This window comes from Spea bombifrons, chromosome 10 (assembly GCF_027358695.1).
Source record: "Spea bombifrons isolate aSpeBom1 chromosome 10, aSpeBom1.2.pri, whole genome shotgun sequence".
Taxonomy (NCBI): Eukaryota; Metazoa; Chordata; class Amphibia; order Anura; family Pelobatidae; genus Spea; species Spea bombifrons.
The window spans coordinates 7,202,770-7,271,884 of NC_071096.1; the positions used below are offsets into that span (position 1 = coordinate 7,202,770).

Here is a 69,115-nt window from a genome sequence, read left to right on the forward strand (position 1 = left end):
CCATTCATAGCGCTGATCTTTATGCCCAGACAGTTCGGTTTTAGTTTCATATGACTCCTCCAAAAAGCTAGGTTTGTGTCCTGGTGATCACCCGCAATCTTCATTCTGGCTTATTTATGATGGTCTTGGAGTAGGTGCTTCTTCCCGGGGTGACATCCTTTTAGGCCATGGCCATAGTGGGTGTAAATACTGTGGCTTGTGATGCCTCCAGACCTTCACCGGCTCTTCTGTTGATGTCTTTGGGTTCAGTTGAACGCCTCACATGCTCAGCCGTGGGAGTTTATTTGTACCTGGTTCCTGAATGAAGCAGCATCTGTGTGGCCCCTTGCTCCTTTATATTGGCATACAGTTTGTACAGTTGTTTGTGATACCAGGAGTTGTTTGGATATTGCTTCTAAGGAAGCCCACATTTTTTTTCTTGAGGTCTTGGCTGAGTTACTTGGATCTTCCCATGGTATCAAGGCCAAAACACAGTCACGGGTGTCAGTTAACTCCTAATTATGACAACTGACCAATCAAGATCCCAAAAAGCTTATTACATGAAGTTCTATAATTTTCCAGACTGTTGAGACAACTTGGTGTATGTAAATGTCTGACCAACTGGAATTCTGATATAGCCAAAGAATTTTGTCTGTAATCGTTTGTTCTAAAATATATATATATGTATGTATATGTGTGTGTGTGTGTGTGTGTGTGTAGATATATGTATATATATATATATATGTGCCTTAAATGACTTTGCCAATAGAATTGTCTGGTAACAAGAAACGTGTAAAGTTGTCTTAAGCCAAGGTGTATGTAAACTGTCGGCCTCGGCTGTACCTGTGTATTTTTACTTGTTACGTTCACTTCGCATATTTCGGACGTTTACCCGCATTGATAGAGCTTCAATATGGCATCATTAACTTCAGAAGGTCATTCTTCTAATGCTTAATCATATTTAAGAAGCATTGCTGCTTGAAATAGATATTGTTCAGAGTACGCAAGTTTCTCAGAGGAGGTGAGAAAGTACAATCTATATTTATATCGCGTTACATTGGGTAATGAACGTGTACAAGTATTCTCAATAAAAAGGTTATTTTGGAGGAGGTACCACAAGTTCTAAGAGTGCATCAATGGTACTCTGCATTTGCTTTCCGTGCCCTCGGTGGTTAGCAGGGAGAGACGTTGCCGATACGCAGGGGACTTCGCTTCTCCTGCCATGAAGAAATGAGTGGAAATGGCGTTTCTTAGAGCATTGTATATTGTTTCCACACTCCTTCCCTGTTTTGCTGTTGGGTTCAGGTGGGTAGATGTTGGAAAACGGCATTGGCATCGGGTCTGAGTTTCTTGTACGTTTGTAGGCAAAGAGCGTTCCACGCTGTGGGACCAGATGCAATTTTGGGAAGATGCGTTCCTCGATGCCGTCATGCTGGAAAGGGAAGGCATGGGTATGGATCAAGGACCTCAGGAGATGATAGACCGGTAAGGCCTTTCTTCCTTAGTCGTCTTCATCTCCACTGCCAGTTGTGTCTTCAGCTCCCTGAGTGTTCTGTCTCGTCTTCCTAGGTACTTTTCTCTTGGAGAACACGATAGAAAACGCCTAGAGGAGGATGAGGATCGCCTCCTGGCAACTCTTCTACACAACATGGTTTCTTACATGGTGATGATGAAGGTAATGGTTACTTGTAGCTACTTAACTCCCACGAATAGGGAAGGAGGGGAGATGCTTTCAGAGTGCCCCCGTCAAGATGGAAGCGTATACATTGTACCCCTGTCTTAGTATGTAGCATGTATATTTAGCATGTTAACCGCTTTTCATTCTCTATCTCTAGGTGAATAAGACAGATCTTCGCAGGAAAGTGAGACGTCTCCTCGGGAAGTCTCACATTGGCTTAGCCCATAGCCAGCAGATCAATGAACTTCTGGACAAAGTGGCTGATCTGGTAAGAAGTTGGAAATCGTAAGCAGTGACACCATAAATGTGACAAGTGAAAACTGGACAGGGCCTGGCTACCTTGTGCTTAAAAGCCAATATAGCAAGAAACAGAGGCTCCTTTGGTGAATATGTGGATTAAATTAGGTCTCCAGTTTATAAAAGGCTCCTCTGGCAGCTTCTGGTGAGTCCAGATGACTCCTTAATATCCGTACCTATGAATGCAGCTCTATCTCCTTTCCAAATACTATATGGTATACTTCAGTAATGGCACTTCTTATTAAAATAACAAATATTTATATTATTATATATGGAAGTAACAAAAATATAAACTCAGTTCAAGGACTTGTTACACTCTCTATTTTTGGGGGCTTGGGATAGAATTATTGATGTATGTTACAAAGGTTAGCGATCAGTGGCTTATTAAACATTCTTCCTCCACAGAACGGCCGGGATCTTAGCATTCGTCCCAGCGGAAGCCGTCATATCAAGAAGCAAACGTTCGTAGTCCACGCGGGGACGGACACTAGTGGAGATCTCTTCTTCATGGAGGTGAGAATGTAAAATAAACAAATACTGTATAAATCTCTAGCAAATGTCACTGATTTTCAGTTCAGTTTTTATTGCTTTAAACAGAAATGCTGGTTAAATGACAATTTTCTATATAAGGGGTACTGGATAATTATGTGCGAAGTTGGCAGCTTGGTGTTACATATAGACGTCTCTCACAGCTGGATAGACCAGGCAGTTGTAATAATCGCCGGCTTTTATCCCAGGTCTGTGACGACTGCATCGTACTGCGCAGTAACATCGGTGCGGTGTACGAGAGGTGGTGGTACGAGAAGCTCATTAACATGACCTATTGCCCGAAGACAAAAGTCCTCTGCTTGTGGAGGAGGAATGGGCAGGAGACTCAGCTCAACAAATTCTTCACGAAGAAGGTGGGTTTTCACAAATGCGAAGTTTTATAATTCAGTGCCCTCAATGAAGAGACAACAAAAAAAAATTCTAAAACCAGCAGCCCCACCAATTATGTCTCCATATAAAACCTCCATAAAAAGGGATAGAGCTTTAAAATATAAGAGCTGTATAATATTTAAAACTGTACAAAGAACAATTAAAAGTGCAGTTGCCTCTGATCAAATTCCAAGTGACCCTGTGCAGTGGGGCCGGCATATTACCAGACATATATATATATATATATATATATATATATATATATATATATATATATATGTATTATAAACCCACCACATGTAAATCACATAGGAGCAGTCAACTTGGCCTCCTGCATGACATCTCCTCCCTATTATGTTATCTCTCTTGTGTTAAGTTGCTTGTTATTTTTGGTTGGTTCCAGCAGTCATCCTCGGTAGAGGGAGGATAAAAGGCTAGAATTCCGGGAGCGTTTATTAGATTAGACAGGGACATTTATTAGATTATTAGGCAATGGCGAGCGGTATTGGCTCCGAGTCCCCGTTTGCAGGGTGTTGTACGAGGTTGTTCACCCTGGATTCTTTTCTTCTCCTCTGTATCCCATACTAGTGCCGGGAGCTGTATTACTGTGTGAAGGAAAGCATGGAGCGAGCAGCGGCAAGACAACAGAGCATCAAACCAGGTGTGTTAAGCATTAACGCCAACCAGAATCCCAATCTGCCCTAATAACCCCCTAATTCCAAGTCCGTGCACCACGGCGATCTGATTTACCTATCTACAGGCGAGTTTGCATGGGTGACAATTATCTTCAGTTATCCCTTTATGATAATTCTGAAAAAGAGTTTAGAGTAAACGGTGCAAATATGTTGTATCTTGCTTACTGGACCATTGTATTGGTTACTATGGTGATAAGACTTTGTCTCACGTTTTGCACTACAGTCATTTATTAAACAGATGGAGTAGTTGGGCAGAAAATTAATTTTCTGCGTTCTCTATCACATTGGTTTAGTGATTTATACCAACTTACAATTAAAATTGGAGCAGAGAGCAGTGGGGTGGAACACATAGAATTTACAGCGTCGTGCGGAATAACCCACCTGATCCCGGACTGTTTTCGTCTTTTGTCTCCTTCCAGGCCCTGAGCTTGGCGGCGAGTTCCCCGTTCAGGATATGAAGACGGGAGAAGGGGGGCTTCTGCAAGTTACCCTGGAAGGAATTAACCTGAAATTTATGCACAGTCAGGTATGAGGGGAGCGTGAAAGCAGCCGGGGGAGACTGTGTGCCTTTGAGGTCAGGGCTGGGGGAGAGTTAGCGGAGGAAGCGGCGTGGCGGAGCCGTGTCTGAGGCTTTCTGTTTGAGTGTGCGTGATTAAAGCGCGTGGATGACTGAGGCGGTGGGTGAACTCGGCAAATCTTTTCATGTTTGAAAGGACCGTGGTGCTGTGGACTGTCTGCTGCATGCGTGGATGTGATGCCGGGTATTCGCACCGTACAGATGTGTACATCATGCTGAGCGGAGATGTGTGTGATTGTGTGGTCATGATGTCCGTTGGGGGTAACTGTGCTAGCTGCAGCGTGCCGGGTACTCTGTGTTTTAAGTCCCCCTCGCCTCCGTCTGTGTTTCCTTTGCTTGCCGTGACACTTTGTGCTGTCTCTTGCTGTCTCTGCTCCATGCTGCTCTCTGCCTGCGGGGTGGGGGGGGTGTTTAATGCTCTCTCTTTGTAACCTTTTCTTGGCTCTCCCAGCTCTGACCCTCCATATACAGCTCATCCACAAGTCACCCAGGGGCACCCACGGGGGGGGGGGGGTCTGCAAGTCATCACAATGTCACCCAGGGTGCAACCGGTCATTTAGGAACCAAAGAAGTAATCCCAACCATTTCAGAGCTGTGCTGTAGGCTTGGTGTAGGGCATCCCGTCCATTACTATGACGCGGGCAGACTAGATGGACCGAACGGTTCTTATCTGCCGTCAGTCCCTATTCTAGATGGCTCCTGCAGGTTAGTTGATGTCTCCAGGCCCTCTCGATGCAGACAGAGCAGCACCTGCGCTCCATGCTGGGTGAGGAGCAGGGACGGATTTGATAACGGGGGCTTCTTCTCCCAGCTCCCCGTGTCGATGTCTTGGTCTGGGCTGTGTGTTGCTGGGGTTAGGAAGTGAAGGGGAGTTGTGGTCTCGCTGTGTCACTAACCGTCTCATTTCTCTCCCACGCTCACTCCTCCTGCAAGGAGCGGAAGGTACTCACTCTGCTGCCATCTTTGCTTCTCGCTGCTTCCCCCCCCTCCTTCCCGTTAGTTTTCTGAGCTGTCTGTGCTGCCTCCCATTTGCCCCCCCCGGCTTTAGTTTTGGTTTATCTCCCCCCTGATAAATTTCCTCTGTTAGGATGCGTCTCCCCCATTTTTCCAAAGCTGTTTTCCCCACACACATCAACTTCTGTTTCAGAAATGTGAATTCCACTGGAAATCCAAGACAATCAAAAATTAACCAGATCCTTCTGTCTCTCTCCCTGTCCCTCATGATCTCTCTCCCAATACTCTCCACCTCTCCACTTTTCTAACTATATCATCCCCCCTTCCTTCTCCTTTCTTGTTTTAATCTTTTTTTTATATTTTTCTTTTTGGTTTTGTCTTCTTTGTTCTTTCCTCCACTTTCCATTCCCTCTTTCCTCTTCCTCCTTTCTTCTCTCTCTCCCCCTCCTCCTCCCCGATCTCTCTGTCCCACTCTCTCTCCTCCAGGTTTTCATACAGCTGAGTCACATTAAAAAGTGTAACACTGTACGGGGTGTCTTTGTCCTGGAAGAATTTGGTAATTACCGTCCTTTTGCTGCTGGGTCTGTATTTCCGCAGCAGTAACTCAGAGTACAGGGGTCCTTATCGCCCTCTGTGGGGGGCAGTTTTCCGGGGAGGTGGCAGGATTAGAATAGGCTAGGTAGGGGTTTTTATCGTGTGCCTCTGTAGTTTCTCTGAGTTACTGCTGTGATCCGTGCTCCAAATCCCTGTGGCAGCCATGAAAACCTTCCTTCTCCAGATCAGGTAACGTTCTACCTGTGCAGAATCCCTTGTTTCATAGAGAGTTGATGGGTCAGATAAGAGGTCCAGTGGCGTTTGATACCGGGGTTTATTTACTATATTTATTTCTTGGCCGCATTCCCCCCCCCAATTAAAAAAACTGCCATAAACTACTTGAATTTCTAAAATAGTCTCGGGAAGACCCGCTACCTTAAGACAAGCGATAATAAAACACTTAGTAGCCTGATGGATACTTTTTAATAGTGAACTTTGCCCAGGAGCTCATATCATGTCTTTGGTTGGTTGCAAACGTTAAGTCCCTCTCCTCCGAGTCCTGCACTGGTTACAAAGCGAGTTAAACTGTGGCTTTAGGTTTCTTAATGTTATGCTATAGCCGAGAGCTCTAAACACCACATAACAGAACCAGTAAGTGGGAACATAATACTATCATTCCATTTAATGGTGAAACTTTAATGTAAATGTATGTTTTTAGGTGCAGGATGTAGTCTACAGGCCGATCATCGGATATCAGTTTTCTATATTTTCAGTATTGGCCCCTTCTTCCAAAACGAGGTTTCATCCGATTTGGTCCTCCCCTTTGAGAATATGTATGTAATCTGTAGGATCTAATGCGAAGAGAGGGCAGTATTGGTGATTTTGTCAATATAAAAATATATAAAATATTTTTTTTTAGCCTTTTTTTAGAATTGTAAATTATTAACCATTTTCATCTGTACCCATTGTACAGCGCTGCGGAGTATGAAGGCGCTTTATAACATAATGATAAAAATAACGCCACTGCAAGCTTGTCGGACAACCTTTAACGTTCATGTCACTATTTGCACTAATAACGGCCGTCTCTGATTTAAATGTCTGCGTATTAAAAGTAAAATGCCTTTTGCTGTGCGGATTGTTCTCATGCAGGCGCGATTTCTCTTGAACCATTTCAGCGCCGCGCTGATCGCCGTAGTTTAAGCGCCCGCTATTATCGGATTAACCTCTTACCGCGAGATTTAGAATCTGTTATTGATGAATGCTTTCCTATCGCCATTGACCTTGCTTTCCTGGGTGTCATTGTGTTACTTGGTACTCTGGTGTCGTTGTGACCTGGATCCCGTTGTGCTGCCCTGTCTGTGACCTCACGCCTCCTCCCCTGGGTGTCACTTTGTGGCCTGTCCCTTTTTCCTCCCCGGCTGGGCTAACCTGTTCTCCGCTGGCGCTCGCTGTTTTCGCTCTGTGTGTTTTGAACTCTCTGTTTTGTCTCTTGGGTCCGGTTTTAGTTCCTGAAACTAAAGAAGTGGTGAGCCATAAATACAAGACCCCCATGGTAAGTACTCGCCGTCTCCACCGTCACATTGAGGGGGGGGACACGTCGGCACTCGGTACAGGAGCACAAGGGTCATGTTTTTGACACACTGGTGGTCTTTTTTTCTTTTTCTTAATTTTTTTTCACCTTCTATATTTTGCCGACCTCGTTATTTCTGTTTGACAAGAGACCACCCGATGCTGCCCGAGCCAGCTGGTCCAAAAGAATTTTCCCTTCTGCCATTTGTTAGAACGATACCGGCACCGGCACAGCCGGTTTGTGCCGGGTTTGCAGACAGTCATTGAAAGTCTATATTCCCCTCACGCTTGGCCATGGAGGGTCAAATGGCTTCAAGAACTAAAACGAGTTCTCGGCCGATATTTATTTCCTCCTTCCTGTAATGAATCAAACAGTTAATGGAAAATTCATAATGTTATTAATTCACTTAAGTGTTAAAAAAAAAAAAAAAAAAAAAAAAAAAAAAGTCTGATGGCTGAACGATCCTTGGTGCAGCTTAAATTAACTTTGCATGGAGTCTTTACTCACGGATGTTGCGTTTTTGGAACCCCTTCATGCACATGTAGTCTTTGGGGCAGTTTAATAGACTTTAGGGATTTTTGGTCTCTTTTTTTTTTTTTTTTTTTTTTGGTTCATCAAACCCTAAATCCACTGCTGTGTTTGTGCTGCGTGGTTCAGCCAGAATAGTTCTGAATCTACAGCCATGTGATCTTTAATGGGTTAATCCCTATTTAAGGCTATGGGAATGGCACTTGCAAGATAAATTATGAGTTTTCTTATTGCCACGTATGCAAACATATAGCCGACCCCCATTCAATCCTGAAGTCCTCTGTGGTTTGTGTGCCTGTGTGAGGCTATGACGGGAGAACTTGTCGCTGACGGTCTCTACTTTCTCCACCAGGCCCACGAGATCTGCTACTCCGTCCTTTGTCTCTTCTCCTACGTGGCGGCCGTCAGAGGGAAGGAGGCAGAGATGAAGACCAGACCACCTCGTCCTGTGTCCAGCTGACCTACCCCCCTTCGAACCCAATTTTGGGCACCCTTTTCCCTGCTGCCCGCTCCCATGAGCCAGCTCTCTTACCTGGACCTGCTATTCCGACATTCCCTCCTGCATAAGGAGCTGCACAAATATTCCTGTACGAACTCCGTGTGCCGTGATCCCTTTAAACACGCCACTCTTCTGCTTATGTGTTGTGTGCTTTGTGTGTTGCTGGCCCACGTGCAAGGACGACTCGGCTCTTCCAGACTCGCGTGTGTTGTGTGTGTGTCCCATGGTTCCTCCATCACCCCCTTACCTGCACTCAGGTGTCATATTGTGTTTTAGTGTTACTGTCATTGACCAGAAGGCCATAGGGCCACGTGAGGCTACTTTTGGCTTTCCAAATTGGAGAGGAAGATGCACGCGCCCCCCTCGCCCCGTCTCCGAGAGGAAGCTTCAGGATGCAGCACCCTCCGCCAGAGACCAACGCGGTGGCGATCCTGGCGTCGCCGGTGACAAATGGATGTGACGCTAGCTCTTGGTTTGGACGGCGATGGTGACCCACATAGTACAGAATGTAAATATTCATAACGTGATTGCACCAGCTGTCCCTGGCACTGCCCGACGCTGCACGGGAAGCAACATGTAAATATCCAGGTCTTTCTTATTTATAGAAATCTGTACAGTTCCTGAATGTGCAATAAACCGGCGTTCCGATGCTCACCGTGGATTGCTGCTGTTTGTCTGCTGTGATGTTTTTGGGTGGTGGGGTAGTACCTGCAAGTGGCCACTAAGCGGCGCAATATCCCTTTATTTTCACGGAAGCCAGATGGTGGGTAACGTTCTGCCGAAGGGTCCTCCAATGGCTGCAGCCAGAAAATGCCAGACGGTTCAAGAATGTCCTACCTGATGCTATCAGATAATAAATTAAACTGACTTCGCTAATCGCAGCGTATTCCGGCCGCTGTCATCCTTCGTTATTTCTGCTGTTATCACATTTCTGGTGGGATTTATTAAAATTCCATCCCTTGATCGTAAAATGCCTGCATCAGGAGTTGGTGCTACTTTTGTTGCCGTCTCTGTAAGATACTTTATTGTGTGTTTTTATTTGTTTCATTTGGTTGGAAAGCATGTTTCCTCGCTCTCTCCCTCTTGTGTATATCATTTCCGTTATTTAAATTGCCCTCAGGGTCAGCTGTATGGTTTCTAGCAGCCAAGGTAACCCTTTAGTACGATGGAAGATGATCTGGTGGCGCCTCCGATCAACTCTATAGATCTATAGGGTAAGGCTGGATTTACCTGCCATCTACGGATGTGTGGGTGACAGGATCCACTTTGGGTAAAGAACAGCATGTTTCCCATTGTTGTCATTGCTTTTAGCATTAGATGCCAACCACCTATAGAACAATTGTTTAAAGCGGACCCGTCATCCAAAAGGAGGGCATGACCGGATGCGCTGCCGGTAAGTATGACATATATAATATGAGCAAAATCACCATGTATGTTTTCAATGTGGCTGTCTGGTGTTTAATTCCAGCCTGTGACATTGGGGGTGCCCACACAGCCCACCCGGCAGCCACATTTGTAGCTTTTATCTCCACGCCGATTTAACGGGGAAAAAGTTTTGAAATAACTTTACGCTCGTTAGCACAATGCATAGGTGAAGAGTTATCCCTTACGAGGTGGTGCATAGGTTTTCTCTCTGCAAAGCTTTTTAAATGCCCTCGCTTCATGCCCCTTCCTTATTTTAACGGCAGGGCAGGCCGTCTCGCTCCTTCCATCAATCACGGTCCGTTGTCTGCTTCGTGTCAGCGGCTGCAGGTGGAGGGCGATGTGACGGCCCTATTTGGGCTTCAGGTCTGAACCCGCTCTCCTAAACCTGTCAGCGGCTCGGGAATGCCTGGAGTGCACATTCAGACCTGACGGGGACATGCTTCATCCCCCGCGTGCACCCAAAATAGCGTCCAGAAACCCACTGAAAATCCTCTCCTCGGTTATTTGTGTCCCAGAAGACTTTGCCGGGTCACCAGGTCAAGGTGCGAAAGGTGATACACGAGACATCAGGGCACCAAGGAGAAACGGTGTTAAATATACACTGAAAGGTAAAAAAAAAAAAAAAAAAAGAGAAATCACTCCGTGATTTATTAACGCATGACTAGCTTCATACGGTGTATGGAAATGTACCTTGAAAATATGAAAAACCAAAATTTTTAAGCTTCAGTTCTTCTGGTTATTCTGCATCCCCGGTCAGGCTTCTTTTAAGTATTGTTAGTGTAAATTCCAAGAAACTTTTTGAAGTTTGTTTTATTAGTAATGTTTTTATCATAGAGAGACTTTGGGAGATAAAGTTGAAGATCTGCGCATGTTGCCGCCAAACTCGCAATTAGCAGCGGTCTGAGGGTCGCCGGATACGTCACGTGAATTCACGTTCTCGGGTTTTAATATGGATTTGGGAAGAAGCAGTTTTTAAGGAAAAGGGAGAAATTTTATGCCCAATAGCTAGGTTCTGGAGTCTTGGGTTAGCTTCCAACACTCTTAGATTCTGGCAATTATTCTGGTAGTAAAGCTGCTGTTCCACTTAAACATTTATTACACTCTCTAGGATGTTAAGCAAATGAATCTTAGAAGATCTGTCCTTTTATTCTTTCCCTGAAGATTTAATCGCTTAATCATTCCAGATGAATGATGATCTAGAACGTCTCGTACCTCCTCCTTTGTTTATAATGAAGGCTGCCATCATAAACCTTGGTGCCCCCTTCCAACACCCTTCCCCATGCATCCAATGTGCCCATCAACTCCCAAACTCCCCCCCCTCCCAAAAAAAGTACCCTAATCCCTGGAAAGGGGCCATCTGGACGCCAAAGCCATCTTAATCCATGTCCGTTCTCTGTTACAATCTAACACCTCTACTTCTGTTAAGTAAGCATTCGGGTTTCCAGGCGCTGATAGAACAGGTTACCGGCTGGGGGTGTCTCCTGCGCGGCGGGGGGGGGATAATTACATGTCATTTATAGGCTCGCCGTGTACTTCGCAGCTCGACCAACTCACATACTGTACCGTGGAAACTTTCCGCACAACACCAAGGACAAACCCAACCAAGTCACCCAATATGTTTTGCTAGCGGAGGCTTAGAATAGCTTAGCGTCGCGAAACGGATCGAGCCGTAGCCCCCGCATAGCAGACCCCGGCCACAACGTACTTTGTTACCTTCCACCGCATCCCAGCAGATCTACCGTAACGCGGCCAGACCGGGGGGGTCGGACTCCACATTCGTTGTTTACTGTGATAGAGACAGACGAGGATGTTGTTTAAAAGCGAAGTCCCAATGATCCCGTTTAATCATCCGCCTTAGTTGTGTTTAAAGTAACTTTTCTCATGTTAGTGTCCCTTTAAACTCCCCGCCGGGCCGCGTCTCCTGCATGCAAAAATCCGGAAAAGTGGATAACTGCGTGAAACATCCACTTATAAGGGAGATTTAATTACATGTAATTATGTTAAAAGCCGTATTTTCACGTGATTTCTGTTCCATAACCAAACGCGGCTCCCTTTGCCTGGGCAGAGTTTCCTAAACCTCTCATTTTCCTAACTTTAAAATGTAAAATAGTCTCTAGATCTATAAAAGAAAAAGACACTTTTTTTCCCAAAATTTTTGTTGCTCGATAAATTTATAGATCCTTGATGCGTACAATTCAGTTTTTATTGTTATTATTTTTATATAATAATAATAAAAATGTTTGTTCTGGATTTTAGGCGGACTTGTTTTCTTCTCCCCATTTGAATAATACTAGTTTTATGGTAACGCACACAATAGGGGATCTTTATTTTTTGGGGTAGATTTATCTATTATCTGTATCGATATACTAAATACGCAGCTGATCCTCATGTATTACACGGCCCGTCTTGCTTGTTTCTTCGGAAACCGTTTTGCTGTGAGGGTTATACGGTGGTTTTGCTGCCTATGTCTAGACTGCACGTTAATTGTGTGAGGTTGAAAGAAAAAAAATGACGAATTTATCATCTGCACAAACGGGGAACTTTAAGCCAAACGCCGTAATATGGTTTCCTAGGGAGGGTTTGTGTGAGAGAAGAGAGAAGTGGTTCCAAAGCAGACCTGAAGTTTAAAACCACGATGAGATCAGCAGCCGATAGCGCGGTCGTAGACGGCAACACCTGCGCAACGATATATTTCTTACGGGCAACTGCCTGCTGGAGGACGGGTAACCCAACCGCTGGGGCGCACCAATGGGAAGCTCTGATTTACGGCGTGACTTCATCACGCCGGTTGCTATAGGTACTCAACGAAGTTACGCTCTGGGAGGCTGATTACCGACCGCCGAGGCTTTCTTTGATCTCCAGGTGTGAGGAGCGTCATTTGGTTTCACCCGCTTCTGCCCCCCCACCCCGTTTCCCAAATACAAGGACTGGTCGGGCCGTGCGGCAGCCAGATGGTTCTAAGGAAGTGTCTTAACCACGGCTTGTTAGGAGTTAAAGGTCTTCTGGCTCTATGGCCAGACACAGACTGGCCATAGAGCCCGGGCTGTCTGTGGCATTTGTGTCCAACCGTATGCCGGCTATGTAAATGGGGGTTACTGGTCTAGCTGGGAAAAGGCCATAAGAACCAGGAAACAAAAAGCCCTCTCTGAATATATTGCTTTATTTCACCTTCCAAATCATCGAAACGCTTACAAACTTTGTCAAGACAACAGCGATATCCCCTCTGCACGGAAACGGCAGCTACGTTCTACCCACCCTGTAAATACAACCCAAACCCACGCGCGATCCGCACGAGAAGAAATCCAGAATCACAGCGGAAGACGATCGATCGGATTAACATTCAATTCAAAGAGTCACGATATGATTTGCTTTAATGATTCGTTGTCTTTGGACGTCACAATTTACGACTTTTCATTTCTTTTCCGTGGGGTCTTTTTAACGTCCAACTCCAAATAGACATCTATATAAAAAAAAGATGAAATCGGTAAAATAATGTGATTAAACTAGATACCGCCCCCCCCCCGCAGATCAAATGAGTCTTCAAAGCACAGTAAGAGGTCTAAGGACTTAGAGATCCAGTGGATCACCTACTGGGCGTCCCCACTAGTGAACAGCGTATGATGATAGAGTGGAGTGATGTCATTGAATTGACACAACGGGATAACAATGCGATGAAGGAGGATACCGGATTCTATTTGCACCATTTAATTCATAAAGATATTTCTGGGCCGTAGAACCCTGTGATACCCTCATACCCAGCAAGCATTCTGGAAAAGAGGGGGCATCAGGGCGTTGGGGGTCCCATGGATTCATTAACCATATGGTAGCCTCGCCTAATGTTATATAGACTGGCTACAGTAAGCATTAACCCCTTCACGACATGTACGGGCTCACAATGCATTGCCCTTAATGGGTTTATGGACAACCCGCTGTCCTTAAGGGGTTAAAGGGCTACACAGAACCAATACAATGCGAGCTCTTTAAGCCGGACCCCCCGCCATTAACACATACAGACGTAACGCACCTGCCGCAATCCAGTGAGATCATTACTGAGGCACTAGAAACAAACAAAACAAATCATTAGTGATATCAAAGAGAAAATGACACGTATCCTTCACAGTATGTTGTAAGTGTTGTGGCAAGTTTAACATTTTATTGTTACATTTATAATGCGGGGAGAGGTATGTTTACTTCCTGTTCTAAAGATCTGCGTGTTTATTCCTCCCCATTGTGTCAATGCTCCCTTCTTGTTGAGCGTTAGCTATAGGTGGCTTATATAGCTATGCTAATAGCAGGAAACATCTTGTACGATCACATCTTATGTACGTGTTGTAGCCCATGCTATGCGCGGTGGCCCAGCGTTGTAGGTCTCCTTGATCCGGTACTCACCTCGCACCTCCAGCCGGCACTCGGTTTCGGCCTCACCAAGCTCGTTGACTGCTTTGCACATGTAGACTCCTCCGTCGAACGGACTTGGCTTTCTCACCTCCAGAGTGAGCACTCCCTGCTTACTGAAAGAGCGGTAACGGGCCTCGCCGGACAGGTCCATTTTGTTTTTGTACCAAAAGATTTTGGGCTGTGGGAGAGAAAAGAACGATCACCTAGAACCAAAGGGCCAACCTACCGAATGAGAGGGGTCTCTGGGCTGCTCGCCCAGCTGTATGATGTGGGGTCTCAGACTGCCCACTATCTCAACTGCCCACTACCAACATGGCGGATCTGTACTCCGGTGAATGCGTAACTCTCTGTGTATACGCGGTTGGCAGGCTTTGACTCCCAGTGCACGGGATGATAGTATACGTAGGTATGTAATGATAGTATACGTGGGTATGTAATGATAGTATACGTGGGTATGTAATGATAGTATACGTGGGTATGTTATGATAGTATACGTGGGTGTGTAATGATAGTATACGTGGGTATGTAATGATAGTATACGTGGGTATGTAATGATAGTATACGTGGGTATGTAATGATAGTATACGTGGGTATGTTATGATAGTATACGTGGGTGTGTAATGATAGTATACGTGGGTACGTAATGATAGTATACATGGGTATGTAATGATAGTATACGTGGGTGTGTAATGATAGTATACGTGGGTATGTAATGATAGTATACGTGGGTACGTAATGATAGTATACATGGGTGTGTAATGATAGTATACGTGGGTACGTAATGATAGTATACGTGGGTATGTAATGATAGTATACATGGGTATGTAATGATAGTATACGTGGGTATGTAATGATAGTATACGTGGGTATGTAATGATAGTAGACGTGGGTATGTTATGATAGTATACGTGGGTATGTCTGTTGATATACACATGGCGGGTCATACCTTGGGTGTTCCTCGCACAGAGCAGCTGAGGGTCGCGTTGTATCCGGCCACTACGGAGCGGCTCACGAGAGGATGGGTGAACTTGGGGGCTTCGTTAAACTCGTGGTCTTTGTAATTAGGAGGTTTGTAGGCGCTGCCTGTGAGTCGATAAAAGCCGCTATCAGATCGGATGAAGAAGCCTTGATTTACACGCATGCGCTACACACGTCTCTCTGACACAACACGGATTCCCGAGACGCATAACCACCATTCCGTCATACGGAATGATTGGCGCGTGGACCCCGTTACAACCGTGAGGACCCAGCCTCCATACACACAATGCGGGGAGCGGACTCCATGCTCAACAGTTGTATGAACGCAGCCTCCATACAGCGACACACATGGAATCCCACCGCCTGTAACACGCAGTACAGTCCGACACGCGCAGCCTCTGTATCCGCACGCACGGTGTCAGTCCCAAGGTCGTTGGGCATGCACACGTATGTTTACCTGTTTTCTGGATGTACGCGCTGTTCTTTGAGGTCACAGGCTTTTCGCTCAGGCCACACATATTTTCGCTAAAAACTCGGAAGTAATACTCGTTACCCATGATCAGGTCGGACGCCACGCAGTTCAGACGCCTGTAGTGCTCATACACTGTGAACCATTCCTGTGATGATAGAGGAGGCTTATTAAAAAATGTCTCGGGCCTGAGGGTGCCTCATCGTTTATATATATAACCCAACAGACATCCGAAACTAAACCAAGCTCACGGCCCAGCTATGAGGCACCATTACAGGGCCCAAACCCAAAATAGGATTAATTGCCACAGCAGAAGCTCATTGCAGCCAGTAGGTTGATTACTTTTTTTTGTTTTGTAATGTTTGCTTCCCATGTCAGATGGATATATTTTGTTTACTGTTGAAGCTAAAATGTATCAACAAAAAGAGTTATGCGTTTATGGGTGGAATATTGGGATGAAACGGACCATGTGATTGGATGAGCCTATCCTCATACGCCGTGAATGTGGATATGCTAATAAATAGGTCCAAGTAAGGCATAAATCAGCGGCATATAATTTAGTAGGAGTCAAGCTTCTTTAATAACTGTGGACCCTTAGAACACTATCTCTGAGCTCAACATCAACGACTAGATTGTGAGCTTTTGGGACCGGAAACGTACTGGATCCCTCCTAGTGGAAACGTTCCATTTCCAGTAGGTTCTGATTAAACACGGATGATAGTGGGGTGGGCTCCTGCGCACCGTTATTCATTTAAGCTTACCATGGTCTTTTTGTCTGCTTTCTGAATGGTGTACCCTGTAATCTCAGCATTTCCATCATCTTGTGGTGGAGACCACTCCAGGGCCACATTGAACCCCCAAATCTCGACAATCTTCAGGTTCTGTGGGGCGCTGGGTTTGTCTGAAACGGTGAAAGTTATAAGGATCAGAGACCAACTTTAAAATAGCTCTGAAACTGTCTTAATTTCTCCTCTGGTTTACTGATTTATTCTGTAAATTGGGAGTTTTCTGGGGGTCTCTTCTGTAAGAAAGGCTTGGTTTGAATGACGGATAGTTGAGTGAGTCTCCTCGCTGATCCGACTATGCTTAACCCTTCTCGTAAGATACATTTCCAGAGTTACAGACCCCTGTTTCAGCAATTAACCCCCTGTGTATCGCGGCTCTGGTGCGTCTCTCCTGTGCTGACGGTGGCACTTTATTTAGGGTGACCCTCTGTTCACGTACCTACTATCTGGATCTGGATTGTGGCCGTGTCCTCGCAGTTTTCAATCTGGATTTTGACTTGATATTGGCCAGAGTGATGCCTCTCCGCGGTCCTTATGAACAAGATGGTGTCGGCGTCGCTGTTTCGGATGCCAACCTGTTTTGGGTCAATAGGCTGCCCGTCCTTGAGCCAGGTCACTATAGGACGAGGTTTGCCCTGCACCGCAAAATACACCACAGGTTTATTAGTTTGCCAATTTATAGGAGGCACAACAAAAAGATCCCTTTAAAAGAACAATGTCCATGTCTACTTACCAATGTGCGACATTTAAAGCCCCGTCACGTGGGCCGCCCACACCCCGAGGTATTATCCTAAAACGACTATTTTATTTTTACACTGGGGCGCCTTAACCTATCTGTATTTATAGGAATAATATAATCCCCATTGCATTGCATCAACCAGAGCCAAGTGTCCCCAGCTCATCCAGTAGACATCTGCTACTACCATCTCCTCAGTGTCCAGGAACATGTTCCTGCAGACGTTCCTCCGCTATAAACACATCAGAACTTGCTATACATTCAGAAGATGGCTCTTCTATCAACACCCGAATGAGGAAGATGTTGACACTTCCATGGGTGCTTCTGCCAAAACACAGACTCCGGCCTACGCTGGGGGGCAGTAAGAGGAGAGCTGGGGAGATCCTTCATTTATTTCCAGTTGCCCGGGGGTTTCTTCCGGTAGGGGGTTAATAACACCGGCCCTGTTAACTTGTTACCTCTAGCGCTTAGCGTTGTGGGTGTTGAGATAAACGGCGTTGAGAAGCATGCAGAGCGTACCTAAGAATAAACACCAAGGGCAAATCCGTCCGGGCTCGCGGGCCACACGTGATGTGTTTAACATATTATTTGCAGCTAATGGCTACAAGGTGAAATAGATCTGATTTTTCACATTCCCGTGTCACGCGGCAGCGGGTTCTACCGGGAAACGCTACCGTTACATGCCGCCATTCTAGTTTACTGTACATCGACAGCCCTCCGCACCCAAATTATTTATACAGATCGCGTGCCTGACACCTCCGAGCCCCCAAAATGTCGTTAGACTCATAAACTGCTGGCCCCCCAGAATCAGCAATTTGAAGATTGGCCCCCAATACTGATGCTCGGCGTGTTCTGGTCAGAAACAAATGTCAGCTTTTGCAAAGTTTCATGTCATTTCAACAAAAGCTGCCATTGAGAAATTACATTTTGCCCCCCCCAGGGCTACGAGGAACTCCAAGCCCCCCATTATATGGGCTCCACGCTTATTAACATCACTGACGGTGACAACTACCGCCTCTCACAGAATATAAGTCACCCGATTATAAGGAGCAGCAGATTTTTTTTAAAAATAGTTTTTTTGGGGACATCTTTAGTTCTCCTCTATAACAGAACCCTTAAATGACCAAAAGCGTACTATATAAAAATATACAAGCTGTGGGGTACGGGTGGGTGAAAACCGCATCCCTAGGAGGTAAAAGAAGGAAAGTTGTGGTCTATTTCTGAATACCCTCGCGGAAAGAGAACCTGACTTTCCGTCCAGCTCTACTCCGGAGACCGCCGTGACGTTACCTGGAAGGGGATGACTATGTTCACCGTCTCCCCGACCCTCTTCAGCAGCTTCTGTCTCAGGTATCGCGGCAGCCAGATCTTGGGGCGTTCTACGGGAGACCAATAATCCGTGTGAAGGAAGAAGCGGCGCGGCCCGGGTCAAAGTGAATCGCGCTCGTGTAACTCTAGACTTATTAGCCAGGCAGAAAACAACTCATTAAAATACTTCGCACTTCGCGTGTCAATCAAGGGAGCCCATTAAGAGATATTAGCGTATATCACGTTTCATTGTATGTAGGAGTCCCATCATACCGTGTTTGAGTCTCTCTGGATTCCTGTGGGCCCCGTGGTGTTACTACTGCCCTTCCTTTGGCCTTTAATTGCCCCTTTTTTGGATTCCCCACATAATATGACAGCTTTTAAAAGGCCTCGCAGCCTTTGGAGTGGTGGAAACGTGCGTAGCAGCCCCGCGTGGGTCGGGAAGGCGTTCCTATTAGGGGTCACCTTTGGTGTTATTGTACACATGGACCACGTCTCGCTGCCCTTGGACTAGCTCAGCCCTTACGAACTAGAAAAATGGCTGAGAACCCTGGGTCATTTCATATGTTGCCGGAATATTCTGTGTGTATTGCGTATTCTATGGTCATAAGTATCACGCCGTTCTGTGTCTACATGGCAAGCGTGGATCAGGGCTGCACCCCCAAAACATAAGGCCCAGGAGACACGGAATCCATATCTCGTGGTTATTTATAAAACAATGATTCTGGTACATGGGACGGTCCTATTACAAGGTGGTTGCTATAGCGATAAGACCACTTTTCCAACATTGAACCAGAATCACTCTTTATCTGCCCCCCCCACCCTTGAAATTTGTCCTGCGGATCAGTTTCAGGTCCGAATAGCGACTGATTTGTGACTCACGCATTATTTCCCGGATGGTGACGGGTTCCTTAATGGTGCACGGCTCACTGGGTCCCGCCAAGTTGATTGCGCGGACCCTGAAGTTGAGTTTCTCGCCGGTGGGCAAGTCTCGGATCATGACGGATGTTCTCTCGGTTAGACCAGAGAGAGCCGGGACCCATTCAGAGGCTGTGGAGAAATAATCGGAAGGGGACGTCACCCTCGGTATTACTTCTAGGTGCCAAAACAGATAAACAGGAGCCCCTGGAATGGTGATCCGGAAACCCTGTACACATCCACTCACATTGCATTAAGTAATTATCAGCTGTTGGGAAGCCAGAAGTAACTGGATCCCTTCTGATGTGGTGGGGAGGAGAAGACCTAATTCTAGATAATAGGAATACCGAGCCGGGGGTTACGTTTCACATTCCTTCACTGCTTTCCTAGAACGACTACAGACATTTACGGACTCTAAATAAAGTGGGGGGGGGGCTCTGCCCGTCTTTCCTAATGGTAAAAAAAACTATAGAAAAGGGAAATTACCCTCCTAGACTACACGTACAATCATTTCATCACATGAACGAGAACTGGTCCATATAAATATATTAACCCGCTAGACTGGATTTTTAAGGAGTTTTGGGGAACCCCCCCAAAAAGAGCAGGTCATTTCTCTCCTTACAATGGTAATAAAGACATCTTTTTGTGTCCTGAATGTTCGATGACCTCTTTTTGTCAACATTTACCAAGTAAATGTATATTTTACCAAAACATTCCAAAACTATATGTAGTTTTAAAATAAAACAGAACGTTTTTTACATGCTAGCCACTGACGGCACCCCCCCCACACACTTTTTGAGTCTTTGTCTACTATTGTATCATTCTGGAACATCACCAGCTAGGATCTGTCGATAGTGAATAGGCAGATGTATTGATTCGAGAGAAGCTCTCGTTGGCGTTGGATGACTTACACCCCTCTTTGCAGTATTCCACGGTGTAGCCATCCAGCCCACCAGCTCCAATGCGCTCTGGGGGTCTCCATTTCAACGAGATGCTGGTGTCGCTGACGTCTTCCACCGTCAGATGAGTCGGTTCGCTTGTGGGAGCTAAAAAAGAAACGAGACGAGAACAGGTGGACGCGTTACATGAAATAGATAATATCTCGGGCATCTAAGACGACACGTGTGCTCTCTCGACGCAGCTGAAACTAACTCAATTTGGCCCGGATCCCAAAAGCAGTCATTGAGTGGGTTTGTTGATTCACTCATAATGCAAACCGATCAATTCACACGTAGAGCCTCATCTTTCCGCATCTCACCAGCTCTTTGAAATTTAAATATTCCGAACGGCAACAACGGACTTTTTGTAATGTTTTCCAAAAGACGTATAAAAAAAATTACATTGTTAACAGTAAGTAATGATAAATTTGAGAATACAAAATGATATAAAAAGTACAAAACATATTAAATAATAATGATAAATGAATCAAACAATAAAAGTTATTCCAAGGTAGCGATATGTCTTTGTAAAGGTCTGAAAGTTCTTGAATTAAGTAAAAATTCCTTTGTGTGTTGATATTTTATTTGGTTGAGGATCTCCAGCCAAGGAACTGCTCTGGGGTACCAAGTGGCTCTAAATCTGGAAGTGGTAATTGGTCTTCTGGGATCTTGGATAATAAAATAATACGATTTCTATGTTAAATACATAACTGGGACGAAAGCCAGGTTTCAGCAAATGGTGGCCAGGAGAATAATATCTTTTTATTAGACTTTATGTGTGTCTAATAAAGGAGCGAATCGGAAAGACATGCGCTAGAGTGTCTATCGTCTAGTGATGGCTGTGATTTTGTGATTGGGACCATCTCAGAATTTGTGTTTTGTACTATCAATATAAAAAAAAAACTATAAATAGCTTTAAATAAAGATTTTACATTGTAAAATTATTATTATTTTTTCTTAAATAAACATACAAGCTGCCCTTTAAGTAGCTACAGAGCATTTCTCTGGAATTAAATATATTTGTAATTTTTTTTTTGCAGAAACAGAAGGTGTTTAAAAATACCGGCGTTCCTTTTCAGCACACCGGGGGAAGAGAATGTCAGTCGCACCTTTTACTTCCTGTAATGTATTTTTCTTCTTTTAAAACGCTAACAGAAAACAATTAAATAGTAAAAAAGGTAAAAAGTACCCTGCTGAAATATATGATTTATTGCCAGAAGGCCAAAGAATTTTTTTAATTCAAATTTGTGAATATTTTAAATTTAAGTTACATTTTAAATTAAATCAGAGCAACGTATTATTCTACTCCTTTCCGCTTTATGAGTACTCTTCTACTGCTCAATGGTTTAATAAACCGTTATTAAACGTAATTCATTCTTAACCAGAAATTTGAATTGCCCATAATTATTCTTTCTAGCGGGGTTAGAGGACAATAACCACTATGGTCAAATACTATTATATATTAGTTGGTTTAAACTACACAAATATAATAGTGATTTAATAATATATATTGCACTTTTCTCTCTATGGAGACTCAAAACACAGAAATAAACCAACTGGCGGTGATTGTTACCCGATAATACTAATTTCCTGGGAAAAAACCCAAAAGCTCCATGACCATAAGGTTGGACGCTACATAACTCTTCCCGGAAACTAACCCAATTTATCGATTTATTGGAATAAAACTGATATTTACAACATTCCCTACGCTGGATTTTGCCAACAAATCGCTTAAATATTATACTAGCAGGAGAATGTAACCAAAATAATAACCACTTCCATTTAATAACCATTGAGCTGAAAATCTCAAATCTCTTCCCTGGTGGGTTAGAAGTTTAAAGCCTCCAAAAACCCTTGAAGAACCAGCTTAAAGACTCCAAGCCACCTTCCCAACTCAACCTCCCGTCCATTAGTTCCACCCGCATTGTATCGTAGCCGTTTATTAAAATACCCCAATGTCATCCCGACCTTTGAATTCTTTTTTAGATTTTGGTTTCCTCCTGTATCTTTGGAATCCATATTCTTCTTGGGATTCCGAAGAGTCCACAAATCTTGAGACGCGGGTCATGGTGAAGTCGTATCTCCAGACGCTGATGAGGATGTCTCCAGACACACAAAGCCAAACTCCCCAAGTCCAGTCCCAGGACAAATGACAGAATGGCAGAAGCCTGGCAGTGTCCTATTAATCTTCGCATACGTACCAGGGAGGGGGAAGGGAGGGGGAGAATGATCTCAATTTTACCGAGACCCCACGGCCCACCCCTTCTCCACAGCAAAGAACATTTCTCTCTGTTAACATCTCTTACTCTCGGAGGCTCAATCCTCCATCATCCTCATGCTCTCACCTCTAAATATAGCGACCAGAATCAGATCAGCACATTCATGAACCCTAAACCGGGCAATGGGAATGAGAGCATCAAGGAGAATGTGGGGCTAGCAGAATTATCTATCCCCCCCACATTGGAAATAATAATAATTATTATAATAGTAATAATAAATAATAATAATAGAATAGTAGAATAAATAGTAAGACTGGCGTCAGCTTTAAGAAAATGAATGATCCAACAAAGACAAAAAAAGACACTTATGTTGGCCGGCTTCCAGGTTTACGGGTTACATTTCTACAGCCGCCTCAAAGGTGAATTTAGGTAACACAAGATTATTCTAAAACACAAAAAAAAGACCCTGAAATATATTAATGGCTTGGACACGGGGCATCTGTCACTGCGTAGCTATTCAAAGCCATCAGAATGTATTTATCTGGCGTATTTATCCCTCTCCACCGGTGGATTTTAGTGAAAGCTTGGAAAGTTTTTGATCTTTTTATATGTTTTATATATATTTTTTTTGTGTTTTGTTTTAGCATGATTGTAATCAACTGGAGGTTCTGGGGTATATGCAGATGTGAATGGTGTGTTCTATTAAACATTTATTTTTTATTTTATTGACCCATCTACGTGGGCTGGAAAGGTCCTTTATCTATAAAAGTTGTTAGTTTTGTTTCGGTTTCTCACGTTGATGGGACAGACCGGCTAATAAGAAATCACAAACCAAAACCCGATCTCACAAGACGAGACAGAAAAGGTCAAAACAGGTCTGAGACGAGATATTCCTGACGTAGATCTTTTTCCCCGCGACAGCTGTGCCTCGCTAGAAAGAATCTTTAAAACCTGAAAACCTGATAGTGTACTCCACTGCCGCACAAACACATTCCTGCAATAACTTCTCTACAATTCTGACTGTATTACATCATTGATTCAATGGAGACGCGACGACCTGCGATCCTCTCCTGGAGATGGAGATGGACACATTGGGGCTTACGGAGAAACCCGTTGCAGGCACAAAAACAGAGGGGCGCTTGGAAAGGACCTACTTGTAAAACTTGCCTATATAACATATAAAACATATATATATGCTATATATGTTTTATATGTTTTATAACATATATAACATATAAAACATACCGGTATATAACTTATATAACATATAAAACATATATAACATATAAAACATATATAACATATAAAACATATATAACTTATATAACATATAAAACATATATAACATATAAAACATATATAACATATAAAACATATATAACTTATATAACATATAAAACATATAAAACATATATAACTTATATAACATATAAAACATTTATAACATATAAAACATATATAACATATAAAACATATATAACTTATATAACATATAAAACATATATAACATATAAAACATATAAAACATATAAAACATATAAAACATATATAACATATAGCTGAAAAATGATGCGCATAATCCCCGAAGCATAGTAAATACTATGTAGAAACGCTTATATTATTTATAATGAAGCCGGCCACACATGACGAGAGCTTGAAAACGTAACATGCGGTCCCGGTTTGTACCAAATCTATACAAACATTTGTTGATAAAAAACATTTTCTGTGCAGCATTTGGGTTAAAGTAACGAGGAAGAATAAATAAACAACTTCAAAAGTCTGGTCCGATCAGTGTGAAAATTCCATGAAATGCAAAATAAAAGCTTTATCTTGTTAGTATCTTGTGCTTGGGTGATGTAATATTCTTTCCATGTAATTGCTGTTTTTTAATCATTGTTTTTTTAATACATTTTGAATTATTTTCTATTTTTATTATTTTTCTGGGTATTAAAAAATAATAATAACCCCCCCCACACATTTGTTTCCATGTTTCTCCTGGACAACCCCGTCTCCTGTCTAATTATTGTTTGTGTGGAATCTACATAAATATTTTGTATTATATACACACCCGTATACAAGTTTGGGGTCACTTAGCTGGAAAAAAGGACATTTCGAGCTGTAACATAATTGCAAAGGGATTTCTTACAATCAATCAGTCTTTTTACCTTAAACTTGGATCAGCGAACACAACATGCCATTGGAACACAGGAGTGATGGGAGTGATAAAGGGCCATTGGAACCCAGGAGTGATGGGAGTGATAAAGGGCCATTGGAACCCAGGAGTGATGGGAGTGATAAAGGGCCATTGGAACCCAGGAGTGATGGGAGTGATAAAGGGCCATTGGAACACAGGTGTGATGGGAGTGATAAAGGGCCATTGGAGCACAGGAGTGATGGGAGTGATAAAGGGCCATTGGAACACAGGTGTGATGGGAGTGATAAAGGGCCATTGGAGCACAGGAGTGATGGGAGTGATAAAGGGCCATTGGGACACAGGAGTGATGGGAGTGATAAAGGACCATTGGAACCCAGGAGTGATGGGAGTGATAAAGGGCCATTGGAACACAGGAGTGATGGGAGTGATAAAGGGCCATTGGAACACAGGAGTGATGGGAGTGATAAAGGGCCATTGGAACACAGGAGTGATGGGAGTGATAAAGGGCCATTGGAACCCAGGAGTGATGGGAGTGATAAAGGGCCATTGGAACACAGGAGTGATGGGAGTGATAAAGGGCCATTGGAACACAGGAGTGATGGGAGTCATAAAGGGCCATTGGAACACAGGAGTGATGGGAGTGATAAAGGGCCTTTGTATGCCTATGAAGAGATTCCATTAAAAATCAGCCGTTTCCAGCTACAATTATCATTTATAACATTAACCCCGTCTGCGCTTGATTTCTGATCCATTTCATCTTATTTTAATGGTCAAAATTTGCTTTTCTTCAAAAGCAAGTGACCCAAAACTTGTGAACGGTGCCGTATATAATGTATGTTATATAATATTTATAACATAAGTAATTCAAGCACTACTCAAAGGAAGCGACACGTTTCTCACACCACTTCTGCATCCCCTTAAATTGATATTCCACTTACTATCACACTTGAGACACTTTGCGGGCGAGCCGTGCACGGAGTGTAATTGTATACCGTCAGCGTGTTAAGCTGCGTATCGTGTACAGGGTGCGATCGCTGTCTGCAGCTGGATACTGGGAGTTATGGTTTGGTGACAGCTAGAAAGTTACGTGCCGCCGACCCCCCCCCGCATGTATAACGGTGACTGTGTCACTCGGACACCCAGGAACGGGAAACCACGGAATAGATATTGTTACCCAAAACATGATCTACGGGATAGAATGTCTGAGGTCATCATCCTGTCTAAAGCTAAGACTGGTAGAACAAGCTTAAGGATAGATAGCATGTGTACGTGTGCGGGTATGTGTATAAAGTGATAGACAGCATGTGTACGTGTGCGGGTATGTGTATAAAGTGATAGACAGCATGTGTACGTGTGCGGGGATGTGTATAAAGTGATAGACAGCATGTGTACGCGTGCGGGTATGTTTATAAAGTGATAGACAGCATGTGTACGTGTGCAGGTATGTGTATAAAGTGATAGACAGCATGTGTACGTGTGCAGGTATGTGTATAAAGTGATAGACAGCATGTGTACGTGTGCAGGGATGTGTATAAAGTGATAGACAGCATGTGTACGTGTACGGGTATATGTATAAAGTGATAGATAGCATGTGTACGTGTGCAGGTATGTGTATAAAGTGATAGACAGCATGTGTACGTGTGCGGGGATGGGTATAAAGTGATAGACAGCATGTGTACGTGTACGGGTATGTGTATAAAGTGATAGACAGCATGTGTACGCGTGCGGGTATGTGTATATAGTGATAGACAGCATGTGTACGTGTGTGGGGATGTGTATAAAGTGATAGACAGCATGTGTACGTGTGTGGGGATGTGTATAAAGTGATAGACAGCATGTGTACGTGTGCGGGTATGTGTATAAAGTGATAGACAGCATGTGTACGTGTGCGGGGATGTGTATAAAGTGATAGACAGCATGTGTATTTGTGCGGGTATGTGTATAAAGTGATAGACAGCATGTGTAAGTGTGCGGGGATGTGTATAAAGTGATAGACAGCATGTGTACGTGTGCGGGGATGTGTATAAAGTGATAGACAGCATGTGTACGTGTGCGGGGATGTGTGTAAAGTGGTAGATAGCATGTGTACGTGTGCGGGGATGTGTATAAAGTGGTAGATAGCATGTGTACGTGTGTGGGGATGTGTATAAAGTGATAGATAGCATGTGTACGTGTGTGGGGATGTGTATAAAGTGATAGATAGCATGTGTACGTGTACGGGGATGGGTATAAAGTGATAGACAGCATGTGTACGTGTGCGGGGATGTGTGTAAAGTGGTAGATAGCATGTGTACGTGTGCGGGGATGTGTATAAAGTGGTAGATAGCATGTGTACGTGTGCGGGTATGTGTATATAGTGAGAGACAGCATGTATACGTGTGCGGAGATGTGTATAAAGTGATAGACAGCATGTGTACGCATGCGGGGATGTGTATAAAGTGATAGGCAGCATGTGTACGCGTGCGGGGATGTGTATAAAGTGATAGACAGCATGTGTACGTGTGCGGGTATTTGTATAAAGTGAGAGACAGCATGTGTACGTGTGCGGGTATGTGTATAAAGTGAGAGACAGCATGTGTACGTGTGTGGGGATGTGTATAAAGTGGTAGATAGCATGTGTACGTGTGTGGGGATGTGTATAAAGTGATAGATAGCATGTGTACGTGTGTGGGGATGTGTATAAAGTGATAGACAGCATGTGTACGTGTGCGGGGATGTGTGTAAAGTGGTAGATAGCATGTGTACGTGTGCGGGGATGTGTATAAAGTGGTAGATAGCATGTGTACGTGTGCGGGTATGTGTATAAAGTGATAGACAGCATGTGTACGTGTGCAGGTATGTGTATAAAGTGATAGATAGCATGTGTACGTGTGCGGGGATGGGTATAAAGTGGTAGATAGCATGTGTACGTGTGTGGGGATGGGTATAAAGTGATAGACAGCATGTGTACGTGTGCGGGGATGTGTGTAAAGTGATAGACAGCATGTGTACGTGTACGGGGATGGGTATAAAGTGATAGACAGCATGTGTACGTGTGCGGGGATGTGTGTAAAGTGGTAGATAGCATGTGTACGTGTGCGGGGATGTGTATAAAGTGGTAGATAGCATGTGTACGTGTGTGGGGATGTGTATAAAGTGATAGATAGCATGTGTACGTGTGTGGGGATGTGTATAAAGTGATAGATAGCATGTGTACATGTACGGGGATGGGTATAAAGTGATAGACAGCATGTGTACGTGTGCGGGGATGAGTGTAAAGTGGTAGATAGCATGTGTACGTGTGCGGGGATGTGTATAAAGTGGTAGATAGCATGTGTACGTGTGCGGGTATGTGTATATAGTGAGAGACAGCATGTGTACGTGTGCAGGTATGTGTATAAAGTGATAGACAGCATGTGTATTTGTGCGGGGATGTGTATAAAGTGATAGGCAGCATGTGTACGCGTGCGGGGATGTGTATAAAGTGATAGACAGCATGTGTACGTGTGCGGGTATGTGTATAAAGTGAGAGACAGCATGTGTACGTGTGCGGGGATGTGTATAAAGTGGTAGATAGCATGTGTACGTGTGTGGGGATGTGTATAAAGTGATAGACAGCATGTGTACGTGTGCGGGGATGTGTGTAAAGTGGTAGATAGCATGTGTACGTGTGCGGGGATGTGTATAAAGTGGTAGATAGCATGTGTACGTGTGCGGGTATGTGTATAAAGTGATAGATAGCATGTGTACGTGTGCGGGGATGGGTATAAAGTGGTAGATAGCATGTGTACGTGTGCGGGGATGGGTATAAAGTGGTAGATAGCATGTGTACGTGTGTGGGGATGTGTATAAAGTGATAGATAGCATGTGTACGTGTACGGGGATGGGTATAAAGTGATAGACAGCATGTGTACGTGTGCGGGGATGTGTGTAAAGTGGTAGATAGCATGTGTACGTGTGCGGGGATGTGTATAAAGTGGTAGATAGCATGTGTACGTGTGTGGGGATGTGTATAAAGTGATAGATAGCATGTGTACGTGTGTGGGGATGTGTATAAAGTGATAGATAGCATGTGTACGTGTACGGGGATGGGTATAAAGTGATAGACAGCATGTGTACGTGTGCGGGGATGTGTGTAAAGTGGTAGATAGCATGTGTACGTGTGCGGGGATGTGTATAAAGTGGTAGATAGCATGTGTACGTGTGCGGGTATGTGTATATAGTGAGAGACAGCATGTGTACGTGTGCGGAGATGTGTATAAAGTGATAGACAGCATGTGTACGCGTGCGGGGATGTGTATAAAGTGATAGGCAGCATGTGTACGCGTGCGGGGATGTGTATAAAGTGATAGACAGCATGTGTACGTGTGCGGGTATGTGTATAAAGTGAGAGACAGCATGTGTACGTGTGCGGGGATGTGTATAAAGTGGTAGATAGCATGTGTACGTGTGTGGGGATGTGTATAAAGTGATAGATAGCATGTGTACGTGTGTGGGGATGTGTATAAAGTGATAGACAGCATGTGTACGTGTGCGGGGATGTGTGTAAAGTGGTAGATAGCATGTGTACGTGTGCGGGGATGTGTATAAAGTGGTAGATAGCATGTGTACGTGTGCGGGTATGTGTATAAAGTGATAGACAGCATGTGTACGTGTGCAGGTATGTGTATAAAGTGATAGATAGCATGTGTACGTGTGCGGGGATGGGTATAAAGTGGTAGATAGCATGTGTACGTGTGTGGGGATGTGTATAAAGTGATAGATAGCATGTGTACGTGTACGGGGATGGGTATAAAGTGATAGACAGCATGTGTACGTGTGTGGGGATGTGTATAAAGTGATAGATAGCATGTGTACGTGTGTGGGGATGGGTATAAAGTGATAGATAGCATGTGTACGTGTGCGGGTATGTGTATAAAGTGATAGATAGCATGTGTACGTGTGTGGGGATGTGTATAAAGTGATAGACAGCATGTGTACGTGTGCGGGGATGGGTATAAAGTGATAGACAGCATGTGTACGTGTGCGGGGATGTGTATAAAGTGATAGATAGCATGTGTACGTGTGTGGGGATGGGTATAAAGTGATAGATAGCATGTGTACGTGTGTGGGGATGGGTATAAAGTGATAGATAGCATGTGTACGTGTGCGGGTATGTGTATAAAGTGATAGATAGCATGTGTACGTGTGCGGGGATGGGTATAAAGTGATAGACAGCATGTGTACGTGTATAAAGTGATTAAAATTCCAATTAGACATTTCTTTTGTTTCTAACAATTGCCTATGAAGAATATACCTCTTGTGTAATACTTCACCTCTTGTTTCCGTAATTCGAATTGTTATGTTATGTATTACTTGTTATGTCCTGTTTACTCATTGTGCAGCGCTACGGAATATGACGGCGCCATATAAAACAATAAATAATAATAGAGACCATAACGCTCCATGATGGGATTCATTTACCGTTATCAGCTCTGACATTCACTCAGGTAGAAAAGTCTTTGGCTGAACCCCTGGCCGGCTAAGACGCTGCCGACTGCAACTTTGAAGGCTAACGGATCCTGGGGGCTCTGTCTATCTATCTACATACATATATAACGCGTACATATATAACATTCAGACAGAAACGTTTATTTCTGCTAAGTTTTTCTTTAGTAATGACAAATGTCTGTTTTATTACAGAGACGCAACCAACGTTTCCGGCTGCTTTGTACGCAGCGTCTAGGAATCACATAAATCAAAGGGCTTTACTTTTTTATGTTTTTAATAAAAATGTCCCCGGATTTAATTTTATAATTTTATAAATCTGTTTAGTGAAGCATAGTTAGCTTTGTGCAATTTCTAACATAATAATAGGTTTTGCTGGTCCCAGAGAAGATGCCTACCAGCGGGCCAACGTTTATAGAGTAAAAGTTATGGCGGACAGCTTAGGGATACCCGGCAGGTTGTGTTTGATTAGAAGTCACTTACCGATAGGCATGAACGGCTGTGAGGGCTGGCTGGGAAGCGACATTCCGATGGAGTTCACGGCGAAAATGCGTACTTCGTACATAACCCCCTCAATCATCCGCCGGGACTCGTAGCTCAGCTCCTTCACCAAGTCGTAGTTCAGCCGCATCCAGCGGTAACTCTTCTTTTTCTTTCTCTCCAAGATGTAACCTGCAGGTGGGATGAGAAACGGCCGGAATCGTCTTTTAATGGGAGATAAAAGGCATTTGGCCCATCGAGTCTGCCATTTTTTTTGATACGTGCTGTAGGACCCCAAGCCTTGCTTGGTCGTTGGTCGTGTCTTACGCTAAGCGTAACCTTACGTCTATCTAGGATGAACCCGAACAAGAAATAGATGGCACTTACCCAGAATTGGTTGTCCTCCATCATACTTTGGTGGGTCCCACTGGACAGTGCAGTAATCCTCTCCAATATTCGAAATGCGGGGAGCCTCTGGTGGATCTGGGGCCTCTTTAAAAAGGAAAGAATGACCAAGTCAACGTCAACCTCAATAAAATCCCTTCACTCAACCGTAGACTAATTTATTCATTATTATATCAATTACCAATCTCTAATTATTAATACAGTACATACTAGCTGTTCCAAAAAATATTTTTTGAGGACCTTTATCATAAATAACTCAAGCCACCCCTGTCCCACCGATACCATTCAGTAGGCTCTCCATGACGTACCGATAACCTTTACGGTGATGTTGGCTTTGTCCTCTCCAGCTGGATTCTTGACCACAACGTTATATACCCCCTCGTCCTGCTTCTCTGCCCCTTCAATGATGAACACGCAATGGTCCGCATGCGTCTCCACGCGGACTCTGCCATCAGTCTCCGAAAGTATCTGAAGGGACAAAACCACATTTACTTAAAAATGTCAAATTATTTGAATCATGTGACATCCGGTGAATCTGCGACTTCAGAGATGAGCGTCGGTTAAGTGCTATAACGTGATTTTTTTCATGTAAATGCAGCTTAGAACTTTGGAAATCAAACAGAAACGGCTTAATAGATCAAAGAGCTGATTATCTGATAAAGAATGGAAAGTCAGAATGAAATAATAGAAATATTATAAAATCTTCATCCCAGATTTATAGGTGGGAGGTGAAAATGAAAATGTTTCAGGAGAACTGCCATGTCCTCAAGGAATAATTAAGAATAATAAGTAAGAATTTGGGATAAATTAGATGAATATCAAATGGAAGATGGGCCCTTCGACATTAAAAGCGCGTTGGTTTTTCATGGAACTTGGCCGGTCAATAAAGTGTCTGCTCCATACCTAAGGATGGTCCGGCCGTCGTATGATCTCCGGGTTACCGTCGTACCCAATAAAGTTTATATTCATCCCGGGAATAGAAGAGACTTTCATCTCCTTTGAGTTCTCCATGATAAAGTTCATATTTCATTTGTTCCCATCCCTGTCACCATCAGATAACGGCCCGCGGTTATCATCGTGTCACAGTTTCCGAGTTACGAGTCGCTGCTATAAATGTGTTTGTGTCTGAGATGTAACCTCTAGTTACTCATTCAGCTCATTCAGTACATTCAAGAACTTCTTCCTACTTTACAACCAGGAGGACCAGCTGTTGGGACGCGATATATTCACTAAAAACAATACTAAGGAAGAGGTCAGGATCATACTTGGAGACTCTCGGCGTTTGCCCCTAAGTCTCAGGGTTTTTGCCCCAATCTGTAGATGACTCTTTCCTATTCTATCCCGCTGTGATCATATATAAGACTCCCAGATGGTGCTTTTGCTACCAGTATGTTATGAGTAAAAAGAAAAATATATTCTCAGAAAAGCCAAGGAACGGTGGAACAAATAGGGTCCAATTGATGTGTAATGAAATAATAGTCGTCAGTGCAATAAGAAACTCTTAAAATAAACCCAAATTATACCTCCAATTTATTTTCTAATGCTTGGATAAACTAAAACCAAGAAATAAAAAAAAAACAAATCGTTCTTAGCGGAATTGACGCACTCGTTTGGAAGGTCCCCAAATTGGGCTGATGTCTACAGAGCCCCCCCGATCCTCCGGCTCACAAAGAAATGATCATTAATTATTTGGAATTGAGGGTTTTATGAACGTTCTAAAGGCTTCGTAATCGTTATGTGTTTAATACGTCAGCGTCCATCCTCTGGCCTATTCTATTTATTGCATTCTCATTCCTTGGTGGCTTGTATGCTCGTCACAGTTATTGTTTTTTCTTTGAACCCTTGTGAAGCGCCACCTTCGTTGCAGAACTTTATCTACTTGGTGTTCCCCCGAAAACAAATGCTTAATAGAATAATTAGCTTATGCCTTTATTTGTTACTTGAAATAAAAAAGGATGACACATTCAGCCCATAATACCCATAAGACAACCAAAAACATTTATTTTCACCCCGGAACTCCCCTTCGGCTGGGCCCAAACGTTTAATCGAGGAGGTTGCATGTCAGGGGAGTGATGTTAGGCTGGACGTGATCACGCGAGGGGTGGTTCACACGTGGTATAAGTATAAGTGTCCACACGTTACCTGATGGGGAATGAAACTACCGACTTACATCGACTTCATCTGACACATCCTCGGGGTCAGAAGCAGGCCTGATCAGAGGCTGCTGAAACACCTATTTGTGGAAATTCAATAACAGGGAATATGAAGGAATGAAGGTGGGTGGAATTTACACAAATCCGGCAAAGCTGCTTCCAAACAGCCGACCCAACTCAACCTCTCCGGTCTTCTGGATAAAGGTCTACCTAACCATGGATGAACTGCTCCTCCTCAAAGGACAAACAAGAAACAAAACAGTTCTTCCTTCCAAAGGAGCCTTATTTTGGACTTTTATCCAAATACCCATGAAGTCTAGGCATGTTAGTATGACTATGTATACCTATTATTTCAACTTCCAGAGGTCAAGGGTTTGCAGTGTTAGTAGGTCAACCTCTCTGGTCTCCTGGATAAAGGTCTACCTAACGATGTATGAACTGCTCCTCCTCAAAAGACAAGAAGCAAAAAAGTTCTTCCTTCCAAAGGGATTCCCGTGGGACACCATGGGGCCTTATTTTGGACTTTTATCCAAATGGCCATGAAGTCTAGGCATGTTAGTATGACTATGTATACTATTTATTTCACCTTCCGGAGGTCAAGGGTTTATAGTGTTAGTAGGTCAACGTCTCCGGTCTTTACGACTCAACGTATTGCACTGCTGCGTGTTACAGTTTGTAAGCAGAAATTAGAGAAAAAATATAATGAAGGTGAAGGGGTCATGTGATAGAGGTCATGTTGTTTGAGAATGTAAAGGAAATTGTCATTACACATTAGATTTTACGATGTTAGAAAACACGGCCTACCTTATCCCCCTTGCTCCACACCACGGTGGGTGCCGGATCTCCAGTGATGGGGACATCGAGACGCAACTTATTGCCGGCAACAACAATGATGGTGTCGACATTCTGGGAGAGGCAGTCCAATTTAATCTTCGGTGGCTCTGTGAGGACAAAACGGGCAGAGACAGTGAGCGGGCGAGATTTTGCCCGAAATTAAACAAAATCCACAAACATAAAGGTCTCTCATGGTGCAAAACAGATGACCTTCAACTGATGTGAGACAAGTATGTGAAGAAAAAGCACATATGAAGAACACGGATAAACATTGGAGATACATATATTAATAAGCGTTAATCATTTGACACAGAATACCAGAACAAAAGCAATTCGAAACAAGGAAAGTCGCGTTTCTGTACATAAGCAGGAGGGTTCTCGGGGGTTCTGGATGTCTCAATCCCGTTTGCTGTCACGCAACCATGAGGGTGACCCCTATGAACCCCTTGGATGCACGTTATGGTTTACATGGGCACACATGATCGCTGATCACAATACCTTGTCGTGGAACAAAGTCAATCTTCACCTCTGGAGAGAAAAGAGAAAGATCACCAGGTGAGTGTTTTTGGCCACATGCAGTCACGGATCTTTATTCATCCGAAATTGGGTTAGATTGTAAAAACAAGGATAGACAGAATCTAACGGCAGATCGGACTCATTCGGCCCGTCCAGTCTGCCCATTCGTCTTAGATTTAGGAGCCAAATGCCTATCCCGTGCATGTGTAAATTCCTTTATTGCATTAACCTCTTACGCTTTTGCCGGGAGGGTCTTCTGCCCTCTCAATAAAGTAAGAAGGTATTACTTTATAAATTAACGTTCTCAAAAGGTCAACAGTTCTTCATGAATTAAAGCTGACGGAGCCGACAACCTCTCAGCGTTGGGCTGTGGGCACTACTACTGCCACCTAGTGGTAAATGTATGATAACCATAGACATCCTCACACACTACATCAGCTTTACTTCTTCTTTCCTTCTCTATTAGTTTGTACAATCAGGGGATACAATGTGTTATATGAGATGTGCACTTAGAATGAGAGCTTTATTTCAGTGAAGCTGCATTTTTATTGAACGTAATCCCACAGTGACCTCGGCCCTCCCATCCATTAATGGAGAACGGTGATGAAGACTCACCCATAAAGTGTAGTTTTGCAGAGAGGTTGAAAGCAAATCCATTGGGAATGAAGGAATAATCCCCCTCATCTGAAGGCACCACGTTGTCAATGGTCAGTTTGTGGGTCCTGAAATGAAGGTATAATTAGGGGGGGGGCATGAACTGAACCCCAGGACACAATAAAACACAACAGGCCAGCCGCTGGGACCTCATTTTATTCGGCATCTGAGAAGGAATGGAGCTCATGTTTTCCTTTGAATGATGTTTTATGGGAGTTTGGAATTAAAATAAAATACGTTCCATGAAGCCAAGCTATTTGTGGCAGAAATATTGGCCTCCTAAAGACCAGAGTGTGAACTATTTACCAGGAAATAAATGCTGTCGAGAGAGTTGACCCACTTGCTTAACACTGAAATCTTTGGAAGGCTTTAGGAAAATGAGTTGAGTTATGATGTCATGAAAAGCAACAGCTCATATGTGGCTACAGAAGGACTATAAAGCTCTCTATCCAATGGCCGTAGTAGAATCCCTGAAGTCGTCTGGAGAGCCACCAGCTGGCGGCCCTCCTACAGAGAGTAACGTAAAACATCTGGAAGCTCTGAATAACTAATAATAATGACCTTCCGATGTGTGAAACCTTGATCCTGTCATTAGGAATCACTTCCTTCCCGTTTTTCACCCAGATTCCCGTGACCGTCTCATCAGACACCTCGCACTTGAAGACAGCTTGTTCCTTGGCTTTCACCGTCAAATCAGCCACATCCTGCAGGATCTCCAGCTTCTTCTCTGCGGAGGGAGAGAGGAGACGTTACATAAGGGACGCCCGCCAAACCAAAACCCGCACCGAGAGCCCATATCCCTTACACGTCTGAGCTGAGAGAGGATACAAGTCAACGAGGAACTGAATCCAATAATAACACAGAGGACCATGTCAACTAATTAAAAAAATTAAAATCATTATTTCTGCTGTAAAGAGTCCGTCCTATGTCTTGTCTTATATTCAGGAGCCATACGCCTGTCCTATGCATGTTTACATTCCTTCACTGTATTGACGTCTACCACTTCTACTGGGGGACCATTCCACTTATCTACAAACCTCTCAGTGCAACACTCGAAGTCTGCTAAAATGTCTTCTGAACCATAAAAATTAGAGAGTGGATAAAATGAATTATTTGTTAAGTAGAGAACCCTAAATCGCCAGGTTCTTGTATACGTTCAGTTGTCTGAGGGTTCTTGCACCTGGCTTCTTGGCCACCGCTGAGTTCCTGCTGGGAGCCCAGTTAAATTATTTGCTGAGCTAAGGAACAGATGAACGTAGAGTGTCAGCAGCTCAGAATATCACTCATTTAACCTTTTAGGTGCGTTACTCATCTCTCTGGCACTCAGAGGTCTTTGCGGGAGTCTGTCTGAGAACCAAGTGACAGGGCCAGGCCTTCTTCAGACGCCACGGAGGGAGCCTACAAATAACCTTTCACTAGTCCCTGCATGTCATTGTTCAGCCGCTGACCAACGTGACACGGAGAGGAGGATGCTGCCAGAACTAAAACATATATACTGGTATCGAGTTTCAACACAGGTGGGCAACGAGTTAGTAAGTGAGGGCACTTTACTGACTTTGGTAGGTTTTCAGGGACGTAACACTCTAGTTTATTGTCTGATTTAGGATGATTAACTGCCTCGTTGTGTTTTAGATATATATTATTTGTGTGGCTACAGTCGCAACAGATATCCAGAGAGGCCAAATGTATTTATTTGACATTTAATTTATAATGTAACGGTGGTGTCCCAAAAACATCAAGTCCTTGAGTGGCCACTTGAACATCTGATGGAGCCCTATGGTCAGATCTGATGGTTATTATAGAGAGAAGGAGGCGCAGGGACACGATTCTTGGTGTGTAATTGGTGGCAGCAGTGGGATCCAAGTCACTAGTGGAGAGATATCATCACCCTGAATCCGGAGCTGGCTCTCTGATCGCATTGACCGAGGGTGACGGGATACAACGTTACGCCCGCAGCTCTTGGTTTACTTACCCTGCACCATGAGCTCCGCCACAGACTCTCCGCCATTGGTCTTGACGATGTAGTGGCCGCTGTCTTCTATGGTTGACTCGTTGATAATCAAGTAATGCTTTTTGCCATCTTTTTTGAAACGATACTTGAAGGTCTCCTCCCTGGTCAGTTCTACCCCATCTTTTTCCCTGTAAAAAAAATCACATTTCTATCACTTTTGGAAGCCCTGGAGCGCGCTGTGAATCCTGAGATTTGACTGCATTTCTTTGATGACATCACAATTTACTTTAAGGGGGGCGTGAAATTTTAATTGTCCGCAGAATTCAACCCGTATCGCCTCTCTCTCTCTCCTCTCTGCGAGGTTCTATATCTCTCCGCAAGAGACGGACATAGCCGTATTTCCTCATCCAGCCAAAAAAGGCTGCCTGAACCAATCAACAACAAGCAGCAACTCAACAATAGGGAGAAAGAACTTAATTAACTGGGGAGGAATAATCAAGCTGATCCTGATTTTCCCATGGAGAAACCCTCATAAGATATATATAAAAGTACAAAGGACTATGTGTAACGAATAACACAAGTAAAAGGGGCCGCGCTGACCCTTTGCAAGCCTGTACGATGGCGCAGACTGAGTCAATGACTGATGTCTGGTAATTACAACTTGTGAATACCCCCCGACCAAGGTGACTTTTGCTGGGAAATGTGCGTTTAGTCCGACACAGCATTTAACACCCCGTCCGTACGTCTAATGGGGGCCGATCACATTTTAGCAGCTATGCGGTGACATCGTTAAAAAGGCACCCGCGGGTTCTCACGTTTGTAGCGAGCGAGCCGATACGCGACTCCGCACCGGCGTGCTATTTTAAAAGCTGAAACCTATCCTCGGACTGAGTTACACGGCCCGCCGCAGGAACGGGTCTGTCAAAATGCCAGGACTTCATTTGAAACCCTGCGGGACTCATGCTGTGTGTGTTTGCGCATGGTTTAAAAAAAAAAAAAAAAAAAGTCCTGCGGCAGCTTAAATACTTGTAATTAAAGGAGAGCGATTGTAAAAATGGCTGGAGCGGAGAGACTCCTGTTTCAGAGAGGATGGGGGGTCAGGGAGAGCGTGGCGGAGGTGGAGGGGAGGCATATTGTCAGTAGGAACGTCCGTACGGATGGAAACGAGCTCATTAGCAACCGAAAAAGGTCATCCTGCGTCGGTTTATTAATATAGACGTTTGCAAAGCCCTGGGGGGGGTACGGTCGGCACCCCATTATTTTCACTGGCCAGATAATTATTCCGCTTATTGTTAAATGTGAGATAAAATCATAATAATCATGTATTGCTTAATAATAATAATAATAATAATGAAATATTAATAATAATAAAATATTAATATTAATAATAATAAACAATATATATTATTATTATTATTATTATTATTATTATTATTGCAGTTTAATTTTTAGCTTCACATTTTTCAGCTCTTAAATTGAAAAGCCGTAGCCAGAATCTGAGCAAAATTTCAACGCACTTATTGGTCTCCTCCTGGGCTACCGGAGCGGGGCGCGCATGTTTGCAGCAGTTTATGGCAGCTCCCCCATACGGCATAACAGAAAATGACAGAGATCGCGCTGCCCCGTCTTGTTACTCTCCGGCTATTTCGGTTAGATTTTTGCCGTGTATTTAAGTTACAGCTCAGTATCCTTGTCTTGTGCTGATGAAGGGGTCCGACACATGGAAAAACAGTATGGAGCCTCCCCACCCTCCAGGGACAGAAATAATACGTGACTCACTGACTACGTGGATTTAGAGATCACATCTGCAAGAGCAGAAGGTAAAAAAAAAAACGCCTCTGGCCTGAAATCCCTAACTTTTACTGCTTAATAGATCCTCGTTACAGGGCAACCTGCGCGACCCCCTACACAGATCACTTCTACCATATCCAACTCAAGGAGTGAGGGCTGTGACCACGTCTGGATTGACTTGCTGGACCTGGTGCTCCAATTCACCCAAAAGCCCAGCCGTGGTCATCCCTTGGCTGGCGTTGGCTGTTTCCTTCTCCTTAATTAATTTCCTAGGTGATCTGACCCCCCCCATTACATTAGATTGTAAGCCTGAGCTCATCGTACGTCTTACCATTTAACCTGCGCTCCTTCTTCTGAGACCTCGCACATAAACTCCACTCTCTCTCCCACCATCACCACCTGGTCCTCCAAGGACTTGAGGATCTGAATGGGAGGCTCTGCAAGAAAAATCATGAATATCTTAGGAGGGAAAAAACTTTAGAAGAACAACCTATCAGTGCCTACTTTTGTGTCACATGACAATTAAGAGTTCCCATATGATCGACGCAGAAGCCTTTACACCAAAAGCTCCAGTTTACAGGTGATCTCGTTGGTATGTTGGCGTCAATCCACCAGAAAGATTAAAAAACATACCTTATATCTATTACATCTAAAAACAGGTTTAATGCCTAGTTTAGCTTTAATAATTAATGTCCCATTAAGGACCAAATTACCAAAATATGGAAGCGACTCATATTGCCCTAAAGCCACAAAATTCCACCAAAACGTACCTTTTACGAAAAGCTCGGTGAAGCATTTCTCATCTCCGATGACACACTGATAGGCGGCGTCGTCTGCCAGGGAGCAATGGTTGATGGTCAGTATCCGCTTGTTCCCAATGCTCTCAAAGATGTACCTAGAAGATGCATGGAAAAGCCAAGAGAGAGTGCTTAGAGCTGTGCCAGTGTCACGGTTTGTCACGTATCATGGATCGGATGACGTGTCAGCGGCTTGGCCAGCGCTGCCGGTTATCTGAAGATGATATAAGTGAATACGTATAGACATATATCTCGGGATCTTCACATAACCTTCTGGAGAACCTGAAGTGCGTCGGCTGCCACCTTCACCACTTTTGGAAGGAGATGAGTTATCGGACGCAGAAATGTCAAATAAAGTGGTTATGAGGAGAGCCTTGAGTACTTTCTCACCCTCGGCATGTACCTTCGTAGCTCATTAACAAGTCCAAAAAGGACACTTAGCAATCCGATTTCTGGCACGTATGGACTTGCTTATTAGTAGCAAGTCTGCCAAGAACATCATTTGCATCGGTTTTAGTGCTTGTGGCGCGTTATCGCTGCCAGGGTCAAGGTTCTTCAGTTTCACCGAGTGTTTAAACACATAAAAGCCGGTCGCCAGATCGTTTACTTGAAATCAATAAATTACACCTGTGGCTAGGAATAATTCGTAGAGTGGAATTTTCATGGAATTTCAAAGTAGCGATGGCCTTGTCTATAGATAAGATTGATGTATAATGCACCACGCTGGTACATTCAGTCCACAGGCACCATTCTATATCTTCATTAAGCCATTAATGGAACCATTACCATTACCATACTATGGAAAACTTCAGCATAAACGCTCAATGTTCTAAGAATTTCTTACATTCTCGGTGTATTTGTACACATTGTGTTTTCTCCTGGTTAGTCTGATCTCAGTTCTCTGTTACAGGTAAATCCGGGGTTAATTATGGCACATTTTTTTATAAATATACATTTTACAAAAGAAAGTCAACCTCGATGGTTCCATAGAACTGTACCCAAGCATTGTGTGGATGGCAATACTCCAGTAAGCCCCCAATAAACTTTGTTAGTAACCTCTCATAGGGTGAACCGCGTGTGAATGGCGGCAACTTCATGCAGAATCTAAGACAACTTACTTGCTGAAGGATCCGGATGGAAATTCAAACAAAAAGTGACATCACGGAATGAGTCAGAAGCATGAGAAGGGAGAAGGAAAGACACAATAAATAAACTGGTGGCAACATCAAAACCCGAGCGATAGACTACTGTGTAAGAGTTCTGGGGGTGGTGGAATCTATACAGGGGATCATTTTAAACTATAAGACCCCGTCGTAAGATCATATTGTACGCCCCATTATAAGAATCCATCATTAAGATTTAGAAATGGTTGATTTCTATTCAAAGGTTCTCCTCATATATACCTCTCCTGCTCCATAAACCTGGTGGAGTCCTGGTGACTTTTTTTGTAGTTACATTGTTACTGTCGCAGGTTGCTCTGCGTTTGCCCCATTCTATCCTCTTTTACCTGCCACTGACACGGATCTCTTGCCCGTTCTTCAGCCACTTGACTTCAGCATCTGGGTTGGCCACTTCCACGACCATCTTCATCTTCTGACCTTTGTCCACTTGGTACGCAGGGTCCAGCTTCTTCAGGAAGGCTAAGGGACAGAAAATGTTTAGGGAGACAAAATCCTAAACGTACACCAGAATAAAGAGCTGCATTTGTTTGGTCTGATGTCTTAACCCCTTAAGGACAATGGGCGGTCCCTAAACCCATTGAAAACTATGCATTTTGAGCCCGTACATGTACGGGCTTTGTCATTAAGGGGTTAAGTGTCTCCCCATTGTAATGAAACAGATATAGAGCCTACGTCAACAGATAGGGATCAATAAAAAGCATATTCCTGAGGGAATTCTGCCAATTTCATCCATCCAAAGACCACACTTATACCTATTCACGATTAATAGATTTTATGTTCTATGTTTTATGTAGCCAAGGACATTGTTGTCTATCTCCTGCCGCTTGGTGGCACTTGGTCTCACCTGTGCTCTTCTTCTCCTCCTTCTTCATCTTCTTGAGCCGTTTCAGAAGTCCTCGGAGGTCAGTGATCCCGTACTGGAAGGCAATTTTCTCGTATTCAGAAGGGGGTGCATTGCGAAGAATCTCCCAGACGTCAACATCCACGGTTTGCTCCTGCTTCACCTCATTACTGATGGGGAAGGGGGGAAAAAATCAACTGACAGTCAAGGTGGCTCCCTCCTGGAATGGCCTCCAGGAGTAGAGAGATATCATGTAAACAAATGAATTGTGAGATCTTAGATAATCTGACAGTATAACCCCCAAAAGAATAGCGGCCAGTTAAAAATAGCTATTGGGTCATCTTTAACCCATTATTATTTAGTCTGAAAAGTGAAAATATATCTTAGACCAATTCAGCCAACTTATTAGAAGGGGAACTTTCTTCTTCTTCTTCAACACAAAGAAGGCAATTCCTATGTCCATCTGATCCCATGTCTTCAGTTCACAGAAATCATGAGATCTTTGCTCTTTATAGTAAATCACACGCAGTACCAAAAAAAGCTGCGTTTACTATGAATACGAGTATATCCTGAAACAACAGCCGTCGTCACTCACAACACCGATTGGAAATTCCATCTTTCTTTGCTGGTCAGCGAAGGCTGATAGCATTGATCAGACGCCTCTCTAGTCTCTCTCTTCACTTTCTTTCAATCGCTGCCTTTCCATTTGTATTTCTGTCTCCGTTTTACTCTCATTGTCTTTATAGCTGTCTCTTTATCATCCTCTATTCCGGTCTCTGGACCCTAAATCACTCGTCCCCCTACCCCTATCTTCTGTTTTTTGACTCTTTGTCTCTCTGCCTCCTTTCCTCGTCTCTGTAACTGTCTTTAAACCCTTTTGTAATTAGTAATCAGTATCTTTGTGCCCTTTTCTAATGTTTTAATTCGTTTTTTTCCCACACCTCTCCCCACCCTCTACTTCTGCTTTTCTTTAACCTTTTCACTCTTTATTTCTTTTGTTCTATTCTATTCAGCATGTCTTTTTTACTTTCTGTCTTGAGGTACCAGAGTGTAGTCTTCACTTCAATAAGTAACTTCATTTTCTTATATCTATTTTTTCTACCCGCCTCTTGTCTTTAAAGATTACATTTTATTTATTTATGATTTTTGTAGCTTTAGAAGAAAAGAAAATATCCATAAGTCACTTAAAAAAAAGACTCTCTAGATGCGTTATTACGTATTGCGTAACAGTAGTGACCGGTAAAAGGATCCTTTGGACTCGGTAAACTTGTTCGACTAACATTCATGATCAGTTCTTAGGATAAGAGGCGAAGAAGGAGGAATGCGAAGATTCCAGAAATGTGCAGAGGAAGAATGAATGCTCGTTAAGTCGTCTACGTCAACCACAGACCCAAACATGGACGCCAACGGGTTACGGGGGGGCTTTGGTCTCTAGGTATCTGTAGAAAAGGGCTCTGTTTTGAACGTCCCTGGTGTGGTTCCCCTTAGTCATTGAGAAATGTCGGGAATACCATGGGAATCTTACCGATTTACGGAGCGCAGGAAACTGCTGGACTTGCAACGAGGCATTCAGAAAAGCATGCATCGGAGACAGCACCCACGTCACCGGGGGCAAGAGACAGTACGACACGTCAGAGCAAGGCAATCGTCAGAGCCACGGTGACTCGCCAGAGGCAAGGCAAAGAGGTGCAAAGAAATGAAGACATGAGGCATGCAGCAGAATGGACACTTTACTGCTCCAAGACATGCAAGACACAGAGAACCGCAACCCAACAACGCTGCGGACACACAAGCTGGCCATGCGCGAAAAATCATCTATAGAATGGACGAGAGAAGTGATCGGCGGTGACCAGAAGCGTGCAGATGATGCAGATATTTCTCTAAAGCACATGAATTTCAAGAAAAGGGAAGAGAAAGTGAACAACGGGCTCAAAAAGCCATTCTAAGACTAACATTCCAGAACCGGAAGATGTGATGCTTTTCAAACAACAGATTATAGAGATTACATTCAAATTAAAGCAATGGACCCACTGATTATACCTCATATCTATAGATAATGTAATATATATATAAATATAATATATATATATAAAATATATAATACAATACACTATAATATATAGTATATTATATATAATATATAATATAATACACTATAATCATATTATATATCTATCTCTATAGATAGATAGATAGATAGATAGATAGATAGATAGATAGATAGATAGATAGATAGATAGATAGATAGATAGATAGATAATATGATTACAGTGTATTATATATATTAATTTGGAGTGTATAACGGGAATGTAGCCATTGGCTTAGCTGCTCCCACACTTTTAGAAGTTGTCCTTAAGCTTTATTATTACTTTAAAACAAAAAACAAGCTTCGTGGACAGTGTGGTTATTATTATTACTCACAGAATTACACGACAAGCTGGATGGAAAATTCCGATACTATAAGTCACGGGGGGCGACTGAGCAGCGCTGGCACTTTAAGGCCAGCTGCCCCCAAAGGACATAAGAGCAGCCGCCGGCTGGATACATGCAGCCACACGTTATGTACCCAGCCGGTGGACTCACGCCGCGCACCTGATCTGCTTCCGGAGTGGCTGTACCGGTAAGTATGTGGCCCTATCGACCACCTGGCCAGCAGACATTAGCCCAGTGCGCCAGGTAACCGGTCCAGACCTGGATAACTGTGTGTTAACAGACGCCCCTTGTTGTGCCTTTTCCTCCCTTTTCTGTGACACATTAAATATTACGTTATTCCTTATTTTTAGAATTACTAGAAAATCCTCTCGATGACAATACATCCCGGAGCCAATCGACACAATTGATTCTAGGGGGTCATTTCCTAAAAGAATGTATTTTTTTAGACAATTTTGTTTATAAACACATTACTCTTGTTTATAAACACACTGCTGTTACTTTTAGGCCCGTAGAACCCTGCGATACCCTCACACCCTGCAAACATTCCGAGCTCATAGAAAATATCATTTTCTGTATCTTCTGAAAGTTAAAGTTATGGCAAACTGATTTATACCGTACCCCGTAAGCGATCAGGAATCCACTGCTTAAAATGCAAAGGCAGCACTTTCTGGGTAGTTCCTCTTTCTGTGATACATTTTAGTAAATTCCCCATATTTTGCCATTTTTTAACAATCTTGCGCTTATTACAGAACCCTCAGCACTGTGTGCTTTTTTACAGGCCCTTTCTAAAGGGTAAACGCGCTCTCGCCCCGCTTTAAACACTAGCAGTCACCACCCAGGCCGCGCTGTCCCTTTTAAACATGGATCGGAAATTCCATCTTTCTTTGCTGCGCAGGCAACCGAGAGATGATGGATATATTTAAAAAACAGATGAGGGTGGGTTAAATTTAGCAGTGACTCCCTGTCTTCAGCGTTCCTCTATCCCATTCCCAACATGGGTGTCAGCTGTCATCTCAAAGAAAGGTGCCCTTCTTTTCAAGAGGGAGAGACAGCTGCGTTGCGTGCAATATCTGCCTCTTTGTCATCTGTATATTGGGTGCAGTGGACATTCTGCGAATGAATGAGCTACAGGATCACCAGGAACTCATTCACTCCACATATAAATGATGAATTATAAGGTAGAACAGGAGCATCGCTACTTCACTGGCGGCATTCGCTAAGCGGTAGACAGTCTGAGCTATTGTGTTATTAAGCCCGGCTGGAAGCGTCAGTAAGTGTCACACATGCATGAAGACATGCGGAACTCGATTAACTTACTCTCTGTGAGACAGGAAGGACAGAGAAAAGAAAAAAGACGATTAAATAGTGTTAGCATATTCACATGGAAGGACTAGGAGCAGAGAACTTCTGGTTTCGCGGAGATGTTGAGAGGCATTAGAGAAGTAGATGCAGCAAGCAGAAAGCACAAGGAAGAGGTGCAGCAAGCAGTAGGGAAGAGCGCGGCGGACGAACGCAGGGAGCTCCGTGTGAGACGAACGAGGGACGAACGCACAAAGCCCCACACAAGACAGATGCGGGACGAAATGCTGCGAGCACTGAATGAAGTCACTGAGGCAGCGAGAAGCATAAGAGAGACGCGCATGAGATGCGGCTGCAGCAAGCGGCAGAAGAGACGCACGATGGAACAGCTGCGACCAGCGGCACAAGAGAGAGAGCAACGAAGAACAGATGCAGAAAGCGGCATAGGAGAATGACGGAGACGGTGCGGCAAAATAAGAGTGCCTGATGTTTATGGTTACTGGCAGTGTATGGGTCAAGGGAGCGCAAGGGAGGGTCAATGCGGCAAGCAGTGACAGGGCACTGGGTAGGAAAGGGAAGCAGTGTAGGAGCGCTGTGCACAGAGGACATACAGTGTAAAGCACCGGGTATAGGAAAGATACGGGAAGAAGTGTAGGAGCACTGTGCACAGAGGATATACAGTGTAAAGCACTGGGTATAGGAAACATACGGGAAGCAGTGTAGGAGCGCTGTGCACAGAGGATATACAGTGTAAAGCACCGGGTATAGGAAAGATACGGGAAGCAGTGTAGGAGCGCTGTGCACAGAGGATATACAGTGTAAAGCACCGGGTATAGGAAATATATACGGGATGCACTGTAGGAGCGCTGTGCACAGAGGATATACAGTGTAAAGCACTGGGTATAGGAAAGATACGGGAAGCAGTGTAGGAGCGCTGTGCACAGAGGATATACAGTGTAAAGCACCGGGTATAGGAAAGATACGGGACGCAGTGTAGGAGCGCTGTGCACAGAGGATATACAGTGTAAAGCACTGGGTATAGGAAGGATACGGGAAGCAGTGTAGGAGCGCTGTGCACAGAGGATATACAGTGTAAAGCACCGGGTATAGGAAAGATACGGGACGCAGTGTAGGGGCGCTGTGCACAGAGGATATACAGTGTAAAGCACTGGGTATATAGTCGGTGTATACAGGGGTATATAATTGAAGCAGGGTAAGAGCACAAGTAAAAGCACTTGATGCGGCGGAAATCCAGGATTATATCACTGGGCGCAGCGTGATACAGAAAACAACGTAACAACGGAGACTTTCCAGACACGACGACAGGGGCAGGAGCCGAAGGTCCAAACACTTTTCACGGGAGAAAGCAAATGGCGCTCATGCCTGACTAAAGCGGGTGAAGGGAACGGCACATAGATTGTAGATTTGGGGTCCATATACAATACATGTAAATAGAACACGGCCCTGAGAGGAGGCATCGGGTACAAAGCACACACAGCGCGGCGGGAGAGCGAGCGCGGCGCAGGCAGGGAGCAGCGTACGATCACTGGATATAGCTTTAGGGTAAGCAGCGTGAAAGCACTGGGTTTGATGGCGATATTCAGGGAACGCAGAGATATATAAAGCAGAATAACAGCACTAAACCAACACATTGAGACGCTAACGAGATGTCTCGCAGAAATGTGACGCGTTGGCTGGGTATGGGGGGTCCGGCCATGTAACAGTATTTGTGTAAGGGTTAATCAAACAGCGAAAAGAATATAATGGGGCACAGTAATTATCGGAGGGGATAAGAACATTCTAGATGAATGGAATGAGGACAGTTATCCCAAAGCTTAATGGGGATGGCGGGATTAGGGGGTCATCCAGAATAGTTTACCAGGGCTTTGTCTGCCCGGGCTGCTCCCGGCAGTCTGGATGCAATCGATACGGTAGACATGGAAAGGATGTATTAACGAATTGTTGGTACGGGGGCCGTGTAAGAGGCCGTGTAAGAGTGCCCAGAGTGCCGCAGCTGTCATGATAAAGGTTATGGGATTACGGAGAGCTTTGTAAAATAACCGCATGTACTGTAGTGATGATATCTAGATGAATGCGAGTGTTCTTGCTATGTGGAGAATACTGAATAGAATCCAAGAACGTGCCCTCCAGAGACGTGAATCCATGCCTCGTTTTGGGAAGCCATCCAAAAACCGCACACAATATCTCCACGGGGCAGCTATCCAAAGCATCCTAAAACTTGGTCTATTTGCAGATCCCCCAGGACTATATTTTATATGCTAAGTGTCAAGGTTTGTAGAGAATGCTATCAAGAACTTAAGGGGTTCTATGTGCGGAGGAGCTATCTAGAGCTATCTAGAACGGTGCAATTATCAAGAGCAGAGGAAAAGTATCGGTGCGATGAAGATGTCCACAATGCTACGTGTGTTTCCGCCAGGCCATCACAGCCCGGAATGCTAGTTTTGGGGAGAACTTTTTGAAAATATAAAATGGATAGGTGCGGTGAACGTTTTCTAGGAAAATTTAGGAATTTGGGGGTTTGGGGGGGTGTTCTGGAGCACTGCTGCCCAAAAGGCATAAGGAAGGAACATCTAAGGAAGGTGTGAGGATGCTGCATGCGGAGAGGAGGATCTTGGACAATAAACTAAAAGAAGGTCTACAGAAATGTAAGAGAGAAGAGTCTAGTGATTTAAGGCAAAGTAAAGTTGGTGGGTGCGTTCAAGTGTTTCTAGAGCAATGTAAAAATTCCGGTATGGGTAAAGCGGCAATGAGTCGCGTCGGTTGTTGGGCTCTTAGATGTTGGGGTTCCTAAAAACCACCTTTGTTCTCACCTCTTTTTTAACAGAGCACTGAAGTCCAGTTCTCCTGCTTCATCTGTGCCGTCCCCACTGCGGAGAGAGAGGGGTATTCAGAGTATAACAAACAAAGACAGATGTATTAGATCCCTTGAACACTTCCACTATATGCTAGCATATAAAAGAACCTGAAAACGAGTTGTTATTATGGACATTAACAATTATACATGGCAACCACTTAGAATATATCTACCAATAGCTCAACTTTAGAAGAGTATTTGCAAAGAAGCGTGCCTCCAACATACCTATACTCAGCTTCGGGCAAATACAAGACAGTGTATATAATATATCTAATTATATATATAAATATATATATATATATATATAAATGTATATAATGTAATTGGACATCTCAACAAGAAGGACATTAATGAGCAGAGCATAAAACATGGTCTACGAGTTGAGCTCAGAACTTTAAGATATCTCTGATGTGTTGTCTGGCACTTGCTATTAAAATTGTTGAAACATTAACACAAGACAGTTCTTCCTTAATCAAGAGATAGCTCTGCGTTTATCCATCCAAGGGACCTGAAACCTACAGGGACATAGAGAAAAGGTAAAGCGACACTCAAGACACGAAATGTGAACGTTTTCAGAATTTAGCTATATATTGAGATTACGAGCTGGAGGAACCTAAGTATCTTCAGGGAAACACGACTCTATGGTGAGAGATGTAACGTGAACAGCTTGACGCTGGAAGTGCAATAAATTCCGTGCCGCGGGTGCAACGCAGACTTGGCTGGACCAGGTGTGGATACGGAAGCTCCTGAGAGGGCGTGCGGGGTGTGCGGGGAAACGTGGGACATCACAGACACTCTACTTTATGTTCTTACCAGTTTACATTAAGTGAATAGGTGCCCGTGTAGAAGTGACTCAAAGAATATCACACACACACATAACAATCCCAGAATTAAGTTGTATGGAAAGTCTGAGGGGTCAACCAGAACTTTCTCCAGCAACTTTCCTGAAGAAGGAATTCTGGAAGTGTAAGGTTTGCTCAGCATCGTCCAGTCCTCCCAATGATGCTGCAAAAGCGTTCCTCCTAAACACTTCCTGATACAACTTCGCTCCCGCGTCGCCTAATACATGGGTTTTTAGAATGCAGTTACAGGGGTTTGTTGAGGAGCCAAAGTTTGTATAAGTATAGCCAGGTGGCCCGTGATGTCTAATGCTTTGCCCCACCAGTAAAACGGTCATCACTTAAGAGTTTATTCATGAAATCATGACTTTAAAGGCGAGTTGTAACACGTCAACTCGACAGCTTCACTATTCTTAATAAAGGGCCAACAACAATAAGCTTCTCCTGCAAGTAGGGCTCAGTTGGTCTTCACAACCCAAAGTGAGTCTAGTGAAGCCGTTCTTCCCCACGAGAATCCAAAGGTTGGGTTCCTTGGATAACCAGATTCATCTGGAAGGCTGCTGCTGTCTAATCTAATCCTGATATTCAATATCGGGCATCTAAAGACCCAATGAAACATCGGCTAGAGCCGTATGTTGAGGTTCTGCAGGATGTTGTATTCTTTGTGGCTGCATCAGGAGGAAGATCATTGGGAGGTTCTGGATGAATTGCTAGAGCAACGCTTAGCTACCTTGCAATTGATATCCTTCTTTTCGATCCTCCCATTATGCTCCTGAATGTTTTTATAGACAGACATTTTAGCGAGTTGCCCTCTCGCTGACATTTTATCAATGCATCCTGACATCATTCAGAATTCCTACAACATGAGTCCGTGAAAAGACAACAACAATTGGCACAATCTTACACACTGGGGGCTGGATATATGTATCCAGATGTAACGTTTTTATGCTCATGTAGCATATTCAGCCGGTGGCTGCACACTACAGCACCCAATCTGTAGCTAAAGCAGTAGATCGGGTGAGTGCGGGGTGATGTTGGCCATCGGGCGCTTGTCGATATGCCACATGGCCAGTCTGGGCCTGGGGTCCTGGACCTGCCCAGTTATGTAAGTCTTGGAAAAGAACTTGGATTAGGAGGTAGCAGAAAGTACTGCATGTTTTTTTTTTAAAAAAATATGTATTTTTAATGTTCTTGTTCTAAATATTAAAATTTCACTTTTATTACATTTTCAGCTATAAAAAAATCTCTAGTTTTTAATACTTAAAATGACCACCAAAAAAAGAAACGCATATGAAATACTTACGTGCGCCTGAAAGCGGAGCGAATATCGATGTCTCCGGTGTTTGTGGCTTCTGCAGAGATAATAGTATAAAGACGAATTATTAAAAGTAAGCAGTACGCAGCGAAACATTTTAATGATGTTAGCCGTGTATCTAGAATGAATTGATCATTGAGCCAAATATTCCGCGGGGTATTCTGTAATCGCCATGCATTTCGCGAGGCCAGCACAGTCCGTCCATCGTGCAGGAGATGCTGGAACTGAGCCTTCATAATGTATCGTGAGCTGGAATAATCAAGTCTTCCACAAACTTCTGGATTAGTGAATAGAGCCCTAATCGGCAAGTGCCATATGGATCCATACCGTTGAGCCTCATTGCCCATTATGCAAACCATGAATGGACATCATACTCCACTTTTTGGTGGAGAAACTTGACCCATAAGATGATGAGAGTTTCAGAACCATCGGGGTGAGCGGGTTCCCTACTGATCCGGATCTGGATGAACTCCAGTAAATACTCTATCACCCCGAGCCCCGCTGGAAACACACTCACCGTTGACATTCAAGTTGAAATTACAGCTGTCAAACTTGTCCTTGGTGGACACTTCGCACCTGTATCCTCCAGCATAGGTAGTTTTGGCTTTGATGATGTGGATTTCATAGGTGTACACCTGGGAATAAACAGGAGAACGTGATTAGTAATCCTGGTTCTAAGCAAAATGTGGCATTCAGTATATGTAGATGTTTGAACATCTCTCTCTATGTATATGGAGAGATTTCCTCAGCCAGCCCTTAGCATACACAGGGCATCGGCTTTAATGGGTAACCTCGCGTCATAATTTCATGTCCTTGGAGGAATAGGTTGTATTATAGGGAATAATTATGCAAATTAAGATGAATAACCGTACATGCCAAGAAAAATGTAAAAATGTTTGATTTTTTCAAACTGGTTGTTTTTCCCCCAAACATGTTTGGTTGACACTTGGGTGTCATTCGTCACCTTGGTGTTGCGGTCATAGCTCTCCAGGATCTGAAGGTGCTTCCCAACTTTACTGGACAGGTCCATCCATTTGCCTTTAAACCATTTCACAACTGGTTTCTTCAGCAAGTTTGCACCAACCACTTTGGCTGTGAATTTGATGTTTTCCCCTGTTTCAGACAAAAAAAAGTATGATGTTCAATATGCTTGGAATCAAGTAAACTTTATATCCCACATACACATCATGGCACCATGGAAAACCCATGGAACTAAACATCTGTCCTCTTAATGATACTGACCAACAGTGACGTCTCCGTCCTTCGGTCTCTCGAGGAACAGCCCGATGTCGTCTTTAGGGGCTTCTGGCTGAGCTGGAGGAGCTAGAAATTGACAAATAAAGCGAAACTTTCATTACAACTTACTGTGACTACATATTTCTCTTGTGTCCATGCATCCCACTTGTGTTGTTTCCCAACTGGCGATGAATGTTCGATGTCTAGCTAGTGAAGTCTATCTTTACCAAATCCCCACCAAAGGTCTGCTCAGATCTATGTAACAGAACTGAAGAAAATTCCCAAACAGAAGTCAGAAGGGTTATAGCTAAATGAAGTTTAATGAGTAAATTGATGAGTTGTGAGATGTCCATGTTGGCCAACATCAGCTTACCCCCAGAGGTCGGAGGGTCTTTCTTTTCTCCATCAGGCGCTGACCCCTCAGGGGCAGGTGGAGCTGAGCTTTCAGGGGCAGGTGAAGCAGAGCTTTCTGAAGCAGGGGGTGCCGGAGCAGGAGCATCTTCAGACTTTTCTAAAGATATAAGTACCAAGAAATAAAAAATATTCACCTAAGGTTCATGACCTCAACCAAGCAGTGCCTCCTGAAATGGAATGCTCCACATACATGTTCTTACTCATATCCAGAAACCATCCATTGTGAGACATCCGTGTTACTTAAATCTAGGTACACTGTTGTGTATTCGTGCAAATAAACCATTCAGTCTGAAGCCTTTTTTTACGATAGGAGGAGTGAAGGACACTCACCTGGAGCTTTGACCTTCAGCTCAAACTTGACCTTTGAGGTCCCAGCAATGATCGCGTACACCACCTCATCCTCCGCAGCAGCGTTGTTGATGGTCAGCGAGTGGTTTTTACCCTCGGACTTGATGCTGAATTTATCACTTGGAGCGATGTCGGCGCCATTACTCTGCCATTTCACCTTAAGGCCGGGTTTCTCTGTTTCTGCCTCAAAGGTCACAGATCCGCCGACCTGAACCTCCGCAGACTTTGGCTTTTTGATGAAGGCTGTGAAAGTAAACAGATCGAAGCCATACTATTATCATAAGCATTATCTGCGCAGTAGACCAAGAAGGCGCAGTTGATTGATGAGTTGGGTATTCCACGTGCGGACTTTTGCCTCAAATAAATATATTTTATACCGTATACCACACGAAAACGGCACCCTACCCCCAATAAAATGTTGTTGTGTACATTGCCTTGGGTTGGATGCACACATTCTTTCTCTCGTAGTCAGTCGGTAGAGCCTACAAATGATCCAGTATAGTCTCACATCTCGACAGTCTTTATTATATTACATCATTGTTTCGAGAGGACGTACTCCATCGGGATTCGATGTTTTAAGTTCTACAGCCCGCTCTGTTAAACGACAGCGCCATTAGAGTGCAAAGTGCTTGTAAAAAGAGACCTAAAGATTATTGTGGCAACCATTTAAAATGAGCAGAGGAAGGGCGGCAGCTCCACCTGAAGATAAGAGTCAGTTATTTGCCGTATTGCTTAAAATATATGATGTCCGGAATTTGGGATTGAGGGGGGGGGGATTCATCTCATTGAAATCTGTACTTTTTGATGACATCATTTTTTACTTCAACAAATAAAGCTTGTGCTGACCATCTGATGCAGAGCTGTACACGGTCCGTCGTGCTGCTGGCTGTCTACACGTGTGCAGCTGTGTATGTGCCGCGTGACCGCCTCGCCGTATAACCTTCTTATATGACTTGTAACATTAGACGTGTATATCTGTCTCTTTCCCATTTTCTGCCTTTTTTTTTGCTCTCTTTCTGTGTGTCTCTTCCACAAGACCAGGGTGACCTGATTCCCCAAGCTTCAGAATATATATATATACAGTATGTATGTATATATATATATATATATATATATAATTATATATATATATATATGGAGCAGAGTAATAAAATAAATGGTAGCAGCATGTATACGTTTTTTTTGCTATATAATAAAATTAATCAAACCGATGCCGTCTATCCAGATTCCTGGGAAAAATCTAACCCCGCCAACGGAGCACCAAGGATTTTTAGTGAATCGAGTGTCTTAGTGTTATGTCCATGTTAAGGTTCACTACAACATGCGTGTGTGTGTGCAAATAGATATAGAACAATAGATTGTAAGCTCCTATGAGCAGGGCCCTCCTCACCTGTTGTTTCTATAAGTTGTTATGCTATATAATACTCGTTATGTCCTGTTAACCCATTGTACATCGCTATGGAATATGATGGCGCTATATAAAACAATAAATATTAATACAAATAATAATAATGCTGTATGTATTATTGAACTCCCCTTATAATAGCAAAGAAAAATAGTTGTATTCATTTGTTTTGAGAAGTCACAACAGAATAGTGGGACGCATCTATACATCTCTTACATCTGGTGTATTAAAAAAAACAGCTTACAGGAGAGAAGAAATCCATTCATTCCCACTCACGTACTTTTCTGAGTATTATGAATGAGTTTCTCCTGCAGAAACAGCTGAGCCGGCCCTGCATAATGCATAGTTAAATCAGAGAGATGACCTTCAAAAAGAGCTTGCCACATTATTTATGCCTGCGTTATTATTTCTGTAGGAGACTCTCACCGGGGGGGCTGCCCCTCACAATGTATAGGGAAGTCGGGGAGCTGAAATGCTCAACTACCCTGCAAAGTCCTATTTGAGCGAATAGACTCTGAAGACAACATATTGGCACGCAAAGTGTTAATTCAACATACTCGCACTCCAATAGTTAACGATGGAGTGAGATTAAGAAGACATTAAGAAAGCAGCCCTACATCTCTGTGCACAGGGACACTGAATGCTAGACACGCCGAACACACTGCACCCGTAACAATGTTCCAAGACAAGGGGGTTATTTGCGGAGCGACATTGTGGTGAAGAATGAAGAATTTAATCTCAGTCCATCATGAAGACCCTTATTTACCGGCCCTTTTCTCGGGAGAAACTCGCTTGCGGTGACCCACCATAATGCGTATTCAATGTAGCGAGACGATAAAAGATAACAAGGACGATCATCGCAAGGCTCAGACAAACAATATAACACTAAAGAGACAATAAAACACTAAATATTCTCTGGAGTTATTGTCATCGGACTTCCCAAGTCCCAATCTCACCTATGATGCTCAGATAAAGGTCTTGAGACCGCACTGCAGACCTCGGAAGCTACCTGTCTATAGCAGCAGAGGACAACCTGGTCCTTTGACCAGCCAAACATCTAAAACATGCACCCTGTGGGTACGACTGCCTGTTACGTAGACCTGAAGAATACGCTTTCTATAAACGAGCCCAAGTAGAGGGGAACCGACCCAATCCTGGGAGAATAGTTTTAATCTATCTCTGGGGTCCGTGTGTTGATGGCCATCTTTATACAATATGGAGCAGACAATCCCTGACCATCGCAGTAGTCGTCACAAAACAGAGAACCTTCCAAAAATAAAAAAACACTCAAGAAAAAAGAATATTGTTACATCGGTTCATCTCACCCACTACACACAACAGCAAAAGTCAAGTGAAGGTCACTGTCCGCCTTATCCCACCAGAGTCCAAACCCAACGCGTGATCTGTTCCTCCCCACAATAATTGTTGGTTTGTGGGGGTTTTTTTCCATCCCATTTCGTACGTCGTTCCTATTTCTCCCACCGGCCACTGCCCGTTCTCCCGTTGTACCTGTTTTCTTAGCAGGCTCAGGCATCCTAGCTTAGCCTGATAGACGGGACTCCCGAGACTTGACTTCCAGCAGTTGCTCCAGACCACTCTATGGTTGGAACTGGAATGAAGCTGGAGGATCCTACAGACCCCCTTAAAGAAAGACAGATCGTGAGACGCTCTCTGCGCTCCACCCCCCGCACTCTCTCCTGTTGTCACTCCGTCCTGTCACCTCCTAAGCAGCAGACCTCACTTGACAGGATATATCAGTTGGGATAAATATAGCCAAGCTGCCTCGTTGTTTGCCCTCTGGTCCAGCTCGTTTAGGACTGTCCAAAACAAATGCCCTCTGAGCCGCCCTTTGTTCTTCTACTGCCCTCCGTGTCCCGTGCTCACCATGCGATACGGCATTAAGACGGAACACAACCAACTAAAATGTATCTAAAACTAGAAGGTGAGAGGCGGGCATGTAATGTAAGGACGATTTACTTTACTGAGAGGGTGGTAGATAAGTGGAACAGCCTCACAGCAGCGGGGGTAGGGGCTAATACAGTGTGGGAGTGTGGCAGACAGCTGTAAGGTTTGAGGCCTAATGGTTCTTATCTGCCGTCACGTTCCGTCACACGCTGTATATCAGGGAATAAAGTCAAATAGTCATTGGACAGGCAATGTTTAAAGGTGCCGTTCCACTTAGATAAAAAAAAATGCACTCTCTAGTACGCTAAACAAATAAGCTTCAGCAGATCCGTCATTCGATTCTCCCTTCTGAAGATTTGGTTACAAAGAAGCTTTTAAGAAATGTTTTTTTAGTGCCTGTGGTGAGGTCCTATCACTGCCTGACTTGAGATGACATGAAAAGTAAGTGTTCCGTGCAAAAATGAAGAACTTCACACAATTAAAGAAAGTTTGAGAAAGTTTTGGGAATGTAACCAGGAACCATGGGACTAATTCTGAATTTAGCTGCAGGAGTGTTACGTTCAGCAGAGAAGGTGGAACAGCATCTTTAAAATAGACAGGGTCGGGAATTTGACTTAAAGAAGAGTTCTAATTTTAACCCACGCCGACAGAGGACGTATCTCACAGGCCTGGACGGAGCGCTGGGCTAATCCGTCTAGGAATGAGAAGCCAAGGAGAATATTTCCGGTTTTGGGGAGAGATGGGCCAAAGTAACATTTTTTACCCTCTAGCTAAGCTGCACAGTATTTAAATTACTTCTAAAATGTTGTAATAGAGCTGAACCCTTTCCCTGACACAGCAGCCCGGAATTAGTTTTCTAGTCTATCGCGCTCCAAAAGGTTTGTCTATAAGGAAAGGGTAGGTGGTCGCTTTCTACTTATTTTAAGCCAAGATGGTTGAATGGAGTAAGTTTGGATACCTCTTCTTTGGCCATTCAAGATGCTAAAGGCTCTCAGGATTAAGTTTCTTAGTAGTTTATGGACTACAATTCTACAATCCCCAGGTTATTGGAAGACTTGTAGTACCTTAACACCCGAAGAGTAAATGATTGACCAGAAATGGAGAAGATATAGGACCCCAGCTGCTGCGATGTCCATTACAACCATGGTGGTCGTATATATCACACATCCAATTTGCTTACAAAAAAATACTTTCTTCATATGAATCTATATCTCTGTAGATATCAGTAGCTCAGTAGATCGAGACCATTACGGTGTCTTCACTGTTTTGCTCATATAAAGAAATAATAAGCATAATAATAACAACAGATATAAATAGAAGGTTACGCATTCCTCACCCCCCCCCCAGACCCGACCTGCAGCCAGGGTAACACAGAATTTACCAGGAACCCTTGAAGCTTATCTGAGTCCGCATTCTCTCTGTGCTCTGTGACCTTCGCAACTCATAGATCAGAAGGAAAACTCAACAAATAAAACATTACATCAGTGATTGACTGTCAGCGGGGGCCCGACGGATTAGCAAAGAGGCACCGGGCAGCTTTTATTCTTCTATCATATTGGTAGAAAAAGGGGGGATATTTATGAAAAGGTCATACGTTGACGAGCGAAAGTTTCTTGGACATTCTTAAAGTGAAACGAGGTCGGTACCTGAGTTTAAATGGGTCCCACAGCTGAACGCGGCCGTATTCCTCAGCTTAACTTAACAAGATTCCTCGGCTGAACTTGACGGGGTCCCACAGCTGAACTTGACAGCCTCCTATAGCTGAACCTGAAACATAGAACCGTGTGGTCTGACGTCAAATAAGAGCCGTCCCAACCAGCCCCACCTGTCCGTTTTTCTACCTGTCGTAAGATCTCCAACGTCTTTGATCCTTGTCCATACCTGAGTATGGTATGAAGAACGCTGATCGTATACCTCTTCTCCGATGCCTAAAAATTAGTAGTACAGCTCCAACATAATCCGCAGCCCTGTACAATTTCATCTGTAGAATGAAATCCATGCAGGAGTCTCTTTTGAGCCATTGGTCACCTTCATTTCACATTATTATTATTATTATTATTATTATATATTATAATTATTATTATTATATATTATTATTATTATTATTATTGTATATATTATTATTATTATTGTATTTATTATTATTATTATTATTATTATTATTGTATTTATTATTATTATTATTGTACATATTATTTATTTATTTATTATTGTATTTATTATTATTATTATTACTGTTGTATTTATTATTATATTTATTATTATTGTATTTATTATTCTTCATTATTGTTGCATAATGTTGTTATTATTTTTTATTATTTTATTATGTTTTATTTATACGGCGCCAACAATTTCCGCAGCACTTCTTACAGTCCGTACCTTCACGGGGTCCGACAAAACCTAGAACCGACAGACCAAGAGGAACACTTAATAGATATACAATAATCTTCTGCAGAAAACGTTTATTCGTTAACAGCTCTGTGCGGAGGTGAGAACGTTTGCTATGTTGTTTAGTGAAGTTCTCCTATAATCTTCACCTTTTTTGTTATGAAGCGTCTTGAATTGTTTTGTTTAGCAGGGTGCATCATAAAGTCCCCCGTCGTTTTTGGGGTTATGGGGGATTCTCATGTCCCGTGCAGGACAGGTGAGTTTTGGAAGCAGGTGATCTGTATCTTTGACTTGGATGTGATACTTCGTATATCATTTAGAAAGTATTTATTTGTACGGCTGGGAGATTATAGGAGGTAGGAATCATCCTGTCCCTTGAAGACAGATTTAGTAGGACGATTTAAATGAAGCTGTGTCACGTTACACGATACAAAGCGATACACAACTTTTCGAGCTGAAGTTCCCTGCTCCAAACCGCCCCACAAGACTTCTACGAGACTAAGTCCAACGCATCTCACAACCGCTGACAGGTAAAAGGACGGGACTACGAGGGGACGCTGCCTGTTACAAAGCGTTCTTCTGTATTTTTTTGGCTTCTGTTTTTCAGAATTAAATTACATTTATATTAAATTTGCTTATAAACCTACTAATCATCAAATATTAAGTCATCAAAAGAACAAAGATTAAAGGAGCAACAAACGTATGCAATGGTGCACATGCAGTTATTTGATATGTTAATTTATAGATAAATATATAGATTGCAATTGTACAGCGCTACAGAATATGATGGCGCTATATATAATAATAATAATAATAATAATAATTGCAGTAATTAATACTTGTTGGAGTACTGATGATGGACCACTATTAAAACCACTGCCCAGGTCTTACCTGTGTCCCGGAGGGGCAATTTCTAACACCCTGGGTGGGATTCGAGCATTATGATTGGATCATATATCACTATAAAGCAGACACGGCTTAGGACAACAGAGGACAACACATAAAGTGCCTTCTACAACAAGCCTGTGATGGAAAAATGGTTTTATACATTAACTGCTCCTTGAAAAGGTCTTGTCAAGATTTTAATGGGGAAAAAAAACCTAAAAAAAAAGAATATTGGAAAAGATTCACTTATAGAACCATAATATACAAACCCAGGACCTCAACGTGACTGCGCGGGTCCTTTACTAGAAGAAGAGTTAGGTTTCTATAGACTATTATATTACAATATTTTACACGCACTAACTAGCTTTTAATAATTCCGAGCGCTAGCGACGGCTGAAACATAATCTCCCACGAGCCGTTTATCCCTGGAATTTATTGTTATTACATTTTTAATGTTGGCATGTGCTTAAATCCTTCGGCATCCAGAAGATGTGTGCGAGAGAGGGTTGGGTATCAAGGGGACGATTCAAACACCTCCTGGCCTGCGCCGCTTTTGCTAGAAAGCCATTATTTGGGATATTTTTAATGATAAAGACATACGTTGCAGAGCTAAACATGCTTGGGTTTAAGGTTCTTGGTGTAGGATGCGTGACGGGCGTCTAATGGACTCACCTACATTGGGATAATTGAAGCTGTCGCAGGACGGACCGTTGGACTTTTGATGTCTCCTAAAATCTTGAGTTCCGTCACCTTTATTATGATGTGTCTTGATAACCAGTTCATTATTTATCGGGTGTTAAGGGGGATCTCATGTTCCGTGTAGGACAGGTCAGTTTTGGAAGCAGGGGATCTGTAACTTTGACTTGGATGTGATACTTTGTATATTATTTAGATAGAATTTATTGTACTCAGCTGTTGCTGTAGATGCTGGATGAAGTTGGAAAGCAAGACATAGAATAGGACTTCACCTTAGACCTTAGAACATTTGCTTCTGGTTCTTAAGAGGACAACGTTCTCACACACACACGTAATCATTGGCACTTTTCATGCAAGATTGATGGTGGCCCATGAGTTAGTTGTCCACCTTGACCATGAATATTTTATAGAATTAACTATATGACATCGTTTTGAGATGGCAGACCAGTTTGGTGCCCACCTCATATGTAATTTGGACAGCCCCGCTCTAGAAGAAGATCAGGAAAGACATATATAATAGATACTTTCAAATTCCAAGAAACCAAGAATAGAATGAGGAGTAATTTCAAGAGGGAGTCTGAAACCCTAGAACTCGAGGCAATAAAGTAAGTTAACTAAAATGTAACTTGGTGATACCGCTATTTATAACCGATGCGTTGAAGTATGGAGAAGAGCCCTACATTGGTGATCATGGACTAAATCAAATATTTATTTTGCAGTAATTTAATGATGTCCTGGTCCATCAGGCACTTGAACATTCTATGGATATATACCGTCTTTGTTTACCAACCCAGCATGTCTATAGTGCCCGCACCTGTTGGCTGAGAAGACGTGGATGTCACAAGGACGGAGATAATAATAGAGCAGATTTATTCTACTCATTGCTATAATTAATAACCCGCAGAATTTCTCGGCTCTTGTGTTCTCTATCTGTGCCCTCGATAGTATGCACGGCCTCCGAAAAAGTTGGCTACATTTAAAAAAAAAAAAAAGTTTTTAAAAAGTTTTTTAATCATTTCGATAACCCGCGGATACTTTGTCGCCGGTCCAACCGCGTCTCGGTGCAGAAGACCAGACGCGGCAAAAATATTACGTTCTCGCTCGCTGGGCTGTGATTGGCAGCAGAGAATGGGCTCTGTCACTTTAATCCTGGCAGCAAGACCCGTGCCAAGGGGATATTAACCATCGCTTGTCTGAGATGGAGTTTAGAGCTGCTGAAAAATTGTTTGAATACCGTGGAGACGGCATTAACCTCAGCCATCGGCTGAAGAAGGAATCCAACCCAATTTGGCAAGATTTTTAAATTCCCCCTCTTTATGGCTGTAAAGTAATAAATCTTTCAGTTTTTCATCTAAAGGTGTAATAAGTACAAAAATTCACCATAAAAAAAAAAATAAAGTCTTTTAAAAGGAGACCATTTAAAAATGAAACGCTGCATCCTCAGGGGGCAGCTCTGGGGTTTTTAAATGCCCCATGCTAAAAAAAAAAAATCATATTAATTAATAAAAAATAACTAAATTAGGAGATAAATGTATTTACAGTATATTACCTTAAAAACAGACAATTACAAATAGAAATATTATATATATATATATATATAAAATTATATAACATAATAAAATATTGTAAAGTTGATATTCAAAGGATAATGAAAGTTGTTGACGAGTGTGATTTATTTTGTTGATTTTAATTTAATTCTTGGTATTTTTAATAATATATATATATATATATATATATATAATTAATATATAATATATACCGTTATATATATAATATATTATATATATGTATAGAATTGGACCAAGGCTACCGAGTGTTTACATGATTTACAGTACAGCTGACATTGTTAGTTGTTGTATATTGCTTGTTTCCTAACCCTAATGTCCTAACCTAGAACCATCGTTAACCTCCTGAGGGTTGTCACTTTCTCTTGGTGATTCTCTCTAGGTGCGACGTTCTGAACGTTTCCGTGGCATAAAGTCCTTTCGTCGAGGCTTGGAAGACATCGGATGCCCGTTGGGCAGATACTCCTGGGACTGGATATGGATTTCAGGTCATTCTTCTCGAAGCGGAAGTAAGAGTTGGAATCCCTCCATGTTGGGATACTTGGAGATACCAAGATCAGCCTGTAGTTAATGAGTTATGCCTTGGGATTAATCCGCTCTAAGGAGAGAGTCGGAGAACATCTGATCCAAGCATCTGTGCTACGAGTTGCCATCTTTCAGTGGCTGAACACAACTCCCTTAGGATTGAGTTATGGCCTCTATATTTAGACCCGAGCTTCGCAGTCCTAACAGCGCTCTGAAATATTTAGAGACTGCCAAAAACAGAGCGTGCATTCCGCCATGCCCTTCCAAAGTTGACAAGATACAGAGGAACAGTGGCTACTTCTGGGCTTTGGTCCCGGCTTCCATCAAATAGATGGCGTTATACATGACGAGGCTCCCGTTCTACCTAGAGGTAGTTCTAGAGGTTAGAACTTTCAAGACCTCCAAGGTCAGGTAACGACCAATCAGAAATCTAGTTGCCGACAGAGCAGCATTTACTTGCCACCATACCTGGGAACATCCAGGCCCTGGCTACCTGGAGTCCTCCTTTTTCAGAATGCGGGTAAGCGGCCGCGCTGACGTCGGTAGGCGGCCCCGTTGACCTTGGTGGGCGGTCTGCTGGTGTCGGTGGGCGGCGTCAGTGGGCGGTCTCACTGAAAGCTGCCCATTTTTGGAAGGGAAGTGGGCGGAGATTGAGGCGCCCCCACAACCCGGAGGTGCAGGAAGAGTCTGAATTGTTTAGCACAACAATGCATGTCAATATGTATAATCTGTACTTCTCAAGTGTCCTTCTTCCAGAGAATCAGTCCCTCTTTGTGACCCGAACCCCTCTGTCTCTCTTTCCTCCCCTGATGTCCCTCTTCTCTAGGAGCATTCCAATGGAAATGTCATAGCCCAACATTTAATAAATCTCCAAGACTGTTTCAACAAATGTAAACTATTGAATTGGTACATTTATCACGCAAGCACGATCCCAGCTGCAAGACTAAATAACAAATCCTATAGGTTTTCCTAAGACGCGTCTCTATTTTTAGCGCTGAGATACGTTCCTGTTATTTTTGAACAGTTTCCTTTGCCGTCAGAATTTCACAGTCAATCATCTAGAAAAAAAAGAGTTAAAACAAAAAAAACCAAAAAAATATAAAATAAAAAAATATTTTTTATGTAAAAAAATATAAAAATACTGTTTCTTTTTTTCTGATAGCCCATCTGCGCTGGAAAGAGGTAAGTTTGATGCAGATCAGACCCATTCGGCTCATCAAAGCCGCCCGCTTTTCCTGCTGTAAAGACTCAAACCTTCATCACTCGTTGGCCTCGTCTTAGATTGAAACTTAAAATCCGTCAATGTATTGACCTCTGCCACTTCTGCTGAGATGCCCTTCCACGTATCTACCACACTTTCAGCAAAATAAAACTTCCTTACAGTTCTTGAACAGACCCCCCCTTGGATGGAATGTCCCTTTAACTGAACAAGAAATTTAAAAGAAGAAGAATAATGTAATTTTTTTAAGTAATTTTATATAATTTCTATTTTTACTGTTTATCTACATATTATTGTGACTTTTAGGACCGCGGTGCAGGAGGTAATAGCCTTGGACAAAATAAGGAGCAGCCTTTCTTCACTGAAATTAGGCATGAGTGTCATGTCCAGCAAACATCCTGAGCCCCGAGAAAAAAGGGGCATCCGGGGAGGAAAAACTTACCACAGGGATTGGAGTTTCAAAGAGCAGGGGCACTTAAGGGGTTATACTGTCCCTTTAAGGGGGATAATTTAACGCAGGATAATGGTGAATCACGTTCACAATACCCAGGGCGGCACCGGCTGCAAGAGAGAGAAAAATAGCATGTGGGCAGCGGTGAAAATTGCTAAACAAGCAGATGTCTCAAGAAAGATTGTGAAAGATCCTTTACAAGCAAAGCTCCCCGCATGATCCCAGCCCCCATCTGCAGCACAGATACGCGCCCCGTCAGAGACGTATTCAGAAGTTTTCTTCCAGGTGGGGCAGAGACAAAATCATGCATTAAAAGTATAGACGGGGATAAAACCCTTGGTGTCCACGAGTGCAAAACTAGCCCCGTACAGACTGTGAATCCCCGGCATAGCATCGCCACCTATGGGTGCCTGGAGGAACTGAAATACCATTACAGGAGTTATGGTGGGTAAAGGTGATGGAAAACCCTTCCACTTAAAATTTAGGGGGTGGTAGAAGCATTATTAAAACACTCATCTACAGACACCAGACAAGCCAGAAGACTTGTTTTTCCCTCAGAAGTCTCATGGTGCTGCCACAACCACAAGGGATTCTGGGTAGGCGCATGCAAATAAGGTCAACGATAATGGATGAACTGAAACATTGTGCACGATTCCAAAAGTAAGGAAAAGCATACTCAGAAAGATGTAATCCCTAATACAAGTCTAGGCTTTTCCTGACATTATTATAATCTCTGATATATAAGGGTTAGGATTGTATGTTTGTTATATGGTTGGGCCTGTACGTTCACGGGCAGTCGACCTAGTACTGCAGGACATATACTGCAAAAATAAAACAGAAACTCAAAAGGCAGCCTTTCTAAATAAAAAAAACTTGTTTGAAGAACATAATAATGGCTGTAGAACGCCGGCACGCAATCCTAATCAGCAAAGATTCTGAGCCAGAAAAAAAGGGACATCGAGGAGGAAAGATGTGGGTCCCGTTGAGGGACTCCCCCCCCTTAAGAAGGACACTTGGTGATTGTGGAAAGAACGGAAGCGCCTTGCTACAAGTTTAAGAACCTAAAAAAAAACATACGGCGAGAATGTTTTATTGCAATTTCCTCATTCAGGATGTCACGCTTATTTCGAGACGGTCTCAAAGTCGCAGCTCTAAGCCGAGCACCAAGCCAAGTATACGATAAAACAGCTGCAGCCGGGCCAGATGTCTCGAGAGCCCCAAAACAATCCCGAGGATGTATTACAAGTATTCCTTTGAAATAAAAATAGACATAACTGCAATTTTATTTTATTTTTACAATGTGTCGTTTTCAAGGCAAAAAGAATGCATCTGTAACTATACTGTAACTGCACGTAAACCATAATTCTCACGGTCTTTGTTCATCCTACGGAGGACGAACGTCTCGGTAATCGTTGTAATGATCCACTTAAATATATGGCAACGTATAAATACTTTGAATTCCAAAGGTTGTAGAGAATGACTGAATAGTGAATACCATTTCTATTTTTAAACAGCTTTAGCATTAAATGCCATTTTATTTATTCACTAATATAGGCCGCACTTTTTCCCCCCGCTTTAAGTCTTTAAGTAGACATGCAGCTCCGGGCGCCGGGCGGGTGTTAATCGTTCTCATTTAGCCCGACTGTGAGTGAGCAGCAGGGTTTGGATCCAGATACCCCGCAGCGCTGCAGGGAACCTGGATCCTCCTCGCCGGCAGCCGTGGGCCTCTACGCCATGCGCTTAGACAACCTCTGCTGCACGCACTTACGCCGGGGCTTCTATGGTGGAGCACATAGGGTGACATAACTTTCTGGTGCTCCACCATAAGTCAGGGGGGTGGCACTTCTAGGAAGCAGAGTGGCATATATTAGGGGGCAGAGTGGCACTTATAGGCGGTATGTGTGTATTTTTTTCTTTAAAAATAAATTTTTCTTTAAAATAGCACCAAACTTTAAGGGTGCGGCCTATATTCGGGTGCGGCCTATATTCGAGCCAATACGGTATATTATATTTGAAATAATTTTGCTCTGTGTACATTGACGTAAGCATTTTCGCCCTGTTCTTGCCAAAATTTACAAACCCTCTTACCTACCCCTTCCCAAATAAAAATAATTACCATAATATTAATTGTATTTACAGCATGACTTTTTCATGTCTTCTTAAGCCACCAACGGAGTCTTTCGTACCTAAGTGTTTTAAGAACTGAAAAGGCGATGGGCGCGCAACTTGCGGAAGTTGCAAACAGTCTTTTTTTTAAAAAAGTTCTTCTAGGAGAACTTACTTATTCCACTGTTTAGTTTTTACTTCAAAGACCTAACTGAAAGGAACCCACGTTAAGCTCTTGATGGCTCTTCTGGGCTCAATGGTCAAACTCAATGATGGAAGAGTTTCCGCCCGGCGTAGGCCTTCACCAACACCTCTCCGCTGAACTGGTAGGTCAACTTCTTCTTCACTTTACGCACTTCACCGGTCTTCCCGTAGTTACGCAGCGCCCTGGCCATCTTCTGATAGGTCATCTTCTTGCGATTGCCCTTCTGGATACCCCAGCGATGGGCCAGCGCCTCTTTGTGCTTGGAAGAGAACTGGAATGTGCCTTTGTCTTTATCTACCCACCAAATGCTGTCCTTCATGTCTCCGCTCTGAAGGAGCTCCAGAAGAAACTGGTAAAGACGAATTTTCTTCTTGCTGCCTGTAATGTAGAAGAAAATAAGAATTCAGGTAACCTTGAATTCATTACGCAGAAGCTTATACTACAGACAACATAGATGTTTTATCATAATAATTCCTTCACGGGATTTATTTTCAATGTTGCCTTTTCCGTAACAATATGATCAATATATACCTGGTTCTCCTTGTAACATCCCATAGTTTGGCTCTCGTGAATCCATCTCCCCGTCGGAAACTTCCAACGGGGGGCTACGTCTCCCGTGGTCCTCTTCATCAGAGCTGGGTTGGGTGGTAGCTGGGAATTGCAGACACATCCGGGGCAGATATGATACCTTCAGGTGGGCATAAACACACACACTCAAGATGATTTACGTGGCTTTGTATGCAAGATGTAATGAGTACACAATCTTATGAATGGAAGGGTCGTTCCAGGTTCAATTGGTGTATAGAAAAAGATTGCATCATAATCTCCGTGGTGAATAAATATAAATGATGAGTCTAGCTCTAGGGTTTGAGCCGTATGGCCCTGTGAAGGGGTACGTTTGAGGTGCCTGCAGATCTTTTATGAGTCTATGAGAGGTTCTCCGCAGCATTAGGTGTGTTAAAGAAGCACATGGATGCTCTGCTAGTGGAGTATAGGAGGGAGGCAGTAGGTTTCTATATTACTATATGCTGTTTAGGGTCATTTTAAGTGTTATTAACCCCTTAAGGACAATGGGCGGTCCCTAAACCCATTGGAAACAATGCATTTTGAGCCCGTACATGTACGGGCTTTGTCATTAAGGGGTTAAGGGTTCTGTTGGTTTTGTATAGACATAGATGGCGCATCAGTTTGTACTGTTATGTGGAGCTGTGCAATACGTCGTCGCTGAATATATAAAGGATTCTAATAACCTGAGGTCCCAGGGGAAGGTGTGAATGAGGTCCTGGCAGCCCTGGTTCCAGGACATGCAGGTGGTCCAGTTCCATGTGTCGGTACAGCTGCTGTAGCTGTGGACCCTGCACGTTCTGCAGTTCCGTGAGCTGAGAATCCGGGAAGCCATCCAGATCTCCGTGCAGGTGAGGGGCCGGGTATTCCCAGTAATGCTCTAACAAGGAAGCTTAAATATTATTAGCCAACCTGTTTTCGCAGCATCCCAAATACATATTACTTCCTTAACTCCATCTCTAAATCAACCCACATGACCCCACCTTGCATATTCATTGCAACGTTCTTTTCTACTACAGTATAATATTCTATTTAGTCATATTATTATTATTACTTTTTCTTAATATTCCGCCATTGATAAGAAGATTTTTTATAAATGACCCTCACAATTATATTATGGCTAAAATCCCCACATAGTTACCATGGCTTTCAGTGTCACTGAGATAAGGATAGTATTCTTGGGGTTGGCGATATATCTCAGTCTCGTATGGAACCAGTTCCTCGGGGTGTGCCTAAGACAAGAAGAAACAAAATAATAACATTGGGACTCATTTATTTGAAGGGAACCCAAGTTCGAAGGATTGTATAATAGTTTAGACTTTCTATGACAGGATAAAGTGAAAGGCTGAACACGGAATTTTTAGAAGATTTTGTTTTGGTAAGAAAGGTTGGAGGTTATAAATATTTTACATAATACCAATAATACAGATATATCCACTGGTTCAATTTCTTAAAATATTATTTCACTGAGTTGAAATGACTGCCACGTATTGAAAGAGTGCCTAATGCAGTGTTGGATAATGTTTATAAAGAAAGTATGTTGGATAAATTTGGCGTAACTCAGGGGTGGGCAGCCCAACTCGCTTAACCATTGGGAAACTCATTGTGTATCTCGTTAAATAAACATAACTCAGCGGTGGGCTGTCCAACTCACTAAATCATTGGGAAACTGAACGGTGGGCTGTCCAACTAACTAGATCATTGTGAAACTAAGTGGTCTGCTATTTAACTAACTAGATCATTGTGAAACTAAGTGGCGGGCTGTCCAACCCACTAAATCATTGTGCAACTCAGCGGTGGGCTGCCCAACTCACTAAATATTGGATTAACTAAGTGGTGGGCTCTTCAACTAACTAGATCATTGCGAAACTCAGTAGGGGGCTGTCTGACTCACAAAACCAGTATCAAACTCCCCTGTGGACGGACGCTGTATGCAGTAGTATTATGCTCATTGGGTTAAGGTGTGACACACTGGGTCTTTAAGACCAATTGCGGAGAAACCAATGGAGAATCCCTGCCGATCGCTCCACATTAACCGTTTGCTCTTTCTACATACGGCCCATGGTATTCTAGCATCTGCTGCTCGCCTACTGATTCCTGGGGCAGCACATTTTCATTACCTAAAATATCACCAAATTAGTTACTCACGGAAAGGTCCACGTTGAAGAATGCAGAAGCACACAAGAGGCTGCTAAAATGCTAAGCTGCAGCAGCAAGATGAAGGCATGTATTGAACTAAGCCAAAAATATCATTATATCATTCGAAACCTCAATTTCTGTGTATTTGTTGCAGAAACAAATTCCCCTAAAGATACAAAGACAATTCTTGATAGAAATCCAGGCTGAGCCATACAGGCAGAAACCACAAGGTCCGCCATGTGCAGATGATGTATACACATTTCCCTAACATGAGTTAACACGATCGCTGGTCAATGATTCATTCCCGGGCTGTCTCATTCTCTATTCATCTCTTTGCCATTTTAATTTAATCTATCACAGCAGCGAGCTTCTTGAAAATCAACTCAATGGTATTTCCCAAGCGCTACCAATGAATTTTATTTTATTTTTATTTCTTTTTTTACCCGTTGCGTGACCAGCTTTGACGGTTACCGCTTTCTAAGTTGTGGTCACAGAATAAGTCCAAGAACATAGGAAAATGCCAGATATTCCCTTAATTCTAGAGATATTTCCCCATTTCAGAGCATCGTTCTCTTCTATGTATCCAAGGTCAAATTACTTTTATTGGCTTCAAATTATTGACTTAAAAATACAAAAATAAACAACTCGTTCTTATGGAATAAAACATATGGTGTTA

The 69,115-nt window shown here is 43.2% G+C and overlaps 3 protein-coding genes across 49 annotated transcripts in view; 1 reads left to right on the forward strand and 2 right to left on the reverse strand.

The window, feature by feature from the left end:
* Nucleotides 1–8,895, forward strand: part of MADD (MAP kinase activating death domain) — a 32,555-nt gene extending 23,660 nt beyond the window's left edge. For 26 of the 44 annotated variants that reach the window (XM_053448310.1, XM_053448318.1, XM_053448311.1 and 23 more), the window contains 10 exons: nt 1,344–1,464; nt 1,549–1,654; nt 1,815–1,925; nt 2,360–2,467; nt 2,692–2,856; nt 3,461–3,533; nt 3,987–4,093; nt 5,585–5,654; nt 7,138–7,184; nt 8,083–8,895. In XM_053448310.1, the coding sequence (XP_053304285.1) occupies nt 1,344–1,464; nt 1,549–1,654; nt 1,815–1,925; nt 2,360–2,467; nt 2,692–2,856; nt 3,461–3,533; nt 3,987–4,093; nt 5,585–5,654; nt 7,138–7,184; nt 8,083–8,190 (1,016 nt within the window). In that variant the 3' untranslated portion in view covers nt 8,191–8,895. The remainder of the gene's footprint in view (nt 1–1,343; nt 1,465–1,548; nt 1,655–1,814; nt 1,926–2,359; nt 2,468–2,691; nt 2,857–3,460; nt 3,534–3,986; nt 4,094–5,584; nt 5,655–7,137; nt 7,185–8,082) is intronic. The other 18 variants (XM_053448333.1, XM_053448334.1, XM_053448337.1 and 15 more) reach the window with 1 other exon arrangement.
* Nucleotides 8,896–12,796: 3,901 nt separating this feature from the next.
* Nucleotides 12,797–55,461, reverse strand: MYBPC3 (myosin binding protein C3). The gene is made up of 31 exons (XM_053449764.1): nt 55,301–55,461; nt 52,369–52,629; nt 51,998–52,135; nt 51,631–51,711; nt 51,353–51,501; nt 50,906–51,023; nt 50,377–50,425; nt 48,191–48,247; nt 41,631–41,797; nt 41,113–41,245; nt 40,724–40,726; nt 39,579–39,703; nt 39,140–39,245; nt 37,039–37,205; nt 35,628–35,793; nt 35,028–35,134; nt 34,395–34,424; nt 33,867–34,003; nt 31,218–31,377; nt 30,892–30,996; nt 30,508–30,696; nt 20,158–20,292; nt 19,211–19,378; nt 18,311–18,399; nt 16,724–16,919; nt 16,261–16,400; nt 15,488–15,647; nt 14,999–15,135; nt 14,044–14,230; nt 13,679–13,711; nt 12,797–13,114 (listed from the first exon to the last, which is right to left on the reverse strand). The coding sequence occupies exons 1-30, from the start codon at nt 55,323–55,325 to the stop codon at nt 13,701–13,703; spliced, it is 3,696 nt and encodes a 1,231-aa protein (XP_053305739.1). The 5' UTR covers nt 55,326–55,461; the 3' UTR covers nt 12,797–13,114; nt 13,679–13,700.
* Nucleotides 55,462–65,666: 10,205 nt separating this feature from the next.
* The window catches only part of SPI1 (Spi-1 proto-oncogene), a 10,271-nt gene continuing 6,822 nt past the window's right edge, over nt 65,667–69,115 (reverse strand). For 2 of the 4 annotated variants that reach the window (XM_053449762.1, XM_053449763.1), the window contains exons 2-5: nt 67,442–67,532; nt 66,987–67,180; nt 66,268–66,424; nt 65,667–66,114 (exon numbers count right to left, since the gene is read on the reverse strand). In XM_053449762.1, the coding sequence (XP_053305737.1) occupies nt 65,798–66,114; nt 66,268–66,424; nt 66,987–67,180; nt 67,442–67,532 (759 nt within the window). In that variant the 3' untranslated portion in view covers nt 65,667–65,797. Of the gene's footprint in view, nt 66,115–66,267; nt 66,425–66,986; nt 67,193–67,441; nt 67,533–69,115 lie in introns of all 4 variants that reach the window. The other 2 variants (XM_053449760.1, XM_053449761.1) reach the window with 1 other exon arrangement.

Excerpts from the sequence above, each read along its gene's own strand:
- MYBPC3 (XM_053449764.1), bottom strand. The coding sequence starts at position 55,325 with ATGCCTGAGCCTGCTAAGAAAACAG. Across the intron at positions 30,697-30,891 it reads TGGAGGACAACCAATTCTGG|GTTACATCTTGGAGAGAAAG; the intron begins GTAAGTGCCATC and ends TCCCACCTGCAG. Across the intron at positions 16,401-16,723 it reads AATCCAGATCCAGATAGTAG|ACAAACCCAGCGCCCCACAG; the intron begins GTACGTGAACAG and ends TCACCGTTTCAG.